The following is a 53,683-nucleotide window of genomic DNA, read 5'->3' on the forward strand; positions in this document are numbered from 1 at the left end:
AGTACTGTGATAGGCTCCACTGGTAATTAGAGGTCATTGAAATATTTAGTTGTTTACTCTCAAACCGTTAAACATTTCCAAACAAAGTAACATCTATATGTTGAGAAATGCTTCATCAATGTAAAATAAATGTTGTCTACTTTAAAAATCAATGTATTGTCCTAAATTGCTTTTCAAAAAACTGTGTAGCTGTTTTTATCTGTTCCTTTGAATGTACCTTGTATCAGTGGATAAAGTGAAGCCTTATCTGTTGGCTTGTAATTATTCCATATCTCTTCACAGTGATTAAAAACAAGACACAATGTTGGAAAATTGACCTGTGAATTCAATAAGGCCTGCTGTGGGTATCGCGCTCTTTCCAGTCATCTGTCAGCACATTGTGATATTCATTTTCCTTCCTAGCAATTGCAAATACTCACAAGATCCCATTCACACATTTATGAACACATCAGCTGACTACACACACATACAGCGCATGACTGCTCTACCCACCTCTCATTCCTAAATGCTAACCTTTGGTGCTTTCTGAGGCGCTGCTGGGTACTGGTTGATGTGTGTGCGTGTGCATGTGTGTGGGTTTGCGTGAGAGAGACAAAGGCAGTGAGAGCAGGGAAGGGTGCGCAGAGAACCGACTATATCAAGAAAGTCACATCCACAGTGTCTTTACTATGAAACACCAATATGGTAAATTCTTGAATTGTACTTTCAATAAAACACAAATGAAAGAAACTGATAGAACATGAGTTGACGAAAAATATTTTTAAAAAATGCTAACACTCTATAGACTGCCTGTGTCAATGCTGTAATCAGACATGCTAAAATATAAAAATGCTGTGTCCAGTAGTACATCTTTTCCTCAGCACTGTTGAATTCACTCTTTGATCCTACACACCACCCAGTCATATGTCTGCCTCTTTGTGTTCAAGGAAGCATGTCAATGCTTCTATCTATGGGTTTTTAAATGTGTGCATCTCTTTATGAAAATGAGTGAAAATTGGTGCTTTCCCTTGTTTGTGTTTCCTTTAGCATGTGTATAGGTGGGATATTGCATTGCAGCAACAGTTATTTCTGGTTTCCTCTCACAAGGCCTTTCTAATCAAACAACTGTGTGTTGGGAAAAAGAGAAGACATTGAAAGTAAAAGGAAAAAAGGAAGCTGGCAATAGGATGTAGTTTTTTTTGTGTATATGTCAAAATTCACAGCTGTTCAAAAGTTGTTTTAGGTTAGGAGCACTTACCACCTCCATACAAGAAGAAGGGGGTACAAATTTCAAAGAATTTGACTGATTTTAAAACCTTTCTAGCACCACTAGAAATTAAATGAATTCCACTTACAGTTTTAATTTGAGCAGTTCTGTTATAAACTTTTTAACAACTCAAATCTATCCAATAAGAAATGTTTAAACTTTTATTTGTCATGATGAAATAGGCCTATATGTCAGGTTGACTGTGATTTATTGTTATGTTTTCATTAGATTTTTTTTAATTTACATGTTAGGTCTTTACATTTAAATTCAAATGTAGACATCCATAAAGAAACAAAAGTGATATGTCCCCAGTCCAGGTGAACCTAGATAATGAGTGGCCCCTACTTTTCCCTCTCCAAAGGAAGCCAGTGATACAAATCAAGCAGAGTAAATGCCTTTGGACATGAAGAATAATGGCCAAAAACAAAAAAACAAAACAAAAAGAGGCTATGCAGTCTCAAACTGCTGTAAACAGATCAGTAGATCCAAATGATCTATTTACAAAAGAAGCTATAGACGCTATCAGTCATATTTGGGCAAAATCTTGTAATATTGCTTTGTCTTGTCAGTCGACTTGTCTTTACTGGTTTTGTACCTTGTTTATCAACAAAGGCACAGAAAGGTGGGTGTTAACAGCATTATGGATATTTTGTGACAGTTTCACTTAAGACTTTGGTGGGTGCCAAAAACAAAATGCGGTTGCTGTTGCTTTAAGGCCACGCTAACTTAACGTGATTTCACCCCTCAAACTGGAGTTTGGAGATTCACAATTTCAGAATGTCCAAAAATATATCACAAATGACTGATAGATGTAGACATCGACCCATGTGAGCAAAGGACTACAGCAAACAGAGGTGGAAAGTAACTAATTACATTTACTTAAATTAAGTAACTCTACTTCTACTTAAGTAAGTTTTACCAGGGTACTTTTACTTTAGAACAATACAACTGTACTTTTTCCACCGACTGCAGTAACACATGGAATGATTCCACATTAATTACCAAAACAGCTGTTGGACAGCAAATACTGGAATGTTGACATCTCAGGGTTAAATATTTCAAAGTTTATTTCAACTCTTCAAGTGTAATTTTAACTGCATTCTGAGTGTTGGAGTCATTAGACATAAGTGGTTTACCAGTGTTAGTTCAACTTTGAAGAGACAATTGATTTAAGCTCTGCCCACTGCCATTTCAAATATGGGGTGATGTGTGGGCGGAGTAACCCATCATGCCCTTGGGCAGACAGTTTAGATGTGTTTTATACGTGCTTAGTTATGTTTAGGTGTTGAATGTTGTACAGTGATCCCTGCTGGGGTTTCTTTGGTCAATTTCTGGTGGAATGCTGTTGTCAATGATGCGAGACACATTCGCATTATGAGTGAAGTTATCCACTCAGTTAGATTTCCCGTGACCTAAAACGCTCCTAAAGAAAGCATAATGCACCAGTTTGTATTGCTTTGAAATGAAGTTGACTCTTTGCTTTGGTCTTGCCTTTATTCAAGGTTGTTGTTGGTACTTTGTTCAAGTTTGTTTCTAACAGATTTTTGTCCTTCCTTAATAAAAAAAAAAAAAATCTTAATTTTTGCTGAGTTTTGAGCAAAACAACAAGAAAATAAACCAAACACATCTTTAGACTGGTGCATCTGATTTAACATGAAAAAAAACATGATTTTGTTTAGAATATTTCAGAACTGTGTCTATGGTACCATTGTAAGGGTGATGAAAATGATCAATACTACAGAGACATCTCTTACATAGTTATTATGTACCAAACAGGACTGGGTGAAATTAAAATGTCTGTGGTTTACGGTAGAAATCATTAGACTTAGGTGCGTGGAGTTTTTAGTTTGAAACCAGATCCAGTATGATACTTGTTTTTTCATGATAGTGATTAACTGCTCACTTAGACTTATTTTATTTGCTTTAACTATCCAATACATCTTGAAATCGCTCTCTGAAAATCAGTGATGAATCTTGTGTCAGAAATACATCCTGGTGAAATCTGGTCTAAACAAAGACATTTTAAAAATTCCCTTTCATTTTTGAACAATGTTGGAGTGCATTTTGACGATGGCCACTGGCATCTTTAGCACATTTTTATTGTGAAACTGCTCGCTGAGTTAGCTTTCCTGTCTGATAATTGTATACTACTACAAAGCTCTCAAAATGACTTCAGGTCAGTCAACAACTTCCATCCTATTCTGCCCTGAGTGCTTTGAATACTTGAGAGGATTAACTTGTTTGGTTCTATGCACATTCGTCGGCTATGTGTCATTAATACCTCAGCAACACACCCTACAGAGCCCTGCTTCAATCTTTCACAGTTTACCGTTACAAAAAATCCCCACCATATCATCATAACAGAGCAATATCAAACCCTGTTTATGGCAGCAGAGACTTAATGCTGGGCTTTTACAGAAAGAAGAAGGAGCTGTAGAAAAGGAGGAAGACAGAAAAAAAAAACAAAGGGAGAAAGGATTTATGTAGATGGGTCTACCTAGATCCTCAAGTCTCATTAAACCACACAGAGCTTTGCCTGAGAGGTGATACGATATTCCATTGGAGTTACCAAGGTCTTTAATCCTTAGAGCTCACAGCTGTTATTTTACCATGATGTCTCGTCTGGACTTTTTGTCTTAAAAAGCTTGTAAAACATCAAACCTATGGTGCACAGTCAAGCTCTATACATCTTTTTTTTTCAGGATAACCTGGACTTTAAGAACATATCTACTACAGTAATGTCACTTGAATTTTTAAAAAGTTACTGGATACTAAAGACAAAAGGAAATAAACAAATTGGAATTTGAAACTTAGAGATTTTTATTCATAACATAGAGAAAACATTAGAGACTAAGCCTTTTCTTTGCACTGACTTGTTCTCCTATCTTTTGGGGACACAATGGTGAAAAGATAAACATTTTGACTAACTGTTTTGAAAAAAAAAAAAAATATATATATATATATATATATATATACACACACACAAAGAAAAGTCCATGGGCTTTTTTTGCAGTTAGATTCATTTGTTCCATTCTTCAAAGCAGAGACACAACTGGTTGACTGCAACTCCTACAATGCATTGTGGTAAACAACATGGCGATGCCCTGGTCAAAAACCCAAAGTAAGTGATCAAAAATGGATTAAAAATTAATTAAAAAAAAAAAGATGCTTATTATCGTATCTAACAATGTGGATTAAATCTGTAAAGACCCTGAAAAGTCACCGAAGTTCCGGGCTCACTAGAACAGCGTCCTTCAGGGCTACGGTAGTATTGAGGGTAGCAAACCAATGACAGAGGAATTTAGAGGAAAAAAGAGTGTCTATGATTTATGGTTCAAAAGTTATCAACGTTGTTATAAACTTATCACTTCTTGTCATTTACGACAACACCTCAACCTACGCTCTCAGAGACACCGGAAAGTCCAGGCTCATTAGAAAATGTTCAGTCAGAGCTATGAATGCATGAAGAACATAATCAGAAAGGAGAGCAGGTAATGTGGGAGAGCAACGGAGAGCTTTCAGATAAAAAAAAAGAATTAAGAGTCTACGACCTACCGTTCAAACGTTACCAAGTGATTTATAAAGGGATGTATCTGCGGCACGGATCAGTGACACGTGAACTCTAAGGGTTAATGCCCAGTCTTTGCAAAACATCAAAATTTCAAAATTAAGACGTGATCTACAGACACCAATACCACTGCTTGAATCAGGCTATCAACTTGTTTATTTCTGCTGTTTAATAGGCATCTCAAAATGGAACAATCAGGCATTCAAAATTATGTACATTTTGGTTTGGTAATTTATTTTTTGTTGTAACAGTAAATTTTTGTTGGCAATAAATCTCATTCTGTGGAACATCTGTTTATTTCCCTTTTAAATGGTGTCACATTTGTGAGGAACATGCATTTATAGGATGTGCAGCAGAGTTTAGAATGATGGTTGAACCCCTGAAAAATGAGCCAGTTCTTTTCTTGCAATGCCAAACAGCTTATTCTACCATTGGCTCTTGTTGTTTTGTGGATTGGATGAAAGAAGTCTGAAGAAACAAAACATGTTTGCAATTTAACTATTTGGTCATTTAACAAACTGGAACCTCAGTAGCACTGGGACAACCATACACAGCCACAACAGTGTCTGGGTCTTAATGCTAGGTTTTGCTTATTTAAATATCAAAAATTATGATTATAATCATTAATATAAATAAATAATATTATTACACAAAATTAATATTTTGCAGGGCACCACCCTGAAACAGGGAATAACAAACAAAAAGGAGCAAAATCAGTCTCAGAATTAATCATTTAAATAAAAATAATATTATTTATAAATATTGATTGCTCAACCAGCAATAACCACAGTGTATATGCACAATAATCACAGACGTCTCTTTAAATTTATGATAGGATTTATTTAACAAAGCAGCATCAGCTGTTATCAATGACACTTAATTCAACAAATAACTATTATAACTAAACTACAACAAACAAACTATTGACATGCAAAGCAATGTGTGGTGAAGGTGTCAGAGAGAGAGAGAGAAACAAAATGGCTGATGGTCTTAAAATGGCTGAGTTGCATGTGATTTCACACGAGTGACTTTAAAGATGGAGGAAACCTAAACACTCAGCAACAGACTCAAAACAATAACTTCACAACAAAGAAACTTAGTGGACAGAGTTTGATTATACTGTCGCACTGCTTGTGTAGGAGAAGGCACTATACTGGACATAAACGTGGACACAGCAAAGTAAATCCACAACACATAAGCAGACAATAGGACAATAAATGCAGCTTTCAGTGATTGCACATGAAAGGCTTCCTACAACTAGTTCTGCCCAGATCAAAGCCTCTTACTTGAGATCACAGGGTATGATGAGAGTATGATGTCCAGCAGGTCCAGAAGAAAGAGAGATCAGTAAATGAATGGTTCTTCCACGGTTTGGATGCTCATCCAGCAATAGAAAGTCTTCTGACATCAAGATTCAGCTTTAGGATGAGAGCAGGGCTCGTATTGTCTTCCTTCGGACACTGGTGGGCTTTCTGCAGCACTCCTATCCAGACAATATCGAAAGAAGGAAGAAAACTACTCAACCGGCCAGTGGCTGACTGTGCCAGACTTAAGTACCTGTGCTACTGGGAGCATTCAGAACTTAGTATGCTGATTTGCTGATTTCTGTCTGGAATTGGAGTTGGAATGGCTACTGAGGTGGGGGTGACCTTGGCTTTTATTACCTGTGAACCCCCTGCAGGGTCTCCTATCAGAGAGGAGAATTTATCCTGCTGCAAAGGCTCCTGGGTCCCTTTGTTTTTATGAGTCTGTTTGAACTTTCCCTCCAAAGCTACTTCAACTCATGCTTCAAGACAGCCATGTAGGCCAAACTGTGTTCATGAAATCCACCACATGGCTGATTCTCAACAACAGCCTGGCACCCCCTCCTCATGCTGGTCACCAGCCTGGTCACACACTGCTTTGGGATGGTATCCCATTCTTCAACCAGCATTTGTCGCAGGTCAGCCAATGTGGTTGTGTTGGTCACTTGGTGGCTGTGTTGGTTGAGGTCAGGCCTGCTGGCAGGCAATTCCATCCTCTCCACTCCCATATTCTCTGATAAACCTGCTCTGTGGGGATGAGCGTTGTCATCTTAGAGTTTAGTTCCAGATATGCGATTGCCACTGGTTGCAGAATCTCAGCTTGATATCTCTCTGCAATCTAATCGATTAATCCACCACTGCTTTGAGTTTATACAGATGTTGCTCAGTAAAATAGGAACAATAAACAAACTTCTGCCTTAGTGAGGCCAAAATTCTGTGAAATTACATATATCATCCTGTGTGGAACTCTTAAGTGCATAAATAAATGTTTTATCTAATCAATCTTTGTTCAAGGATTGAATGTTAAGCAGATCAGTGCTGTCAGAATTGAAAAAAAATGTTATGAACTGTGCAGAGGTGCAGGTTTTGGGCAGATGCCGCAACTCCAAACCAATCACATTACGCCTTTTGTAAAAAGACTTTTGCGGAAGATAGACTGGTGCTTCCTCATTCTGAGCTCCTCCAGGTGCATTGAAAGAATTGGAAGATCCCTCAACATGGCAGAGGGAGAACAGTATCCGGGTCATTCGAGGAAAGGTTAAAAGGATGGACAAAGTTTTGGAATGAGAAGCACCCATGCTCTGCTGAGAAGGAGAGAACAGAAAAGGGAAGGGGAGGGGAGAAGAAACAACTGAAGAACAGCAAAAAACAGTGGAAGTAACAACCATTGCAAAATTGGTGTTGAGAGTATTGCCCAAGAACACATCAACATGTGACTATAGCAACTGGGGAGAAAAAATATGATCATCCAGTTGGGAGATGAAGGAATTTTCCCAGAACACTTAACAAAGACAGCAGGTCCAGATGATACTCCTTGTTGTATTATTCAAAAAGACCCAACATAAATCCAACATTAGCACAGCAATACACAACATTTAGAAAAGTTACAATGGTGAGGGAAAACCTCCTTTCCCAGGACAGAAACCTTGAGCAGACAGAGATTCATGTTGAACATCCTTCTGCTGAAACTGTGCATGGGTTGTGAGGGACTGGATGGAGCTGCACAGAGAAAGAGAGCAAGAGAGAGCAAGAGAGAGAGATGTTCAGAGACAAACAAACAGAGCAACAACGAATCAGACAAATTTATTCAGTGTTGTTGCTACAATGCCAGAGAAAATGGCTATCCATGCCAGTGCAGGGTATCTGCAGAAAATCTGACATCAGATTTAATACTTTTCAAGACCTTTTCAAGACCATCTCAATATATTTCAGATCAGGGTAGTACTAGACAATTGTACTGAAGTAGAAGTAAAGTTACTTTGGATAAAATATAATTAAGTAGAAGTAAAAGTAGTGATCTATGAATCTACTCAAGTAAAAGTAAAAAGACAGTCATTTAAAATTTACTTTAAGTAATGAGTACTGAGTAGCTACTTTTGATACCTGAAGGGGTTATACAGTAAAATATTATCTTTTCTTCATATAAATTAACTTAAAGAGAATATGAATCTAAAACCAGGTTGTTTTTTATAGGGTGAGACTTCACCTTAAGTCAAATGCAACAGTTGTTGAGGATGAAATCATGAATCATTCTCTCGCTGCAAGTGACGGGAATTGCGGCTCTTTTCAGAGATCTGGATCATCCGGCCTAGTTCAGCAAGAAGAGCCAGCTCTTTCAGCTCCCAAATTGCTCTTCATTCTGTACCACTCTGGCTTTTATTAGATCAGACAAATTTAGCATTTTTGACCCATGGGTCAAAAGAAAAACATTCTAAATATATGCATTTTTCAGAAAAGTGTTGGACTAAATCCTTTTATTCTCAGAATAGTACATATTTTTTTTTAGATAATCAAGCACCAGTTCTATAATGTTTTGATATGCTGAAAGCTGTGAGTTAATATGTTTTTACATTAAACATAAAACACAATGCAAGTAGTCTTCTGTGATTTCCATTAACTAATAATAATAATTAAATATATAACACTGCTTTGTCAAAATATTTCCCAAGTAAATCAAACACTAAATGGGGCATGGGGATAAAAAATGAACCATAAAACTCAAAGAATGACTACATTTTACATCTTTGACAAAAAAAAAACATGTTATACATCCTAGCACATGTCCTTATTTATAATGTATTTATTGTTACTGGTTGCTGAAACTTAAATAGCTACATTTTCTCCTTGTCTCTCTGTAAGTGGAGACTGAATGGTCATTTTCTGCCATTTTCTTGTTGGCAGAAAGCTAGAACCTCCTCATTTTTGCTTTTAGCGTTCAATTTTTTTACTCAGTACTCAATGGTTTTTAAATTTAGTGGTACAATACCTCCCTAAAAATGTCCTTAAGTAAAAGTAAAAAGTACAAGTACACAAAAAAGCTACTCAATTGCAGTAACTTGAGTAAATGTAATTAGTTATTTTCCACCTCTGCTATATTTGAAGACACAATTGCAACTCCAATTTCTAACCAGTTACATTGAACAAACTTGAAACTGATAAAAATAATAATAAATAACAAATTCTGAAATTAATGAAAATCAGACATTGCTTTTGAATTGTGCATAAGTCTCATTGAGAGTTACAGAAAACACTTGATTTCAGTGATTGCTTCAAAAGGTTGTTCAAAAAATATTAAATTAAGGGTACCAAAAATTTCTCCAGGCAAGTTTCATTTGTGGGTTTTTTAACAGCTTAAAAAAAACGTAAGACTTTTAAATATTTTTTGAACAGATGAATTTTTGCGCGATTGATTTATCATTTTTAAGACCCAGCAGACACCCTGCATCCTACAAGGACTCCCAGGCCATTCAAGAAGCTGAGCATTTTTTTTGCACTAGCAGGTGGAGCACAAAGGTCAAAAGACAACTTAACCTGTTTACCATTAAGAAAACAGAAAAATGGTCAGAGCAGTGTTTAACAATTTTACACTACAAAGAGTAAAAACAAAGCTATTGCTAAAGGAACAGGTTTACATATTTTCTGAATAATTAAAAAAATGTTACCAGTTTCTGCCACTTCTGCTTTCTATATGTGACAGTAACAAAAGTTCAAATAGGAAAAAAGCCCCACTATTTAGCAGTGTAATACACTGTACCTGTTTGAAATATATTTTTCAAAGTTTTTCAACTTTTCATAATGTGAACAAGCAATTTTACAAAGCGCAAAGAGGAAGAGGGAATAAGAAGAGAGGGAGAAAGAACTCAGAGTACCTAGTTTTGCCTCATGGTCAACAGCTCATTTCAAGTAGCACTAGACTAAATAAGATATGAACAAGGTCAGATGTGTCTGACAAACCAGGATGGATGTAGTCAACACGTATAAATTTTCTCCCACCACACCAGTTAAAAATTGAAGGAAAAAAGATTTTACAATAGTCTTAATTAAAATTTATAATCAGAACCTTGTCACTGAACTCATAAACATTCTACCTTTTACCAGAACAGAAATAAGGCTATAGATGTCCAGTGATAAAGTTAATTGACATGGGTATTAGTGTTGACAACCAGTTTACACTCATTTGAGAAGCAACATTTTGAAACTCCCCTTGAAAGGGGAGTTGGTTCCAAAAGTTATGGACCAAAACCAAAGACAACAGAACATGATTGGAAAAACTCAAGATTTATTTGTAAAGCACTTTCCACAAAATGCCCTGTCAACAAATTTGAGGGACTAATAAACAACAAAGTTTCCTAAAAATAAATAAATAAACTTCTACAGTCCTATTTAGGTTAGTTCCCCATCAGCTTTGAGTGATGGCGGGAGTGTTAGAGTGTTAGCAAAGGCTCTAGTCATATAATACACAAATTACTCCTCCTTCATCCCCTGTGGAAACAACACTGCCAGGATAACATGCTTTTGGTCCATTACTACGTGAGTTGTCATTCTTTCTGTTAATGATACATCACTTACTTTATGTTACAATCAGTCTGTACGTGCAGGTAAACACAAAAAATGAGGATGAAATAATTAAAACTAGCAGTTCAAACTGATCAGAAAATACACACTCTCTCATCTCATAAATGTAAAATGCAAAATACCAAAGAAGAAAAATATTCTTCCTCATTTCCTGTATAGCCTGAAAAATGGTTGTCAACTTGTGATATTCTCTTTTAACCCAAATCATCCCAAAATACAGGACTTTTATGTTCATTTTAAAACACACACACACTCACTCAAATAGTTAAACATATAAATCAACACATGATCGGGTACCTACTCTACGGAAGGGCCATCAAGTGTCTTTCTGTTACTCTGTTCTTGCCTGACACTGTAGCACAGTTGCATGGCTTTATTAATGCTGTCTTTTAACTCTATCAGTGTGATTGACTATATATAACTTAACTAGCCTGGCTCAGTATGCTGGGAAATTGATCACCAGTGAAACTGGCATCTTTGACCCAAGAATAGTCAACAGGACTATACCAAATTATGACATTTTCACCCACTTTTGAGTTTCAGTCAAAATCCAATTTCTAACACCAGTATACCCAGCCCTGACATGATGGCAAATAGAACAATCCAACTTTAATAGAAATAAAACTAAAATACCCAGAAATCCTGTGAGGTGAGTTCAGTAGACTAAACCCAGTATTCTCATAATCACCAACTGGTTGTTCTGTAACACAACAAATAAATGGAAAGGAAAGGAAAGGAAAGGGAAAACCAAAACGAAATTGAACGTTTACTTCAATCTGTCCTTTCTCAAAGGTTTTCAGTTAGCTTGAAAAAATAGCAATTAAACAAAACAGTATTATCAACAGTCTGAATACAGCAAAAATGACAATGGGAACTCTCCAAGATCTCCATTTAACATTAAAACTGGCTGACATGAACTAGATGGTAACGGTCAATAAAAGACAGACGTGCAAAACAGTCAATCAACAAGCACTTAAATGGACCACACAAGGCCTTTTACCTTAAGTGCTTAAGAACTGTAATGACTGCAGGACTACATGTTTTAGTCATTTTTGGCCACAACTTCAAACAGTACTATAAAAATAAAATACTCCACAATTACTGTGCATGCTAGCAGAATTTTAAAAATTGTTTCATGTTTTAAGGCTTGGGAGAGCTCCTTAAAGCTGTTAGCAGAACAGTGTCAAAGCTGAGGGTGGCCTCAGACCCCATCAACACCAACAGCTGACCTTTCCTTTTCAGATAAGGCACAACTAACTTAATGTGAACAGGGTTACAATGACCAGGTCAGGGTTATAAAGGCCAGCTTGCCTTACCATGTTCTCAATAAGACTTAAAGATCATAAAAACAATGAATTTAAATAAAATGAAACTAAAAACTAAACACATAACAGCCTACCAAAGAAAGTTAGTGACAAAAAAATCAAACTGGAATGACAACCCCAAATATGTCGTCACCACAAAAAACTCAAAAGAAAATATTTGACAACTAGTAAAACACTTCAGTCCCAAACATCTGCATGTTTCATCAGGTCCTTATCAGCACCCAGCAGACAGGGTGTGTGTGTGATTGTGTGTGGGTGTGTGTTTTGTGTGTGAAATAAGGGGTAGATGAGATGGCTGAGAGTGAGGGGAAAGAGGTCAACCCTCATCAGCTGTGTTTTCAGAACCCCACAGCTATTGGGTGCAACCAAATAGGCCACTGGCAGCAGTTAAGGGCACTGGCTTTTATGACTCCTGAGGCACGACCTCCATGACTTTCTGGCACATGGCTGTAGTCGAGACTGCAAAACACACAGAGAAGAGATGATTACATACAAGTATATTTTTAGTTTTAGAAACCTAAACATGAGAGGATGCATGTATTTCACTCACAGATTCCATGAAGCAGCCACTTTGGTTTGTTCTTCCACCACACACCAACTACGTAGAATGGGATTCCTGTGGCGATGATACCAAAGCCAATGGCACATTCCACTGGGGTCTTCCAGATGGAGACAATGATTAGGAAAAGGCAGGCCAGCACAAAGCTCACTGGTAGCAGAATATTTACCTACAGAGAGGAGATATCAAGATGGATCTTCTTAGGCATTTTGTTGATAGGAGAACAAGGAAACCAAAAAACGACATATGAGGATTTTAAATCTGTTTTTGAGGTAGTTCCTCAAACAATACATGATAGTAAGAGAACTTTGAAGCACATTTCTCAAACATTTGGGAGAGTTGGGAGAGCCCCCACCACCTCTGCCACCACACACACGCATGCAATCAAGGTTTTGAAAATTGGAGTCGGTTTGGAAACAGACCTGATCAGAGGCACTCCAACCCGAGGTCGTAAATATATAACATGTTCAATAGTTATGACCAGAAATCCTGTTGTGCGTGGTGTAGAGGTGCTTTTGACCATGAATTTTCATAGTCGAATCTGATTCATCAGATTTTGCCTTTAGTCGACTAATAGTCGAACAGCGTTTCCGCTAGACTTTTTTGTCCCTGGTCAAAATGACCAGCAGTCCTCGAGAATTCCAGCCATTTAGAACAACTACCGGACATTTGCTTTAACATTATTTTGCTGTATTAACAGCAGTGAAACGCATAAATCTCACTCTTATTTTTTTGTGTAAATGGTTTAAAGTATCAAAATGAAAGCTGCGTGCTTTTCCTTACACACGCAGTCAGTTACACAATATATGCCCACGTTAAACTCATAAACAACAGTTAGCTTCACATCAGCATCGTTAGCCTGTTAGCACATTGGCCGCTATCATAACTTTGCAGCTTACAACAGCCAAATACCATCCTCCAACGACAACAATGAAGCATCCAAACACATAACAAAAGTGCTCTCTTAACTGGACACCGCGTTAGAACTCTACATTTCAAATGAAAAATGAGTCTTACTGTCAGTTGCTAATATCAGTCCTCATAATGATATAACTGTAACCTCTCTGAAGAGAGACAGAGTCTTTGTTTTAAGCTCCAAGTGGTCCATGCTGTTCTGCACAATGTGATTCTGTGTTGACTACAATCCAACTTTATCTGAGGATTGGTCATAGGTAGTTTATCGAAGTCCATTACAACTCTGCTTGGCGTAGGCTCCCTCTCTGCTGCTGCATCGGTGTTTACGACGCTCAGCTATACAATTCCCTTCGTTTCAGCCTCTCCATTACTCGCAGCGATGACACAAAACCCCTCCATACCGCTGATGATATTAAGCCTTTGGTTAACCAGGAAAACCTCACTTAGATTAAAATTCTGCTCTATGAGAAAGCTCTGGTCAAACTTTCCCACTTTCCCTGTATAGTCCCCAGCGATACTGAGCTACCGCAGAGAGATAGATTTGCTCTGACGTTATCGTGCATACATAATTAGCCATGTGCTTGCCGTCTGAGGAGATAAAACAACCCCAGCACCACAGGACAGTAGATGTAGTAAGATTAGGCAACTTTTAGTTTATTAACTCATTCTCACAACGTATCTTCTAGGTTACACAAAATATAATATGCAAGTATTCAGTATCTGGTCATTTGCATGTTTTCTGCCGGACATTTTGACCAGATATATTTTTATCTGCCAGACTTCTGCCCTTTTTACTGGCCAATGACCAGCAAATGCCAGTTAACAGAAACTCAGGCTTAGCAGCCCCATGTAGTCAGAATGGTACGATCTTGGTTACATAACAACATTCGACTATGAGGTTCATAGTCAAATCAGACTCCTCTGGATCGAATCGCCAACTATTCCGGGTCACCCCTAGTGTGGTGAACACCAAGGACAGCCAAGCAGACACAAGCAGAACTGTGACATAGTATGGAAGAATAGCCAATTGGGAAACAGGCTGGGGTTGAATTAGTCTGGGCTGTCAGCTGCAATATCCTTAGTTTTATACATGTTATGAATGTTATGGCTGTTGATGATGTGTTTTTTTTATGCTTCATTCAGTTAGGAAACTTTGATTAGAACAGTGAAAAACCTCATTTGTCAGGGGTAGTGCTCAAGTTAACCCAATATTATAATTTCTTCAATTAATTGCAGCATCTGTCATTCTGTGCTTTAGCCTACGAGGACAGTTAAGACTTTTGGAAGGACTGGGTGCAAGTGTTGCGGGTGCAAGTGGGAGGGGATGACACACACTGCAGGAGCAGGTGTTAATGGTCAGAAATTCAGGAGGAATGGGCAGGTAGGGTATTAGCAGTCCAACGCAGGGCTCTATCTTAACGTCTCATCCATTCAGGGCTGTGTGACAGAGGAATATGATTCTACGACGATTTGACACAGACCCAACTGACAATTTATCCACTAAATTAAATAAAATGCATTCCCAGAAATCATACTTTTCTCTAAAAAATAAATGATATCCGAACATGAGTGAGGTCATGCATGTTTCCTTTCCTTAATATGGGTTTATATTTGCCTTAGAACCACAAAAGGAAATCTTAGAACTCCTTAGAACCCCATTCAACAAAAATCCCAGACTGGCCCAATCCCTTGTAAAAATAGATATAATCTTTACTATGTTAATTGAGTGAAAGAGTAATTGTGTCCCAGGATAACTCATAGACTTGTATATTATTAAACAATTTTCTTTTAAAAAACTTTCACAAGCTTTCACATGATAGTTATACAAACATAAAAATTAAACGTGTCCAGTCTCCAAATCCAGCAGAATAGGGGTTCAAAGTCCAGTAGCATTTAAAAGATTGTAGTTGTTTTTGGTTTTCACTAAAGAGCTTAGTGATATTAGAATGCAGTTCAGCCATAGAGGAACTTCAGTGACTTTGTAAGTATGTCAAAAATAATGCACGTTCATCTAAATGTTTACCTGGGCAAAAGCCTCACCACACAGGAAAGCACAATACTAGCATTCATTTGAGTCCTTTTTCTACACACTTCACACATGTAAGTCTTAAATTTATTCCCATTAGCTCCAACTCAGGTGTGTTTACTGAAGTAAACAGAAACAAGTATGCAGGTCTATTTAGGATGTCAAGAAAACTCTGAGGAACAAGAAACATTGCCATATGCATTTTCATAATGGACAACAGCATGCGTGCGCACGCATGGATGTGTGCCCTAGCAGAAGGAGAGGGGAGGGAGAAGACTGCACAGCATTCAAGTGTCCAGGTCTGACATTTGTATTAACACAAATTTATATTTGCTCTTTAACTAGGCTATACACTAACAGAAAAATACTTAGAAAAAACAGATACATTATAGGGCAGAAGAACTCAAGTTATATTTGGTCACTGTGTGCACATGTCTGATGTTAGTTAAGGTGAGAGATGCATTTTATCAAAGCTCTGGGAGAAACACTTGCCCCAAAAGTACCATTTCAGAGCTATGCAATACTCTTTTTGCATGCCAACCTTCAGCTTCAGATAATTTGCATTGGTCTGAGGATTGCAATACAGCTTCAAACACTAAGATCTGCCAGTCAGTTCTGAAATACCGTACATTCAGAGTTCCTCTATTTGTGTCTATCATGGAGTCTTACAGAGATAAATGGTTCATTCATCATGGCACTAATCCTAAATAGGGATGGAGATGAAAGTCTGGGTCCATAAAGACCAGGTTCTGTAATTTTCAATAATCCCTAAATCAATGGCGCTTTAGTTTATCAATACTGCTATCAAGTCAGACAGGCTCTGTGACGTCACATCATTTTATGATATCCCTGATGTGAAAATATACATCAGTTCTTGCAAGGGGAACATAAGTTAAAAGCACATTGTGCATCAAATTAAACCAAAATGGGGTACATTTGACTGTTGGCCTAAAGAAAAAAAAGACTCTGGCTGCACTGGAAGCAGCATACAATCATACCACTGGTTTAAGTTACTACAATTTTCTTCCTCATCCGCTGAGATCAGCACTGAAAAGTGAACCCAAACTTTGTAGCAAGACTCATTAGTTAAAAATATTAACCCAGTGTAACAATCTGTGGTATGATCAGCATAATTGAACTTAAATAGGGAGCTTTACAAGCCGACAGAGGGTTGTATTTGATGTTCTCAGGTAAACCCAGTGATTCAGTCACATGATGTCATGCTGTGTTCAAATGTCACAGAAACCAAAAATTCAGTTTTTGATGAAAAGCAGAAAGTATCAATTGGATTGATAAGGAGTATTGATAAGGGTATTTATATTGATTAAATTTACAATCTCCATTCCTAATCCTCAGTGTGATAAATGCCACAGAGGATCAGCTAATCTTGCCTACATGTTTTGGATCACTATTTCTAAACTGCTCAAAAAAAAACCAAACAAACAAAAAAAAAAAACAAAGAAAAGGGAACACATTATCATCACAATGTAAATCCAAGTCAATCACACTTGTAGGATATCAACCTGTCTAGTTAGGAAGCAACACTGACTGTGAATCAGTTTCACCTGTTGTGCAAATGGGACAGACGACAGGTGGAAAGGAGATGCAATTAGCAAGACAACCCCTATAAAGGAATGGTTTTGCAGATGGTGGCCACAGACCATTTCCCTCTCCTCATCCTTTCTGGCTGAGTTTTGGTTACTTTTGCATTTTTCCAGTGTCCTCTTCACTAGTGATAGCATGAGGCAGTATCTGCAACCCACAGAAGTTGCTCAGGTAGTGCAGCTCATCCAGGATGGCACATCCATACATGCAGTGTTAAGGTTTGCTGTGTCTCCCAGCACACTGTCAAGAGCGTGGAGGAGATACCAGGAGACGTGGAAGGGGCCGGAGGAGGGCAAAATCCCAGCAGCAGGACTGCTATCTGCTCCTTCGTGCAAGGAGGAGCAGGGGGAGAACTGCCAAAGCCTTACAAAATGATGTCCAGCAGGCCACTAATGTGCATGTTTCTGCTCAAACGGTCAGAGAAAGACTCCATGAGGGTGGTATGAGGGCCCAACGTCCACAAATGGGGCCTGTGCTCACAGCTTGGCACCGTGCAGCCTGATTGGCATTTGCCAGAGAACACAAGAATTGGCAGATTAGCCATTGGGGCCCTGTGCTCTTCACAGATGGGAGCAGGTTCACACTGAGCACATGTGACGGACATGAGAGAGTCTGCAGACACCGTGGAGAACATTCTGTTGCCTAAAACATCTTCCAGCATGACCAGTTTAACGGTGGGTCAGTGATGATCTGGGAAGGCATATCCTTGGAGGGCTGTACAGACCTCCATGCGCTAGCCAGAGGTACCCTGACTGCCATTAGGTATCGGGATGAGGTCCTCAGACCCATTGTCAGACCATATGCTGGTGCAGTGGACCCTGGGTTCCTTCTGATGCATGACAATGCTCAGCCTCATGTGACTGGAGTGTGTCAGCAGTTCCTGCATGATGAAGGCATTGATGCAATGGACTGGCCATGTCTTATTCCATCAACCACCACATCGCACCAAAGACTGTCCAGGAGTTGACTGATGCCCTGATCCAGGTCATTGAAGACATCCCTCAGGAGACTATCTGTTGTCTCATCAAGACCATGCCCAGACGTTGTAGGGAGTGCACACAGTTACATGGAGACCATACACACTACTGAGCCTCATTTTGTGTTGTTTGAGGAATTTCACAGAAGTTGGATCAGCCTGTGATCTGAGTTTTTCACTTTTATTTTTAGTATGATTCTGAATCCAGTCCCCCAAGGGTTAATGATTATGTGATCATTCTTATGTTAGTTTGTTCCCAACGCATTCCACTATGTAATGAATAAAGATTTTCAACTAGAATATTGCATTCATTGAGATCTGGGCTGTATTATTTAAGTATCCTTTTATTGTTTGAGCAGTGTATATTTAAAGTCTGTTTTTGATTGACTCTGTGCCATCACATCAACTAACATCCGTCTCTCATCCCTGGCTGGCCTATTTGGTGTTTCATCCACTGACCACGCACTGCCCTCCTGCTTTGTCATATAGCTTTTGTCATTTTGCTAGCAAGGCTTGTGTTTCTGATGTTCTGCCAAAGCCTCCGCCCCTTCTCTCATGCCTCGCCCCTCCTCTCATGTCCTTAATGAAATAAAAAAATCAAATACCCCAAATTTACCAACATTTGGCATGTCAGATCACTCCAACATAAAGTCTCTTATCTCCCTTTTTCTTTTCTTTTTGCATTTGTTTGTTTGTGTGGTTGAAAATATATCACACCCTTAGCATCTTTATCATCTCTGCCAATGTCTACACCATCTTACAAAATTCTGTATTGTGTTACTAATCCTGAAATCTATATGGCTTTTTGTACTGTATGGCCATTGCTGTTATATGTAGTGAAAGTACTATTTTGAAAAACAAAATAAATCATACACAAAAAATGAAGGAGCTGTACATACATCATGCCATCAGCACTGCTGCACTATGTGCATACATCAACAAGCTTGAGTTGGAATTAACAGCAAGATTATGGGAATTTCAGGAGTATAGACCTATGTTCATTTTCTTGATCACCAGATTGTTTTGATGGATATGAACTGAATTTGTCTGCAGGCTGTAATACACTGGACATGGTACTAGATTACTGAGCTGAAGACTTCAGTTCCCTCAGGGTGACAAATTTACCAGTTACAAAATCTGGAAACTACAGCAGTGCGTGATCATGTAGGGATGGGAATCGAGAACAGTTTCCAGTTGAGAGCCGGCTCCAATTTTTTCAATCCGTTGACATCATTTACGCTTAATCTTAAAGATTTTCTTATCAATGCCTTATTTCCACATGACTTGAAAGGCACAGTCTCATGAGAAGCAGTCAGTGAAGTAAACAAGAACAGAAAAGTCAAGGAAGTAAGCACTGTGGGCAGTAAAAAATTAAACAAACAAACCCTAAAGTGGTCAATGACACAGAGTGACGTACAGTGTCTGTTGAACAGTGATTTCATGCAAGGTATGCATCTTTTTGCACAAGAACTGTTAATTTTGCACAAGATTTCAATACATTTTTTAGGGCTGACACCTTTTATTCGACTGGTTGGAGGATTGGTCGGTATGCCCTCATCCAACCAAGATTCCTGTTTGTCAGTTGGTCACGTGCGTGTGCGCTAGAGCGACATAGCAGAGTGAGCGTCTGACTAAAAGACGCAGAGAGAGAGGAGCATGCTGGGCAATACAGGCAGAGAGGCACACAAAGTGACGCAGAACATGTTCTATTTTGATTGTTTAACAGCGGTTAGGCTGTAAATAACCTGGAAACAACAGATCTAAACTCAACACGAAGATGCAGGCTTTTTGTAGGCTAATGTAGTGGCACTGCTGAGTGTCTCTGTTCTGTCCTCCGTCACAGCACCAACTCCCGTGACCTGTTTAACTCAGTAAATATAGGGTATAATATTGCCTGTTTATCATCAGATTAAATGTTCAAGTCAGCGTTAGTGTCGGTTACAGGAAAGAGAGAAAACACAATGTCTCTTTGTCATTAAGTCACGACCAGCTGACTTTTCTCTCTTCAGCTCAGTAAATAAACACTGCAGTCTGATAAATGCTCATAAATGACAGCACCAGCTGGAACAAATTATCTTGTTAATAGTTATCATTGTAAGTTAATACAAACAATTGTCTGAGGATATTTTGTAGGCTATGATGCCAAAAAGTTATCGTGCCGTGATCAGGGAAATGATATGATTAAAGGTAGGTGCGCGCTGGTCATCCCTGAGTCAGCTGTCGTTTTAGTACAACGAAATGAGGATCAAAATAATCAATAGTGCCTCATAAAGCTTGTTATGTTGATTTTTAAGGTCATCCAGACTACCAGAGGGTGCAATGAAGAGCCTGTTATGGATTACGTTGATTTTAATTAATTAATTAATTAATTTAAATTTAACCTGCACAACCAATCATTTGGTCACTGTGTGGGTGTATTTTCAGTCAACCAAGGTTTTCTTTGGTAGACTACAGCAGTTTTTTTAAATGAGACATTTCCAAAACAAAAGAGAATTTTTGTATAACTTAGCATGTTCTCCTCCCAAACACCTGATGTTTAACATTTTTAGTTATCAAAACTGTTCATTATAGTCAGTAATTGAAGTGTGCTTGTCATTTACTTTCACTGAAGTTGGCATATATCTGGTTTAGTGTTCAAAGAGAAAGAGATTCAATAAAATTTGAATTGTTAACAGTGAAAACCTATTTAGTCTACTTTTTCCAGAAAGAAATTTCCAGGAAGGAATTGATAAGGGAAGTGATAAAGAACTGAATGGATAAGAAGAATCGACAATGGCATCGACCTCAATGAAATCTTATCAATTCCCATTCCTATGATCATGGGATCTACATCTTCAGATACAAAACATCTCTAATGGACATGGCTAGCTGTCTTCAGAACTGTCCATTAGCTTTGCTGACAGTCTCTGTGTCTGTGTCAGATACGCTCACTCATAAAGGCGGGGCTCAGCCACTCCTGCATTTAACCACGTGTATGCAACTTAGCTCTTAGGGGTCCATGGTCACCCCAGTGTGATTTCATCATGTGCTACTTTTGTCACATGACAGCATAAAAAACAAAGCCACATTTTGCATTGCAATCACTTCATGTGGAAAGTATGAACTTTATAACCTTGCAAAGCAGTTGGATACGCCTGATTCTGTGTTTCTCACTGGTGAATCCAACTTGCAAAGCTTCCGTCTGAACTGTTTGGGCCCAGTCAGGTGACAGGACCAATCAGCGACGAGGGGCAGTACTTTCAGGCGCAGCAGAGTCGTGACGTAAGCAAGCAGCAACAAGAGGCTGGTGCCATTTTGGTGGAAGATATTAGCGTGGATGCTGCTAAAGTGCCAGTTTTATCAGAACTTGACGACATTTCTTCATTAAAAGAATAACAAAGAACAGCACTGAGTTGTTTTCTTTTCAAAAACGACAAGTCGCGTACTGACATGTCTTACAGTCGCCATGGTTGGCGTTATTTCTCGGTAGCTGCACACGCGCACCTCGGTCGCAACTGCGTCACGTTTTGTTGCTCTGATTGGCCCATAAAGATGTGACAGACAGAATGTTCATCCAATCATCCTTCAAGTTTTTTTCAAATCCTCTGCCCTTTCCCAAACGCTGTATATTGAAGGTTTTCCAGATGGATGTTTTTTTTCCGTATTCCAAAGGTCTTCCTGTTTCCACTATAAAAACATGCATAGGGGAAACAGGAAGACACGGAAAAAAGAACATCAAAAAGAATGCAAAAAAGAAACTGCAAACAGACAAACAAGAGCAATAAAAGAACAAGCAGAGCAGGAAAACTTGAAATCAGCCATATCCGACCACTGCAAGAGACAAAAACCAATCATGGACTGGAAAAACGCCAGGGTCATCAGTGCCGAAAGCAACAGATACCACCGCTGGATCAGAGAGGCCATTGAGATCTGCAAACGAGGTCCGAGGAGCATAAATTGTGACAAGGGAGCCTACACCTTGTCACACACATGGGACGCGGTCCTGTAGAAGGCATCAGACAGTAGGGGGCGTAAGCTTCCCCTACTGTCTGGCAAAACCATGTAAGCAGCCTACAAGACATGTCACAGCACCATCACATGACACTTCTGACGAAAGTTACAGGAAGTAGCTGAAACATGTAAAGCAGGTAAACAAAATACTCCTGTCTGACTAAAAGAATCGTTACAGTACAGTTTAAAACAGGATATGATCAGAATATGATCATTTTAATTTGATTTAAAATTAATGGTACACATAGGAGACAGTGGACCATGCTGCACAGCCTTGGTTCCCAACCTGGGGTCTGGGGGGGCACCAGAGATCTTAGGGGTGGCACGAGGCTTTGTCTGCTCTGAGGCTGCCAAAAATAGGTTTGCAAATATTGACTAAAACCATGATAAAGCAGTTATAAAGTAGTTCATACAAAGGTCTTTTGTTAAGAAAAGTATGCATGGACCTTCTTTAGGGTTTTATCAGTGGAACAATTAAAATCTATGTTGATTTTTGGCAGCAATGTGTCACTTTTTGTTCTCTCCTGGGTCCTAAGGGGGCTCCGCTTTTCTGAGGAGCCTGTAGGGGGGCTCCAAGGAAAAATGGTTGGTAGACACTGCTGTACAGGACTGGTACTGGTATTTTTTTCATAATTTCAGCATGTTGTAATTTCTTTTTCAAAATGACAATATATTGTTTTAAATATCATTTTTTAAAAATTCATTTTATGAGAGGTGTTGTGTTATTAGGAGGCCCTATATCTAATACAGTAAACTAAACTTTAAAAAAAAGTTTTCCTTTTATAAAGTTGATGTAGAGCTGAAAAAGATTATACCAAACATGAGCATGGTATAAATTTTCTCAGCAGTTTATTTTGTCAAGAGAAAATTTACAAAATGGCAAAATAAACAGTGGACTTCTAAGGGTTAAAAAGACCAAGTATGACACCTTGATAATAAAGCCCTGGTCCTTTCCTGGTCCTTTTTTTCATCCCAGTTGTAGATGATTTCTCTAGGTTGGTAGTTTTTTTTCTAGTGCTCCCATTTCCATTTGTTACACTTTAATCTTGCTTTTTGAGAAATGCCACCATTGTAACAATTTGTAAATGATGGAATGTCACTGAAAGCAGTCTGAAATGTTGTCCTTATTTGTAACCTCAGTGTGTGAAAAGTTTGAAAGTTTAATGCAGCTAAACAATATTCATGAAGCAACTGGGATGGGGTTTACAAGGATCGCAGCATTTTTGTATGGTGCTGGTATTTCTGTAACAATTCTCAATACAACAAATGTAGTATTTATGTGATGAATAAGCTAAATATTTAACTTAGCTGTGTATGTGCTCCTAAGAATAACAATCTATATAGTGATTGTTTTTATGTTTGAAACTTTATTCTCCCTTTGTAATATTTTTACATAGAAGTGTTAAAATATTGCTGACCAGTACATTGCACATGAGCTAATTGCTACACTGGTCACCACTGTATATCATTTAGCATTACAACTCAACCTCGTCCGTAGCTACTGCCTGATTTTCTGACTGGTCCAGTGTGTTCTCTGACAGGGCACAATCAAATTGGAGCTTGACAGACATGGAACCAGGTCAATCTATTGACTTTTCAAGGTTAATAATGCCCTGATACAGGGAGAAAATGTTGGTTCAAAATGGTGCTGTGCACATAGCCCTAAAATGAATTAAATTATAGATCCATTAAAGATTCAAAATAAAAGAGTTGGTGTGTTCTAAATCTTTTTGTTAACCTTTGTGTTGCCATAACACGCAGGCTATCATAACAAGAAGTTATCAACTCCCACTCCAACATTTGGTGCACATCGCTCTGAAGAGTAGTTAATCTTACAGGTTTATAATGCCCCCAATAGTCATTTGTAAGCAGCATGTGCAAGTGACCACCAACGTTTTGGCATGCAGACAATCCAAAATGTGTCATGAATTTGCTAGGTTGCTGATATATTGTATCTCTTCATTGAAGAGATGAATCAGAAATCCAAATTTGCCATTCTCTGACTGCTCTGCTCTGTGTCTACTGAACAGCAGGAATGTGACAGACAAAGAAAGGAGAATGAAATAGAGTGGGACACTCAAAGAGAAATGGAGGTCAGCAGAGATACAGTGCTCCCACTGTCCCACCACTGAGTCTCACAGCCTCTCTCTCTCACACACTGGACACACACATGTGCACCCATGCGCATGCATACTACACACACCCTACTGCCTTGATGGACTCCAACAACCAACAAACACACAACACAGGGCGAGCAGGCAGATGAGAAGAGTCAGGGCAATCCTCAGACTCTAATAAGGGATACACACACATACAGAGCATCACACGTGAAAGCTTACAAACTCACATGCGAACCAAATGCAACAAAGGCTCAATAGTCTTCTTTGTGTTGAGAAGTCCTGCAGCTCTTGGTCTGTCAGGAGGTATGGTACGCTTCCTCTTAGGCACACACGCTTCACTTAGCAAGCCTTAAAACCAGAACTTCATAAATCACAACTTTGCTAACTGGATTTTTTGCTCCTCATTTAAAATAAGTATTGCATTTTCTGCTTTAAAAGCTACCTCAGTGGGAGACAATTGTAAAGAGGGAATTACATTGATCACTTAAGTCCATGATGTCAACTGTGTCAAATTTCCTTGCATTTCCTTCTATATCCCCTAATGGCCATTGTGAGGATAAACAAGACTAGGTTAAAACATAGCATTTGGATGAACACAACTATTTGGGATGCCTGTTGAAATGCCTGACTGAATTGTGTGTTCTGGCAGAGAGATTTTTTTGGGGGGGGGTGTAATTGTGCTGTCCCATATGTCTGTGGGTTGAAAACTGAAGGACCGTAAAGTTTAAAACATACAGCCCTGTTGGCAGAAAACCGCAAACCTGAGACGCCGGATCTACGCATATCCATTGCATGAATATATGTGACATTCATCTGGGAAAGCTTCCATAGAAAACGTTGGGAAGGGCAGGCCTTTCTATAAAATCTTAAGAAGGTGATTGGAGAAACACTCTGTCTGTCACATTCATGACAGGCCAATCAGAGCGACAAACTGCGTTGTGCACATGCACTACTCTTGTGCAGGCGGCCACTGCCTTGGATTATCAATGGTGGAGGTTCGTCTAAAATTGATGCCAAGGTCATTCAGGAGACTATTTATGGGAATTGCAGCTCTTTTCAGAGATCCAGATAATTTGCCTCAGTTCAGCAAGAAGAGCCAGCTCTGTTGGTTCCTAAACTTCATTTTGTACCACTTTGGCTTTTAAATTAGAAAAATTAAGCATTTTTTGATAGGTATAACTGCATGTTTTTTTCCAAAAAACTGTTGGACTGAGACTGAATGATGCACAGAGCACTGAGCAACGTCATTCCCCTCCCCTCCAGCTTCTCTTTTATCACATCTGATTGGTTAAAACTCGTACACAAAAAACACATGCACCCACACACACACACATCGAGTCAACCACATTTAATGTTAATGAGGAAGTGTCTTTATAGTGTTGGCTGTATCAGAACGGTGAGGAGAAAATGTCCTCCCTTTATTCTGTGCTTTTTTGTGCAGGGAGGGGACACATCACAATAAGAGATGCGCAAATAATCTTCTCCACTGAGACAAGCTTTCAGTGTGGCTCTCTGTTCTGGTTTTAATAAAGACACGTAGCCCAGTTCAGACAAAACCGCTGCCATGGCTAAGTGAGCTAATCACTCCACTAGCAGGCCTTGTATACAACCACTCGCAACAACTAACCCTTTCCCCATAACTCTCACATACTCATCCTGAAGGAGGTCAGCAGAAGAGTGAAAACATCTTTACCAACATGAAAAGCTTTTAGGGTTTGTTTTCATTCTTTATTTCATACAGAGATGTGGTCCAGTTCTAGTAAAACAGACGCAATGCTAAAGCTATATCTTAAGTATTTACCACTGTAGAGGTGGCCATGACCTAAGGCTTGCAGTACAACTAAACCCCGGCCATAGCGCAACTCTGTATGTATGGCTCTGAAAGTAGGGTCACCTGGTCGGTCAGTCAGTCAGTCAGTCAGTCAGTCAGACAGATAGACACGTACAGACCCATGTGTATGGCTGACTTCAGTGTTCAGCCAAAAGTAAGCTAATCCAAAGCCAACTCTGGTTTTCTGTGTTCTCATTGGTAAGTTGAATATCATTGGCTCACCTTAATTGGTCGCTCAAGCTCTGGCTTCTTATAACGAAGCCACATCATTCCAACAATTGCCATGGCAATGCAAAGCCAGTTGAAGAAGCTGAAGAAGTTTATAACAGAACCGATGTCACTGGAGAAGGCGTACAGCAGAGTCATTATGCACTGGAGAGAGAGAAAAATATGAGGTGTTTAATACAGGAAAAACAACACAAGATCAAGCTGTTGCTAAAGAATGATGCCAAGCACTAAATGCTCTTTGCAGCACAACAGAACAACAGCAACTATGCAGACATGGATGTTAAAAGTGTCACAAACTTGGTTTGTTTTTAACAACAAAGACAACTTAATAATTCAAGACATAGGTGACGGGCAGAAGCTGAACAGAAGGCCTGCACTCAACCAAAGAAAATCTTGGTTGACTGGAATCACACCTAAGAACCAACAAATCGTTTAAAAAAAAAACAACAACATAGTCCACTTTAGAAGGTTCCCCACTGCACCCTTATGGTAGTCTAAATTAATTTAAAAATGAAAAAGGTTTTTGAAGCATTATTAATTATTTTTAAGCTCATTATGTTGCACTGAATTAATAATTGATTAATTGATTCAGAGACTATTAGCAGCCACCTGATGTTTGATTTTGGAGATTATAGCACTATAACTATTAAGCATTATATAACCTACATTATGACCTCGGATATAAATGCTTTGCCTTAATTTCTAACAATAACTATTAACAGGACTCACTTGTTCCAGCCTGTGTTATGGTTCTCTAACTGTCTGTAAAAGACACTAATGCCAACGCTACAGGCAGCCTACATCTTTGTGTAGAGTTCAAGCTGTGTTGTTTTTAAGTTACTTAGAGCATAGCTCCTGTGAAATAATCTGAAAATAACATTCTGTGTCACTTTGTGTACCTCTCCCTAGGCCTCTTCACAAGCATGTCTGTCCAACCAAGGAGGCTTTGGTGGTATGAAACCAATCGATCAACCTACTTGAAGGTGTCAGCCCTGAACAGTCACTGAACAGTCATTTGTATTGACTGAATTTTGCAGCGTATTCATTTTTTTCTACACATATCACACATATGAATTATGAGATTCTTCATAACAAAGTTTAGCCAATGAATCAGTACCTTTTTACTCAAAAGGTTATTTTATTAATTTGCTTAATTCTTTATGTTATAAATAACCCTGTTTTGTAAAAAGTAATAAGAAATAATTGAGTACATACGGTAAATATCAGTGAGGGCAGTGGTGTCAGCAGGGTGGGATGAATCATTGACAGCAGACTTGGCAGATGACCCTCCCGAGAACCTACGAAGAATAATCTGAGAGGGAAGAAAACTATAAGATATTTTATTCAAATGAATCCTAATTTCAACAATATTTTTCTGTAATGCAGTTTTTCTGACATTTTATTGTTTCCAACAAGTAATTTGACTGTCTACACATACAGTTTGATTTGGCTATGTGTTTATGTTTGTAATTCAGGGGGTCTTTTTTACTTTACCTTGATGATGTGAACAGAGAGCCATTAACTGATCCAAAGCAGGATAGTCCAACAAACACTGGGATGATCCATGCCATTGGCCCAAGGTGGTAGTTACCAAAATCCTTAAGTATAGATTGACAAAAAGAATAGATGATGTTCAAAACAGGAAGTGCTAGACTGAGTGACTTGGTAGTACTCAGGGCAAAATAATGTACTTAAGCTGCAATGCAAAGGATGAAAAACTTAAAATTTCTTTGTAAATATGGCAAATGTGGATGAAGGGACCTCAGGCCCTGTGGGGTCACACAGCTTTTCCATACTCTGCTAGAAAAAACATAAACTTTAACAGGCCACATCAAGAGCACCATTATCTGGGTGTCACAAGTCTTACCACTCAAAATTCTTTAGTGGAATAAGACAATGAAGATGTAGCCTCAAATTTGCTCTTGTGACTACATTTTTACTTTTTATTATGGCTGTCAAAATTGACGTGTTAATGCAGATTAATCCATCATCATGATTAATCTGATTAAAAATTTTAAAGCAATTAACCCATCTACAGCGCAGAATGACTCAAAATCCCTGTAACTTCTCTGGGAACGCATATGGGGCAGTATGTCCAAGTAGGGTTACTGTCGAGCATGCTGCCGCACATGTGCATATGGGCCATTGATCTGGTAATGACAAACCAACTCAATATGGAAGTCGCTAAACAGCATATTGGCCCTCTGGATGGAAAATTTGAGTCCAAAAAAAAAAAAAAACAAGACAGAACACTCGACCAACATGAAGTATTATGCATATTCTGCAGGAAGGAGTTTTGTTTTCACCGAAGCACTTCCAGCTTAAAATTTCACATTAACGCGAAGCATATGTTCGCCAGGGATTCCGCTAGCACTTTGGCTAACGCATTGCCAAGCTTGCGACAAACCACCCTCACAGAACGCCAAATTTAAAAGGGAGACTATGAATACAAGTGAATATTTTTCATCAAATTGATCTGTATTGTTTTGAAATTTGACATTACCAGCTGCTTACTGGGTGCCAAACATGTCTGGCCCGGCTACATTTCTTGATTTAAAAATTTTGGCCCAGTTGAATTTGTAATGGAATAGCCCTTGCATATATATTTCCTTCTTTCTTGAATCTGCTTACTTATGCAAAATGAAATACGATTAATATAGATTAAAAATGAATGATATTAAATCATGACTAATTGAAATTAATCCACGGCAACCCCTGTGATTAATCTGATTAAAAATCTTAATCGTTTGACAGCACTAATTTTTATGTCATTTTTCTTTAAAAACATGGTAAATGCTGCTCATCAGACCTACAAATGAAAACTTAATAAGCTTTGAAGTAAAGAAAAAGCAAAGTCAGCTCCTGTTCAAACCCAACAACACAAAATTATTTTTTCCTCCAACAATCTCACATTTCAAACTCCCATGTTGTTTTAAACATTATGAAACACCACATATATAAAACAGAATCCAACAAACAAGTGATAGTAGTTTTTGATAGATGCTTTGAGTTTTTGAGACTGAGAAATTCAAGTTAAAAATAAGAGGCTATAAAAGTCCCATTACTTACAAAATGAAGATAAGACTTGAAAGTAGTCCCAATTAGTTAGATAGTTTGTTTATTTATTTGGATCCCCATTGGCTTCAGCATTCATTGGAAGCCATTTTTCCTAGGGTCACTGTTTGCATTGTAACAATACAATTTACAAAACCACATTAACATTCTTTATCACAATTCATAGACATGGCACGCAACATACATCTAAACCAAAAAATCACAAATAATCAATGAGGTAAGAAATAAAAAGAATGAATCAAAAGAAATTACATGCAACACAAAATCAACAAAAACAGACATTACACAAAACTCAGTGCAAATCTAAATACCCAAAAGATATGTTTGCATGAAAAGCACATGAAACATCACATAACAAAGATTCAGTTTTATTAATTACAAAAGTTTCGTTGTTGGTAATAATACCTAAGTGCTTTTTTTAAACTGTATTTAGTTTCTTGCTGTTTAATATGATTTGGAAGTGAATTTAGTTCTTGCATTGCTCTGTAGGTTACTAAGAGCTGAGCTGATGTTATTCTTGTGTATGTGCATATTCAATATTAATTTTAAAAAAGCATATTTGGCAGTTATTTAGGAAAGTCGTCCGTCCTTATTCTTGACATCAGCATACATCTTGTGTGTAATGAAAATGCCACTATTTTTATTTCATTCTTTGAAGCCCCTCATGAGTAAGATGGTCAGTATTTTTCAGCATCATTTATTTTATTTATTTTTTATTTATTTTTTTAATTTATCATTTATTTGCCCTACAAAAAAGATTCACTAAAAGCAAAAAGAAAAGAAAATACTGCAATTTGCACTATTTACTAAAGTAAAACTGTTTCTATTCAACTTTTAAGAAATCGTATAAATGATAAAACACACATGTAGGACATTTTTTGGTTTGTTTACTTAATTGAAAAGCTAAGGAGATAGTACCTCATGCATTTACCATGCCTGGAGGCTTCCCACAGGATATTAGGGGACTATGGTGGGGACTATGGTGGGGGGACCCCCCAACCTTTGTTGGGGGTACGAGGTCCCCAGGAGAGCTTTTTGGACATTTTGAAGTTAACTGCCTCAATCTTGTGCATTTTTAGAGCAAAATGAAAAAGTAATATCTATGGTTATTAGGTGGTTACCTTTAAAAACTTCCTGTTTTAAATAAAGTAGAGGTGTACTGATTATAATTTCATTGGCCAATTCCAGTTTTTATTTTATTCCTTGTCTGACCGGATGATACAGATTTTCCTTTTCTTAAAAAATCTGTTATTGAAATCTAAAATTACTTTTTATCTAGTCTTTAATTTATTTTTAATTTTTTGTTCTAAACAAAACATCCACTGTCAATCAATGTTTTATTCAAAAAAAAAACCCCTGCAAACTACAGTAGGTCACATGACCAACTCTGATTTTAACCAAAACTAATCCCCATCAGAAAACTGTGTTAAAGCCTTTATTTCTTGTATTAGTGTTTTTCTTTGTTTCATAAAAGGGAAAGAGATGTTTACAGCAGCTGTATTATCTCTTATAATGTATCTCGAATTATGTATTATCCAACAAATAACTCAAAAATCAGTGACTGTTTCTCTCAGCTCGAACTGAAAACCTTGACTGCTTCTCTCCCTCATTCTGCCTTATCAATTGGTGAAAAGAGTTTTGTTTAATCTAATTTAATGCCATTTTTTGTTTAACATGTTTAAATTCACTATAACTCTGTTATAATTTCCTGTAAACTGATATGACTGACTGAAGCTCTTCAATTACACGCCAGCCACTTAAGACAATAATACTACCAGAATATTCATTAAATTAGACATTAAGGTAGAGCTCTATGGAGCCTTCAAGCTCGTTAGAGACCAATCAAGCAAGTCCATACAGATGCAGATCCCACATGGATATAAGGTGAAGGGGTTCAGATGTTTCACCTGAAATGTTTCAAGGCTTTGTCTCCTGTAGCTTGAGTGTCTGAGGCTCAGTAACATAGTGCAGTGTTTATCAGCACCACACTCTGTGCTTGCAGCACAGCTCATAATCACGTCAGGTTCTCTGCTGAGCAGGCAGACCAGATGCCGGCTTTATGGATATGTGACGTTGGTGAGGCAAAGTAGACTATGGCAGAGTGCCATGGTGATTGGTAGATGTTAACTGATGGGAAACACTGCTGAAAACCCTCATACAAATAAAATGGCTCAAAATGTGAACACTCACCACAGCCACAGCTTCAGAGTTGAGCATCTGCTCCGGTGAAAGGGTGGTGAAATATGCCAGATTGGTCATGACATACACTGCTGTTACTATAGGCAGGGATATGATGATGGCCCGAGGAAGGTTTCTGAGGAAGACACACACACCCATTACTTGTTGTAACTAAGCCTACAACATCATTTCTCAAGACAAACAATACTGATTATTACTACAAAAGCATACAGATAACTTAACAATACTCACTTATAGGGGTCAATCATCTCTTCAGTGACAAAATTCAAGTAGTTCCTGTAAGCAGGAACACAAAAGTCAAACACATCTTACACATTTTTTTTTTTTTTTTACAAATATTACTAATTGCTGTTTTTCTAAATTGCATTGAAAAAAAGCAGGAGCAACATTCATAAAATTCCACCTTACATTCATCCAGCAGGAAAAGACAAAAAAGTACTAGGAAAAAATTACTATGAATAGGGATGGTTAGCAATTCAAAATTATTGATTATGGATACTGAGCTAAACTGGCACCCACTTGGAGTCCAAACATCCACCCATCCATTTTCTATACCGCTTATCCCGTTAGGGGTCGCGGGTGTGCTGGAGCCTATCCCCGCTGTCATTGGGCAAGAGGTGGGGTACACCCTAGGCTGACTTCTAGAGACTGACAACCAGGCACACTCTCATTCAATTTAGGGTCACCAATTAACCTAATGAGCAGGTTTGTGGTGGTGGGAGGAAGCCGGAGTACCCGGAGAGAACCCACGCATGCACGGGGAGAACATGCAAACTCCGCACAGAAAGGCCCTGAGAAGCGAACCAGGAACCTTCTTGTGGTGAGGCAACTACACTAACCCCTGCACAAAAAAAGAATATTTCATCTTTTTGAAAAAAACTGCTTGAGATAACATAAAAATATATTAATTCCCATTTCATTCAAGGTTCCCACTCTTTTTATGAAATCTTTACCGGTACGTTTTCAGAGAACTGTAGCTTGTATGACAGAAACATAGCCTGCCTTTACCCTAAAATGTTCCATTTCTGGAAGCTGTGTGCTCATACTTACAAACAATCATAAATTGATCATTAAAATACACCTGCATATATTTAGTACTTATTTTGTTTCAGTGATGGTTTGGGTATTCATGGTCAAATTTCTCTTCTTTCTTTCTTTTACTACAGTTGCCCATAAACTATTGTTTATATTGATGAATTGAGATGCACTTTCAGATGAAAACGGCATCTGTTTTGAGTAACTTTGAGAAATGAAATTAGAAGAACTTTTAAATAAATGCCCAGAGCAGCACAAGATTTTCCAGGACAACTGGTTTTTCTCTAATTTTGCATGTGTTGTCCATAAACACAAAATTGGATAGAGATTGACAAGACCAAACAGGTGACAAAGGGAAACGGGGGAGTACTGACACTGGATCAACATTGGGATAAATCGTTATTATTAGAATAGTGGAGATGGTGCACCACTTTAAATTGAAAGACTCCATGACAAAGATAAAAGGATGAAGGGTGAATTTTATGAAAATAAATTTCCCAGGTTTTATCCAAAATGGGCTCCCCAATATCAGCCTCCTAGGCGGTTTTAGATTTGTCCCCTTTATGGAAAAGCTCTTTTTGGATCAAGCTGTATAACTTAGTAATCAAGCCTTTTTTGGATGGGTCAATGTTAAGTACTAAATATGACATATCTTCTGGGGGCAGTTAGGATAACCTTAAAAAATACTTGGAGGCGAAGCTGCGCACCTAAGGATATCTAAAGTGGTGAGAATTTGGCAAACTGTCAACCTGGCACAGTGAAATAAATGGTAAGAAGCCTTCTTAAACAAATCACTAAAGAAAACATGACCATTTGTACACCACAATGAAATTGCTGAGTCTAGTTGAGAGATGGTTAGACATAATAGGGCAAAGTCTATTTATACCTTTAAGACCAAAGTGTTTCCTGAACTGGTCCTATATTTTAACTGAGTTTTTAACTACCAAATTAACATTCAAATTCTGATTGCTGTTTTTAGTACTCAGTAAAAGTAGTGCTGTCAGAAATGAAACTGGAGAGACTGGTAGAGTGACTTTTAACTCCATGTCTACCAAAAGGGGTCTCTCTTTGCCAGTGAACACTATGGTCCAATCATTGAGTTTGGCAATGTTGCAAGGGATGGTAATAGTAGTGTCATTTCTCTCTTTTGACCATGAGTGGTCACTTACTTATTCTACCTGAGCATGTCCGATCTTATGTAAACTGGATGAACCTGAGCACAGATGTAGGTCAATGTCTTAACTCACCAGCCACCATAGGCAAACAGGCCACTATAGAGCGCCAAACCAATGCTGCCAAACTCATAATTGGAACCTTCAAAGGAATTTTCTGGAAGAAGGCCATCTGTGCCACCTAGAGAATGAACAGTGAGAATGAATTTGGTTAAGAAAAAACGAGCCCAAATCCAACCGTCTACATTATTGCTGTGCACTGAAGCTCTCCAGCCAGTCTGGAGACCCTGTAAAGAAGAACAATAAATGAAACAATGATCTGTATTTGTCTGACACAGGCTAGCATGCACCAAAAATGCCCCAGAGGGGATAAAGGCAAGCATTCATTTCAAATATACCCTATACCTTAGTGTGCAGATTAGTGAAAGTTTGCAGAAAGGAGTGGAGTTAAGTCAGGCTGAGACAGTCAATAAGATACCCAGACGATCACTCAGCTCTGTACATTGACCTGAGGCATGGAAGGATCAAAGAACTAATGAAAAAAGGAGCTACAGGATGACAGAGACATACAAAGAATTGTTGGTGGTTTATTGCATTTTCAAGGGTGGGACAACAGTAATTGATGAGAGAAGAGTTAAGCTATTTTACTTTATTTGGTTAGTCGTTCAAATTTATGACATGCTGGTCTTAGCCTCTCTTCTGATCCCCAGGCTGCTGCTGGTTTGAGGGGATCTGAGCTACATTCCTGATGAAGCTGCCCCCCACAAAATGCACACACATTCTCAGACAGGGTGACGGTTACTAAACCAACAGCCTGGGGCAGTGTTGGTAGTAGGCCGGTTAGACCTAAGCCCCTGTACAGTGTGGGAGCCCAATTACTGCACTGTCTATGTTACTAACAGACCTATACACAGTCTTTCAAAAAAACACTGCATCCTAAGATCCCTATTGTCAAAAGAACAGTTGTTCAAGGGGTCCCTGGATTTGACATGAACCATTTCATAACTGAAGTCTATCTGATGGATGAGATCCCTTATGGTTGTTGTACCTGTAAGTAGCAGCATCTAAAGAAGAAAAATATTTAAAAAATAAGAAAATTAAAGAAACAAAAATGTAAAATCAGCTTTCATATTTCTAAAGGAAACACAATATAACTAACATTATAACAATCATCACAAGGTTAAGTCATTTTTGAGGCAGAATACACTATTTACAGTGTAACACAGTGTGATACTGCATTGTTTACACAGATATTGGTTTGGTCTTTCTGGACTCCAGGTGTAAGTAACTTCACATCTTTGACATGCCTGATCTGTTACCAACCTATCTACTTTTTAAGGTGGTCAAATTAGAGTCACACATCACTCTTCTATCTGTTTTAATCTCGCTTTGTCTTGCTTTTTATTTTATATTATGAGGCACTTATAGTAGAAAACCACAAACTTAAGTGTCTATTTGCTAAATTTGGTTTTACAAATTGCAATTACCAACTTTATCCTTTCTTCTGCTGCTTTGTCATGTCGGTGGAGTCAGGGTTGAGATTAAAGCTGTCTCATCGTCCCGGGGATAAAGTAAAAAGTGTACGACAGACGTAAAAAAAACTTTTCCAGAAAGGCAATGACACAAAAGGGAATTTGATATGCAAGTATAAGCTATGTGTTGTTTATGTAAAAAAAAAACAAACTGCATTTCAAACTAGAAAAGCACTCAGAGAGCGCAGACCTCCACCATTAGCCCTATCTCCCAATAGTGAAGAATCATTTAAAAAATTCCTGGATCCAGACGGTGATCCGGACCACTCCCAAAATCTAATCAGTTCTTCCTAATGCCATTTCTGACATTTCCTGAAAATTTCATCAAAATCCATTCACAACTTTTTGGGTTATGTTGCTAACAAACTAACAAACTAACTAACTAACAAACCCTGCCGATCACATAACCTCCTTGGCAGAGGTAAAAATAGGACCGTCTGAGGATGTTACCTAAACTTATACCAAGTCTAATAGTTAAGATCACCATCATTCAATAGCATAAAAATAAATAAAAGCATCCGCACTAATGATAAAAAAAAAAAATAAAGTAAAGAAAGAACTGATGAAAAGAATGGTCAAGATTCACACATAATGGGTGCATAATTATACCTGGAAGCCAGGCCTATACAGATCAAACATTTAATCACATTCTATAATCAAATGAGACTGGGATAAAACAGAAATAAAGTTTACTGTCCCTTCAAGTGTTTACTACCCAACAGTGTTGGCAGGTGTTAGATTAAGCAGATAATCAGATTACACTGATCTCTAATTTGAGACACCAACAGACTGAACTTATGAGCCTCGGGCTACATAAAGAAACACACATACAAGTTTGCATGTACACTGAGTAAACGCAACAATTAAAGGTCCAACATGAAAATACACCCAACTGTCATGACCACAGTGGCAGAAATTACATCATAATCATACAAAATTAGAGACAATCAAGAGACATTCAAAATGATTTCTTTTATGTTACTTCTATTGTGTGTCAGATATTCAACTCATCAGAGTTTCATCATGCAATGGATACTTGATTTTACTGGTTAAAACAATCCATTGTTTAATTTAATTTTTTATATTGGAAAAGATAAATTCTCTCTTTTCACTTTTTGTAACTGTAATGACTTGTAGACAGCCAGTGTGATAAAATGCTTTACTTTTCTACAATTTTCTCGGTGGCTGACAACAAATAAATGCTCAAAAAATACTACTAAAACAGTATAATCCCAGCTCCAATTGGCAACAGACAGCAAGGACTCAAGGCAAAGAAGGCTAGTCAGGCCAGATCGTTTAAACAACTACAGCCACACATCCAGTCACGTTCTTAATCTAGATTACTGCAGGATAAGCAGATATCAGAGAATGAAAAGTTTTGTTGTCAAAGAGCTGGAAAGCCATGAAATTGAATATAATGGTAGAAACAGCACTGAATACAGAGGGCTAAGATTGCAAGTCAGAAGCAATCATTTTCATGCAGCAGCTACCCCCTGGATCGGTGGTTCTCAACTGGTGGGTCGGGACCCGAAAGTGGGTCGCATAGCCCTTTCCATTGGGTCGGGAATATCTGTCAGGAAAAAAAATGTGGCAGAAATTCTATACAGAACCCCTAAGTGGAGATAGGGTAAATTCATATATGTAATTTTTTAGGTTCTCCTATGATGACAACCAAATTTCTTTATTTGTCTTGAGCTTTCTACTTATTTATCTAATTTTCTTTGGATAACTACCGGTTTTCCCAAGATAACAAAGAAATTCCTCAAGAAATCACCAAATTTCCATGCTATCTCAGCAAAATGGAGTGATTTAAGATGTATATATACATGCCCTCTTGTAATGATGTGCTTTAAAACATGTTTTGTCTTGTCTCTTTGCGCAATATATGTTTTTTTTTTCTATTTAGGGTCCAAAATTTATATCAAATATATTTGAGTGGTTGAACATTTCCAAAAATCTGTGTCGCAATTTCTTTTAAAGTGGTTAACATGGGTTCTGATGCCCAGCCAGCTAAACAGCACTGCCCTAGATATTACAGAAATTATTTGCATTTAATTTCTGTGGACTGAAGAGCTCAAAAGTGAAAAGGTGGATACAGGTCCTGCCAGGACTGAAGACAGGGTTTTTCCTGCATATTCAATTACGAGGCAGTCACCTCCAGCAAATTTCATGCCGCCTCCAGCTCTCAAAGCTCTGACATCATGAAAACTGTATTTTCTGACAAACATTACAGCAGGTGGAAGTCATCTCAACTGAAATTATGGTATAACAACGATTTGGCAGTGCTGTATCAGCGACAGTGCACTGGGAGTGCTGCCAAAATTGCCACAGAAGAAGAAAAGAACCACGAGTTTCCTAGATTTTCCTCCCTACAGCAGAATGCACCAGACAAACACAGTGCGGATGAATGCTGACACACAAAAACTAGTGGAACATTTAGGTTTGAAGTAGGGATGCATGATATTATCGGCAGTGTATCTGTATCGGACGATAATAGCTTATAAAGTTATTTATCGGTATCGGCCAATAGTAACATTTACGCCGATATGTACGGCCGATAATGCGACGTCATAATTAAGCGCACGTGATGACGCCAACAACATCAAAACAACACGTCGGCTGTGTGGGAGAAGTTTGAGGTGTGGGAACAAGACAGCAAAGTTGCTGTTTGCATTGCTTGTAAAGTACATGTGATGCAAGGAGGAGCTTGGCAGCAGGCCTTTAACACCACCAGTTTAATTTTGCATCTAAAAAAAAAACGTCACCCTGATGACTACAAGCACTTTCTATGATAAAGAATGACAAAGTTCGTGCCAGGGAAAACTTGTCAGCAGCCTCTACTTAAGTCATTCAGTAAAGCTAAAAATACAGCAGCGACCATAGTTCTTGATAATCACCCTTTCAGCATTGTGGGATATATGGGCTTCCGCGGGCTAATGATGCATTTACCTGAACTGCAAAACTTTGTTTCCAGTCACGTAGAGAAGCGCCTTGTTAAAGCTAAACATGTTAGCTTCACCACAGATATATGGACATCAAGTGTCCGTCCTGTCGGCATGTTGAGCCTCACTGCCTCTGTGGATAGATAAGAATTTCACTCTTAAAAGGCCTGTCCTACACTCACAGGTGTGCTCACTCAGCAGCCGCAGTTGCAGCCGCTTTTAATAACATGCTTTAGATATGGAAAATAGAGAAAAAGAGCATGCATGTTGTCCTACGTGACATGCACGAAACATGGCAAAAGCAATGACGGACTTCTGTGTGCAGTCTCCCGTGCACACTCGAAGGTGCACTAAGGTGTCTCCAGCATTGGAGATGTGGGTGTCACTGTGTTGTTACAGAGCTGTTTACAGTGAAATGCCCATTAAACTTTGTTGCTTAGTTTGTGCTGTTTAAAGCAGAATCAGGAGAACTACTTCAGCTGAAGTTTTATTTCTGTTCATCTTGAGTCTCAAAAATTTTAAATCATAATTAAGCTCTGAACTACAGTTAGATTTTTTGCATTTAAGAATCTGTCTTTTTGTTGTTGTTGTTATTTAAAGCACTTTGTCAGGAGTATCTCAGGGATCCATCCTGTAAACTGGCTGAGTAATAAGGAGAATAAATCTAAATTTATAAGCTGTTTCTTTTTACACTGTGGAGCTCAGTGTCAGCAGGTTATTTTGCTGCTTTTTCTGTCCTCAAAGATGCAGATGACTTTGACTATACTGTTAAAAATACATGTAGCATGTAATGCACATGTAACCCAAAGACATTACTGTAAGTTTGTGTTTTTTATAGTGGAAAAAATTTAATTAAATATCAGTATCGACCAAAATTAGTTTTAAAATATTGGCATATCGGATATCGGCAAAAATCCAATATCATGCATCCCTAGTTTTAAGGATAAAAACAGAGCTTTCTCATATCTGCTTTTCTCCCACTACTTAATGGTGTAGTATAAAAGCACGCTGTCACTATGTATGCATGCGCTTCACTATTTCTGTGTGTCACACGCGGGAGCTGGTTAGCGTACGTTTATATATCAGTAATATCCATTTATTTAAATTATTAAACCAGAGCGTGTCATCACTTAGACTGACAGTCAATCAGACGTATCACTGAACAGGAAATATGGACCAGTATTGATAATTAGCAGATTTAAAACATGATCAAAACTCGCTGCACCCACACAGCCCATTTAATAAGGTAGAGAGAAGGAGAGAGGTGTTCAGGTAAACAATGTTAAGCAACAGCTAAACTAAACTATCACTGATTGTATGTATTTGTTAGATATTTCATATTTCTTCCAGGCAGAAGCTGAAGCTGCAGTAAACTTCTCTGTTTCATTGATTCTATTCATCAAAAAAATATATTAAGCAAAGAGGAATAAACAGAGGGTTGATCATTGTACAATTGGAACTTAACCCAGAAATTAAATCACATATTATTCAAATAGATACTTAAATACAATAGATAATTAATAATCAATATAATACCAGACTTAAAAACAATCCCAGCATAAATAAGGGAATGAAGGTAAAATGACATAAAGGGTGTGAAAGACAATGTTCTGGTGAAATTTTAACCTTGCATAGCAGATGGATATGCCCGTTTCTGTATTTCTCACTGGCCAATCCATCTTGCAAAGCTCCCATCTAAACCGTTTGGGCACGGTTAGAAAGTGAAAGGACCAATCAGCAACGAGGCGCAGTACTTTCTGACACCGCGGAGTCATGATGTATGCAAGCGGCAACAAGAGACCGGTGCAATTATGGTGAAAGACATCAGTGTGGATGCTGCTAAAGTGCCAGTTTTATCAGAACTTGACAACATTTCTTTGTTAAAAGAAGAATAAAGAACAGCAGTGACTTGTTTTCTTTTCAAAAATGACAAAAGTCATGTGCTGACATGTCTACAGTCGCCATGGTTCACGTTATGCAGTTCTCTATAGAGTTTACTCCTCGGTAGGGGGTGCAGCTCGGTAAACGGCAATGTCACGTGTTTTGTTGCTCTGATTGGCCCGTAGAGATATGAGAGACAGAACGTTCATCCAATCACCCTCTGAGGTTTTTTTCAAAGGCCCTTCCCTTTCCCAAATGCTGTGTATGAGTGGTTTTCCAGATGGATGTGTGAAACAAATTTTTCGGTTTGCATTTTTCACAACATTCAAACTTCCTCATCATCAGTCTTCCACAATCACATCTCTTTCTAGTTAGCTTCTAAATTACTCTAGTCACAAAGGTTAAAATCTAAGAAAATTGGCAGAACCAATGCAAGCTCTATTTTCATGAGGCTAACGTACCTAAAAGTTTTGGTCGAGGGTTGCACTGTTTTTAGGGGGCAAGCAATGGGGACAGTCTTTTATTTCATGAGCTCATTTTCTGTCAGGCTTCAAGGCAACAATTTACTGCCTCCTCTTTAGCTCTTCTTTAGCAGCCAGAAATCTTACAGTAAAGGAAAAAATACTTCTTGTTTCTGCAAAAAAAGACAGTTTGTGTGACCCAGTCATTTTGTAGAGACTATAGATTTCTATCTGGAAAGGGACTACTTCTTAACAGCCTTTGTCTAATTTCTCTGTCTTCCATCCTTTGCTAAAAGATCATCACACTGGTTCCTATTAAAAAGAACTATGTTCTTTTGTCATGCACAAATTTAAAAATCAAGAAAGAATATCAGAAAATAATTAGGTCCAACTTGTGATTACAACTGCACAATCTTAGCTCATGAGCAAGATTTTGCACCCTGTGAAAAGTGTAAAGGGTACCTGTCTTGGATTAGTTCAGGTTTGAATTTCTTTGTTTAGAAATGTATACATCTGTTGTAGTGGTAAAGGCGGGGCAATTTCAAAATATCCATGGACCCTGAATGGGGTCATTTAACCGCAAGCATCAACAGGGAGACCTTATAAATGAACAAAAGATATTTATTTATACCAGCTCAATGTACCTTGGCCTATTTTGACGAAGCCGATGATGATGATGAGTCCAAGTGCCAAGAGCTTGGCTGCTGCAAAGAAGTCCTGCACTCTGGTGGCAGCCCTCACACTGTAGCAGTTAACAAAGGTCAACAAGACTGCAGAGATTGAGAAATGGAGAGAGAAAGAGAGAGCATAAGTGACAGATTTCTTTAATATTTTATGTTTAATGAATGCACATAGAGAGCCACGATAACTGGAGTCACATTTCTAATATACTGTATGTAGTCAAACTTAGCCAGTAAGCTTATTCTGATAACTCCATCACTATGAGGCAGGTCTGGATGCAAAGCTTTATGTCTGTGATCAACCCCATATAAACTGTTGCTATTTTTGACTCAAAATGTAAACACTAAAATACAAATAACCTATATAGGAACAAAAACTCCAATAAGATGGTTTGATTCCTCGCAACATTTTTTTCTGTAGCTGTTTGCTGTGTTAAATAGTTTTTGACCCCCCAACTCCAATTTTTTTTTCTACTAAATCTAAGGTAAAGTATGTGTTTGTATGTATGTGTGTATGTATGTATGGTTCTAGATGCATGCCTGAAGCTTGGAAAAAATAACTAGATTCTTTAGGGAATAACTGATGTTAACCACCCTGTTTGAACAGACACACTCCCCCAAGGTTGATCAAGTGGCCCCTAACACAGACGCCATTTAAAGTGATTAACTAAAGCAGCAGGTTCTCTTCAAAGCCCCTAAATCAGGTCAGGGCCACAACAGAAAGACGAGACAGAGCACAATGAGGCTCTGTGTTAAAAAGACCAAGACAAAAAGAGCCTGACTACAGTGAAGGGCTAGTCCCACATTCACTTACAGACATGAAAAATGCTTATAACCATACTTACCCAGGTGGTGCACACATGTATGTGTGTTGCATTAGAACATAAAACTTACAATCTTAAATCTACAAATTCCAACTAAAAGAGATCAAAATCATCCACTTGGGTGCACACAAAATAGGTAATGGTGTGTGTGTGTGTGTGTGTGTGTGCACACAAGTGGAGCTCTGCCCCATAGCCCTACTATAACCCTGACCACCAAACCTCAATTCCAGGCATGCACACACACTCATGCATACACGTGAAAAGCCTAGCCCCTCAGTCCATGGCTTTTATGTCATGTGATCCAACGAAGGATTTATCCTTAAGTCCATCAAAAGATTAGACATTAGTGTTACTAGTGGCCACCACACTTACAGGACACAAAAACAGACATACAACATCAAAGAAAAACTATGGATTCAGGTGGAGATATAAAGGCCACATGAGGTTTCTCTATGGGGTGGTAATTAAAAAAAAATCCTCAAATAAATGATCATTTTGAGGTTATGCTGAAATATGTGTAAAAACACGACCACAGAATAACAGTTTAGGGTAAATTAAGTATCAAGAAAGACAGTTAAATAGACTAAATACACTTTCAGGTCAATCTTTCGGAATTAATAGATATTTTCCTTTATGGTAAAAAGTAACTTATCACAGTAATTAACTGTAACTTTAACTTATCACAGTATTTTATTAACTCTGTAAGAAGATTCAGTATCACACATGGTTATGTGTGATAAGATTCAAGAAAACATAAACTTTTTAAACACAAATTAAGACTGAGTTTTCATAATTCACGAGTACTAATTTAAAAAACATACTTCAATGGGTTCAATTAATTCTACAGATTTTCTATATATTTTACGTACATTTAAATTTAGAACAAGAACAGCTTTCTTTTCGTGAACCAATCAAACTTGTCATGAAGAAGGCCTGTGAGTTATTACGTGCGAAAATACTGCATACATTATTTATTAGGAAATCAGCTAGTTTATGCGCATTGGCATCTAATAAAATAACCGGAGCTGATGTAATAGCGCGGAACTTTTACAGCACTTCATTTGAGGCTGCGCGCGAGAAGTGTATTCTTGCATCGCACGTGTTCGCGCAAGATATTGGGAGGATGATCATGTAAACTGATGTGGTGTCCAAGACTTTTTATTCGTCAATTACTCCAGAGTAAATCTCTTTAGCAGAACACAATTTCCCACACTGACACTGATATTTTTATTAAGTCAAATGTCAACAAAACAAATTTAACGGCTGTTAAAGCCTCATCCCAGGCGGCATGACTCGGCTCGGTTTAGATTGAGTACTCACGGATGCAGAGGCAGGCCACAACCTTGGCTCCGTTTTCCGGCACCGGGCAAACGGGGAACAGGGGCTTGATGAGGTAGGTGGCAAAAACGTAGGCGACGATGTATTGTGAGGACGGCCGAATGATTAGCAACTCGATCCAAAGTTTTAGGAAAGCTATCAGTGAGCCATACACCTCCAGGATGTAGGCATAGTCCCCACCGGACTTGGTGATGGTAGTCCCCAGCTCCGCGTAACACAGAGCCCCCACGGTGGAAAACACTCCGCACACCGTCCATACGACCAGGGACAGACCCACAGAACCGGCCTCTTTAACCACGCCGGTTGGTGTGACGAAGATGCCGGAGCCTATTATCGTGCCCACAATTATGGCCACGCCGTTTAACAGGGTGATGGTCCTTTTTAGGGCAACCCCGTCCTCAGCTCTCTCTTCTCCGGCGGCATTGTAGGGGATATTGCCCTCACTTCCTGGTCCTCCACCATGACTTGAGTCCCCCTTTTCCCCGCTGCTTGACGAGGCGAGCATCCTTTCTGTGATCTGTTTGTCCTCCTCCCTGTCACCAGAGGAATTTGAGTTCCTCTTTTTCATGACTGACATTGTCGGGTAAGTTTCCTCTATTTTTAGTCCTTGCTGGGGGTACACAAAGCTTGCAGCTTGGTCGACAGTCGCTCTGTTTTTAAGGTTCTGTTCTTCCCTCCGGTCGGGTATGTGGTCTGATACCGGCCGGAATCAGCCACTAGTGGTCCGCGTTGTCTGTTGGTGTGAGTCAGAGCAGCGTGGTTTTAGGGCTCTATTGATGTACAAAGAAACTGAACAGGCACTATGGCCCTCCTCCGTCAAGGCCAACCCCTGCTGGTAGTGCAACGTCTTCCTATGGATGGTTGAATCCGTTTGGTCTCTTCGCCCTCTAGCGGCGAAAGGTGATCCTACCGCTCTACGGTTAGGCGTTCAAATAGACTTGGCACATCCAATTGACTTGTATATGAGGGACCATATGATGGATTCCAGTCTCTGCATAATACAACAAGGAAGTACTTACGTTAAGCGGTCGACCAGTTTTTTAATCAAAGCACCTAAACAAGCTGGTCTGGTTTTACGGTGTTGAGTGTCAAGAGGTACTCTAAAAATAGCCTTAAAGGAAATGCTTATCAGTAATGGGATGTCAGAATCTTGTTTCATTAGAGTAAAGCTCTGCATAGCCTATTTTAAGTAGTCTAGTGTGTATCTTTATTAGTCATCAGAAATAAAGGTTGTCATACACTTAAATCAAGGAAAGATGAAATCTACAGACAAAATACCAATTCCATACACAGAAAATGGATGCTATTCGATGATATCTCCCTCATTAGGGACATTACCCAATATATGATATATGCATCAAACTGCTAATGCATTGGCATTCACAAGATTTAAAACACTGCTTACAATGTTTTCCAAAATTACATTAAATTTATGAAGGTTTTTTCTTTTTAGTCATTCTCACAAAGCATAACTATTCAGTCTTCACAGGCTACTTACTCAAGATCATCCAAAAAGTGCTAGAGGAAAAAAAAACTTTAGATACTATAAACCTAAAAAAAATCTCTTTAATGTCAAAGTGAGAACCAATTTCTACATCACAATGTCAATGAAATAAAAATATGTAAGGTTAAATAAACGATTGAATAAATATGCATCCCCTGACTAATTCAACAGAGATTCAGCCAACTGGTTCTAGTAGTCTCACAATTAATGAACTGGGGATAACCTGAGTGCAATGAATGGATCTCAAGTGACTGTAGTATAAAGACTCCTGTGTCTGGAAGGTCCAGTAACTAGTAAATCAGTATTCCTGGCTCCCATTATACCATGAAGACCAAAGAACAGTCCAAGCAACCCGGAGAAAAGGATCTTGAAAAATATTTTCAAGGCACTGAACATCCCTGGGAGTTCAGAGGAGAGAGAGCAGGAGGAGTGGGCGAACCTGGGTGTGTGAAGCAGCGTGGCACAGAGAGGAGCTGATAGGTTGATAGGTAGTTTAAAGCTGTGGCTCTTCTCTGTATTTCAGCAGTAATCTTAACAAGAAATTAAACTAAAATGCAGTTGGCCTACCCTGGAATCACTGAAACTCTCCATCAGCTACTAAATTAACCTTGCAAAGCATATGGATATGCCCGTTTCCATGTTTCTCTCTGGTGAATCCATCTTGCAAAGCTCCCATCTGAACCGTTTGTGCCCGGTTAGAAAGTGACAGGACCAATCAGCGATGAGGGGCAGTACTTTTGGGCGTGGTGGAGTCTTGACGTAAGCAGCAACAAGAGGCCGGTGCAATTATGGTGTAAGAGATTAGTGTGGATGCTGCTAAAGTGCCAGTTTTATCAGAACTTGACAACATTTCTTCATTAAAAGAAGAATAAAGAACAGCATTGAGTTTTTTCTTTTCAAAAACGACAAAAGTCATGTACAGACATTTCTAAAGTCACCATGGTTCGCGTTATGCAGTTTTCTATGGAGTTTACTCCTTCGTTAGGGGTGCAGCTCTGTAGCAGCTACATCACGTGTTTTGTTGCTCTGATTGGCCCATAAAGATGTGACAGACAGAACGTTCATCCAATCACCCTCTGAGTTTTTTTTCGAAGGCTCTACCCTTTCCCAAACGCTGCCTATGAGTGATATATCAGATGGATGTGTGAAACGCATCCATCTGGAATGCCAGGTTATGGCTGAATAGCTTAGACTCATCATATTAGCTGCTGTTGCTGCTGTACAGTAATTCTCCTCAGTCTTGGACAGAGAGGTAAAACTCTTTAAACTCAGTTAAAGATATCAATCCAACATTGAAATCAGTTAAAACCTTTATATGATGTGTACAAATGTCACATGGAGAAAATTTGAATTTTAGTTTTGAGCAAGAAAAATGAATTAATCCAGTCCTTTAAAAAGATAACTATTTACTTGATAGCAGTATAAGATAGATGTAAAGATGTAAAGTTCAATTAAAACATATTTTCTCATTTTTTACCCTAAATACACAAGTAACCCTGTTAATATAACTAATAATATTGATCAAGAGTGTGGTCATTGAGAAGTATTACTGTATTACAGTACACTACAGTGAAAAAGTATTTGCCCCCTTTCTGATTCCTGTTTTTTTTTTTTTTTGCATATTTATCATACTTAAATGTTTCGGCTCATCAAACCAATTTTGATATCTCACAAAAACAACCCAAGTAAAAACAAAATGCAGTTTCTAAATGATGATTTTATTCATGAAGGGGGGGGGGGGAATCCAAACTTATCTGGCCCTGTGTGAAAAAATAATTGCCCCCTGAACCTAATAACTGGTTGTGCCACCCTTGGCAGCAATAACTGAAATCAAGTGTTTGCGATAACTGGTGATGAGTCAACTGGTGAATTACTTTTTCACATAGGGCCAGATAGGAAGGGTTTTTTTTCCCTTAAAGGGGACATATTTTACCCCATTAAGACAAGTCTATATTAGTCATAGGTCCTCAAAACATGCCTATGAAGCTTGTTGCTGATGAAACACTCCAGTATTGGATTTGGCAGATCTGTTTCAGCCCTGCTCAGAACGAGCTGTTTCCATGGCTTTAAATGTTAATGAGCTGTCTGACTCCGCCCCCTGATCACACCCCTCTCAGGAAATGGATGTGGCACTTCTGATGTTACAATATTACAGATGCTTTTATCCAAAGTTAAGGACTTCACTGAGATTTGAATCATTGATCCCCGACCAAAGTCAGCAGGGTAACCCACTGAGCTAGCATCTCTCAGCTGTCAGCTAAGAGGGAGATAAGAGCGAGGAGGATGGAACTTTCTTTCAAGCAGGGAGGGCCAACCAAACCTGGGAGCGGTGCTAACTCACCACATGATGTCATGAGGGGAAAATCTGAGAACAGCTTATTTCAGCACACATTTTCTGAAAGGGGGGGTTCTGGAACTTGAGGGGATTGTGGACAGGCCAGGGGCACATATTTTTGTTTAAAAAAAGCATGAAAAAGTGATTTTTGCATAATATGTCCGCTTTAATAAATAAAATTATCATTTAGAAACTGGATTTTGTATTTACTTGGGTTGTCTTAGCGAGATATTAAAATTAGTTTGATGATCCGAAACATCTAAATGTTGTATTTAAATATGCAAAAAATGAGGAATCAGAAAGGGGGCAAATACTTTTTCATGACACTATGTTGTTAATAACAACATCAACAATAATTATAATAATCTGCTTTCCTTTTCTATTTGCTGCTCTTGACTTGATTTAAGAGTTGAAGTCTGCCTCAAACACTTTTGTGCCTGTGTACAAAAAAATAATCAATCCAAACTTATCAGCTGAGAACCACTGAAAGTACCTCTGTATCCTTACAGTCAGACATACACTGACATACATAAACACCATGGGGGAGAGAAAGGCTTTTTAGAACTTCCTTAAAAATCATGGAAACAACAAGTGAGGAAGTCTTGTTTAGTTATTTTGAGCTGTTTTTAAGGTGAATTTATGTGCACCATAGAATGGCATTTAAATCTACCATACATCTATTGTCTGAAGCACACCACTTGTTTTTCACTTGTGATATTTTTCGAATGATTTATGTTCCTAATAGCATCTCCAATGAATGTATAGCTCAAAGTCCTGGCTTGCGAGTATATTCTTTATATGTTTTTGTTTGACTGGTGTTTCACATTTCCGTTCCTCAAGTGTGTCTTGTTTTAGGGCCCTAATAACCTTGTGGTTTTGTCTATGAGCCCCATGTACAGAGGCTTTTGACTTTTTTAAATTTACCTTTTTGTATAAAAGCAACCTACTGAGACTGCAAAGATAAATAAGATGGTGCAACACTGGCACTACTATTGGAAACTTTATTAGTAAAAAGATCATACTGTTCTTTATACATAGTCAAGTCATGTTTTCATCTTATGTTTTATATAAATTAGCTTTTGGCCCAATAGTGAAATTGGTCTTCTTTTAACCAGATGGTTAGGGGTTCAATCACCCGCTCTTGCAGCCATAAAGTGTTCTTTTGAAATAGACTGAACACCAAATTACTCTTACCGTATACCCAGTGACATACGCATGAATAGAATGGCAAGTGAACAGTTGGACACTGTACAAAGCAGGCTTTTTGTTTTGTTGGCACACTTCTTCCCCCCCATTTCGTTTTTGTGTCTTCCTAAAATGTCAGCGTCACACTGATTCAGAGTTTATAATCCAGAGGTTCTCTCTGTTCTCAGTGTTGGTCCTACAGATGCGTCATACTGAATGTTAACTGATGTATTTTCATGACTTTCTTTATCTTCTATCTGTAACAGTCATGATGGCTTGGTTGAGCTCTAATCATGCATTTTATGAAAAGGAAAAAGATTTCTAACATACCAGATGGTAATCTGGCAACCCACCAGAGATGGGGACTCGAGTCCGCAACTTGGACTCAAGTCGCACTTAAGTCGCACACACCAGTGACTAGAGACTTGACTTGGACTTGAGCGCAAAAGACTTGAGACTCAACTCGGACTCATGGTTTGAGGCTCATGCACAATCTTTGTTTTTTAATTTTTTCATCATGGTCTCGTGTTCCCCTGTCACTCATTGTCCTATCGTCCCTTGCCCTTTGACTGTGCATCTATTACGCAGCAGTGTCGGCTGCTCTCCTCTCATCCTCGTCTGCTTTCATGCTGCATTACAGTGACACACACAAATGCGACACTCTCACACACATCTACACTGAAATGCACACTAACATGTCGGTAGTGTAGACTTCAGGCTCCCCTCTGTTGAGAGCAAAAGTTTCAGAATACTGGAGGATAAACACTTGAACTTTCTCCTCTAAAGCTCCTCTCTGACCATGGAGGACCAGTGCATCAGTGCTGTTTGTGTGCGCTCCAGCTGTGTGTGTCTGTGTCTCTGCATGAGCAAGGGGTGTGCACTATGTTAAAAAAATAATTGGTTAATATTCCCTTAATTCTATATAATTATGGAGAACAAATAAATATTAAAAACACCGCATTTGAGCTTAATTTTACACATATAAAGACCCTTACACACCTTTCTGAGTGAGAATTAGAAATGCCAACCTGCTGCAGTTTTTATTTTTATTTTAGAATTACTGGTTCTTTAACACGGTGTTTTATTGTTAGTATAAACTTAATACCCATTAAAGAAATACATCTGACAATAACAAAAACATTAAATCTGCAATGTCTCAGTGACTGTCTCTATCAGTGAAGTATGACACATGTCTCTGTAGTGTTTCATAATGTACACAGAGAAGAGCTTTATTAAGAGGAGAGCTTATACTGATCATGTCATACCATTGGAAATGCTGAGTAGCTAGTAACCATTAGCCACAGTGGATGGTGTGAAAGAGTTAATGTCAAGCACCAGTTAGTTGCTAATGAATACAGAACAGGCTTTCCTTAGGACAATGCAGTGGTTTAAGCAGACTGGATATCATAGAATGCTCATTACAACCATAGAAGCCTTGAGACTTGACTTGGACTTGCAAAAAATGACTTGTGTGCATCTCTGCTACCCACTCTGGAGGATTAGTAGGATTTTTTATAACAAGAGTATGGAAAGCTGCTCTCATGGGAAAATATTTGTGAACAAAGACGTGACACTGTGGTGTGGTTGTGGGAAAGGTCATGTTGTCCTGGCAATTTTTTTCATCTACTCTGTTTCCAGCTTCTCTTTTCTGCACTTTTTGTGGATTCACTAATGTTAGAAAAAAAAACAATCTATCCAGCTACCAAAGATTCAGAACACTTCTGTCAAATTTGAAGACTTGGTATTGCTAACCTTCACACACTGTTTTAACATTTGACAGCAGCAAAAACACCCTGGGCCGTCATTCTTTTAACCTGAAATTGGATGACCTTTTCTAACGTGACCTAAAATACACAAAAAGTTTTGTTCACTGAGGCTGTTTCAGGTCGAATTTGACCCCAATCTATTGAGATGGATGTTAGATCAACAGTGTGGATCAAATCAAGGAAAATGTTGGTTTAAAGGATCTTGACACTGAAACTCTTCAGGCCATGTTTTTGTGTATTTGCTCTGAAACAGTGGTGATAGAGTTCAAGGGGGACCTCAACACTGTCATGAGAACTGTCTGCTCCCAAAACTGAGTGTAGTAAAACTGAACAAATACACTGTCCCTGCTCTCAGAAACATTTATTCAGGATCAATCATGCATTTATTAATGTGGCATATGCAATTCAAACATTCTAAATAGATCTGTGTTTTAAAATTTTGTTTAGACACTTATTATAAGTGAATTCTTGGTCTGGGTCGAAATTGACCTGGACTGTGAAGGCACAAAATATAAACAGTATGTAAGGGTTAAGAGATGCTCGGATGGGAATGGTAACTCTTAAGCTGTCCCAGCGTCTTCTTTGTTTTATTTAAAACAGAATTTTATTGAATTTTTAAAGGGTCAATAAAGAATACATACAGTTTGCCATCTTTTGTGTTGCATCAAGAAAAAAAAATATTAATAATTACAATGTCAAATGGTAAGGTTGAAAAAAGTAATAATAATTTAAAAAAATAATAATACTGCCATCCATGTCATAAATAGATACAACTCTCAAAGTTGCCCACCTTAACTACCCACTTTTGTTACCCACCATTTGCATAGTCACTTTTAGTTCTACCCAGTAATGACACTGACCAGATGAAGATTGTTGGTCACTCAGTAATCTAACAATTAAGGGTAAGTTTAATTAACTCAAGGTTTATTAACAAAATAGTGTTTAAGTGGTAAAACAAAAGATATAAATTAAGGACACTCATGAGTCTGCAGTAGATATGTTTGGCCATTTTATAGAACTTTGGCCCCTCAGCACCAGCTGAGTCAGTTCCTCTGGCAAATACACAAACAAAGGAGACCACATCTCTGTGAAGTATCTCTTCATTTCCCTTCAGTACTGCACTGATTCTTTCGAGAGGGAGAACCCTAAATATCTCCCTATACCACAATGTGGCAGTTGGGGGCTTATCTTTTATCCAGTCAATCAGAATACATTTTCTGGCCAGTAGTAGTAACTTGTCACAAAGTTTAAATTCTAATTATGTTAAAGTTACACTCTTAGAGGGAAGGCCAAGAATGTAGAGGCCTGGCTCTCTCTTAAGTTTCACCTTAAAGATGCTGCTAAGCTCCTGAGATATTGTACTCCAGAATCTTTGAATCAGTTTGCATTGCCAGAGGTAATGATAATAGGTGCCAACCTTGCTTTGACATTTGTTACATAAGGGAGAAATCTGGCGATCCATTTTGTGCAGTATGTGAGGAGTTAGATGCAAACGGTGAAGTATTTTATACTGTGTCTCTCTTAACCTGTTACAGGTAAAGGTTGATCTAAACACTCTGATAGCTTCCTGCCAATCATCCTCAATATGTTCAGTATCAAGATCTTTCTCCCATTTTTGTGCATTATTTGTTACACCGCCTAAGCTGAGAGAGCTCAACAATGAATAGAATGCAGAAATAAAATGTGAGATACCTTTTCTGTCCAGAAGAAATTTCTCAATAACATTGAATAAAGCTGTGTCTGGATGGGGTAAGCTTTTTGATTTGATAAAATTTCGGACCTGGAGATAACCATAAAAGTGATCTTTAGGGATGTTAAACTTTGACCGTAGTTGTTGAAAAGTCATAAGTATAAGTCTCCCAACAGTTGTATCCCATTATCATGCCACTGATCAAAGATGCTAGGATGAAGTCCTGGCAAAAAATCTGGATTTCAAGTGAGAGAGGTCAGGAATGAAGCACAGGCGCCCTGACCCATATGCCTATGGATTTCCCACCACACTCTGATTGTATTATAAATGACAAGGTTATTCTTGATATCCCTAGATATCTTCTTTCTATCCCCCATGACCACACTCCACAGCCACAAAGGTAAAACAGACCATGATTCTAGGCAGGGCTTCGGCCCGAGGTGAGCATGTAACCATTCCCATAAGAAGCGGGCATGGTATGCTCTGTTGTAAAGAATTATGTTGGGCAAGGCCAAGCCTCCTCTGTCAGAGGAGAGCTGTAATGTTTTCATTTTCTGTCTTGGTTTCTTGCCACACCAAATGAATCTAGCAAATGCTCTTTCTATATCAATAGCCATTTTCCTGAAAATCCATAATGGTAACATTTGTAAGGGATACAGGATACGTGGAAGGACATTCGTTTTTATTAAACTTGTACAACACATTAAGGATAAGGGGAGATTGTGCCATCTTGCCAAATCTCTTTTTACTGTGTTTAATATTGGGGAGAAGTTAAGTTTCCATAGCTCTGTTAAGTCTGGAGGGACCCTTATCCCAAGATAAGTAAAACCCGTGGGGGACAATTTGAAAGGACAGCTGGGGGTTAAAGTTAAATGAGCAGAGTCACCTAGTGGCATGGCCTCTGATTTACTGAAATTAATTTTGTAGCCTGAAAAGGAACTAAATTCTTCAGTGCAGTGGAAAAGGTGATGATACTACGCCGTTAGTTTCATTGTTTTATTTAAAGAATTCCTTGTCTGTGTGCAGCTGTGAATTGAGCTTTCTTAAATTATTATTTTGCTCTCAACAATGTATCTAAGAGCTTTAACTGTTATTGAAAGAAGGGTTGCTTGTAACAAATCCAAAGAGAATTATCTCAAGCTGTACGGTGTTTAAGGGTCTTTTGGCTCCGTTTTCCAGCCTTCAACTTAAAATCTTTCATTAACTCACAGTGGCTGTCAACACAAAAACCAAACCTCACTAAATCCACTTTTTTGTTTCCTACATGTGCAACAGGACAAAATGTAACAGGTGGCAAAGTTTAGCATCCAATAACTAGATGGACGGATATAGTATTTTGACCATGAGTTTTTCAAACATGAACACAATCAATATGAGAATCAGTATCAAGTCGTCATTCATAAAGTGAGCAGATATATGAGTAATGCATGCTTATGAAACCTTGAATCTACTGATGCTGCACTTTAATGGGGATCATTTGGATACAGCTGAGAATAAATATTTCATATTAGGAATAAGAAAATACACTGTAACTCCTTTGTAGTTGAAAAAAATGTACCTTTTTGTCAGAGCCTACCATTGTCAAAGTCTGTACAGTAATGCTGTAAGACACAGGTAGTTTGTTGGAGCATGTCACTGTAAAATTAGGTGCACTCATAACTGGGTTGCAACAATCCAGTTTAGACAGGAAGAGTCAAAGGAAGGATCTCACAAATGGAAGTCCATTGTCCAAAATATCTAACAAATACATCAGAGACTAAAGTGAACAGAGAGAAATTAAACAGAAGAACATGAGG

General features: G+C 38.4%; 1 protein-coding gene across 1 annotated transcript; it reads right to left on the bottom strand.

The window, feature by feature from the left end:
- Positions 1-10,380: 10,380 nt before the first annotated feature.
- slc7a5 (solute carrier family 7 member 5) lies at positions 10,381-44,270 on the bottom strand. Its single transcript, XM_041796368.1, has 10 exons — positions 43,390-44,270; positions 41,210-41,335; positions 33,825-33,930; positions 31,774-31,818; positions 31,534-31,657; positions 27,763-27,866; positions 27,484-27,580; positions 26,263-26,412; positions 12,569-12,746; positions 10,381-12,477 (listed from the first exon to the last, which is right to left on the bottom strand). The coding sequence occupies exons 1-10, from the start codon at positions 43,982-43,984 to the stop codon at positions 12,422-12,424; spliced, it is 1,581 nt and encodes a 526-aa protein (XP_041652302.1). The 5' UTR covers positions 43,985-44,270; the 3' UTR covers positions 10,381-12,421.
- Between the last annotated feature and the right edge of the window lie 9,413 nt (positions 44,271-53,683).

This window comes from Cheilinus undulatus, linkage group 9, assembly GCF_018320785.1.
Source record: "Cheilinus undulatus linkage group 9, ASM1832078v1, whole genome shotgun sequence".
NCBI classification, from domain to species: Eukaryota; Metazoa; Chordata; class Actinopteri; order Labriformes; family Labridae; genus Cheilinus; species Cheilinus undulatus.

Coding starts and splice junctions, on each gene's coding strand:
- slc7a5 (XM_041796368.1), bottom strand. CDS start 43,984: ATGTCAGTCATGAAAAAGAGGAACTCAAATTCCTCTGGTGACAGGGAG. Junction 27,867..31,533: donor ACTCTGAAGCTGTGGCTGTG/GTGAGTGTTCAC, acceptor TCTATACTTAAG/GATTTTGGTAACTACCACCT. Junction 26,413..27,483: donor TGCCCTCACTGATATTTACC/GTATGTACTCAA, acceptor CTCTCTCTCCAG/TGCATAATGACTCTGCTGTA.